We start from the raw sequence: 72,089 nt of genomic DNA on the forward strand, positions 1-72,089 counted from the left end.
TGTTGGAGCCTGCACAGGGTGAGAGGCTATCTGCGGGGAAGGGGACAGGTGCAGGGTATCAAGCCAGGTACAGTGAAAAGATTGTCCTCTGTGCACTAGGAGGAATCCATCAGTGTGGCACGTGAATGTCCAAGCTTGTTGAAGAGGATGCCAGGATAGTGGGAGGAGGCCTAATGTGGGATGTCTGAGAATGAACTTCCCTAGAAGGGAATCTGCTAAGGGAAGTGGACAGTGGTGGTGATAAGAAATTGGTTATGTACAAGAAGATTATTCAATTGTGGAAATACAGTAAGGATAACTTGAACCACGTTACTCACTATTAGAGAAGTTAGTTATAATAAGAAAAAGAAGAAAAAGATAATTAGAATTGTAATAGGGGAAGAACAAATCTGACTCCATATTAGATCTGTTCATTTGGCTGCAACCCTGTGCTGTTTCCTGGGTTTGGTCATGCTGGTTCTGCACCTTTTGTAAAAGTATGTTGCCTACAGCCTGAAATACACAGGCGAGCCCATTCTCAAGGCTCTGACCGTTAAGGGTATTAACACTTTTCCATTCATGTAAAGATAAAAAGTTGCAGAATAAAAAAGAACATTTGTTTTATTGGAGGTTTATAGGAACACACTAACCCACGTGGACAGCTGCAAGAATAAAGGATTCTGACGCCAAGCAGTTTGCAACAACCGTATCCCCTCCCCCTTTTAGTATAAAAAGAGCCTGAATTCTGACTTGGGGAAGATGGTTCTCCAGGACATTAGTCTGCCATCTTCCTGGTCTGCTGGCTTTCCAAATAAAGTCATTATTCCTGTCCTAGCACCTCATCTCCCAACTTATCGTCCTGTTGCACTTTGAGCAGAATGAGTTTGGACTTGGTAACAGAATGAACCTTATAATAGGGCACTGGAATTGAAAGTGTTGAATATTATCGTGTGTGTGTGTATTTGTTTCATCCACTGAGAACCCTTGAGGGCAGTGCTACTCCACAGCAGCCACCTCTTAGATTCTGAATAAAATTCTTTACTACCAGGGCTTCTTGAAGAACGGGAATTAAAACATGAATTTGAAGTATCTTAGTGCTCCACAGAGTAAGGAAGTGCATACTCAGAGAATGATGGTAATATGTTGACAGGGCACAGAATAAAGGTTTTCACTAGTCAACTCTGGAAAACAATCGAGCACCAACATAAATAATGCTAATAGTGATTTCAATTCTTTGAATAAAATTGAAAACCGTGATTCCAAACACATACAAATAAATGAATGGAATTGAAAATGTAAAGAGGAATGAAGTTTTTCCATAATTTTAAAGCAACTCTCCCATAAAATATGTCCTAATTACAAAGGAAAAAAAAAAGTGATGTTATAGTGGAAAAGTCTGGCAGATACCTTCTTAACCAAGTTAATCAATTTTCCTGATTTTGATGGTACACTATGAGCATGTAGGAAAATGTCTTTGTTTGTAGAAAATACTAAGATATTTGGGAATGATGGTTGGGATTAAAAAAAGGTAGATGTTTCAGTAAGTATATAATGTAAATATAAGAAACTAATAGAATAACAGTTATTAATAAAAATATGACAAAAATTATGAGGGGTAGCAAAGAAAAAGTGGGAAGTATGCAAATGTACTAAATTTCTAATTTTTGTGAGATGAGTAGAAAAATATGTAAATTTGATTTGTCAAGAAGACACAAGTTCTATGGAAGTACCTATGGAAATCAATTTGACAATACCCATCAAAATTTAAAAGGCACTTGTCTCCTTATCCAGAATTTTCATTTGGGGGAATTTATCACAAGCACTGGAACACACAGGAAATTATGTATGTTAAAAGTCTTTAATTGCAAGATTGTTTGTAAGAGTTGAGAATTTTGATTGCCTCAATGTTCATCAGTATAGCCTGGTTAAATAAGAGTAGTATCTGCTTTCAAAGGATACTGAGGTACTAAAAAATGCGGTATTTCCCGATGTATTGATATGGGAAGATTGCCTAGATATTATTGTTAAGTGAAAAAGCAAGAAACAAAGCTGTACATATATTATGAAATATTTAGTGTAAAAATGATAAAAGTAAGAATATTTATAATTGCCTATACATGGATAAATAAAATCCAAAAATAAGTTCTGGAAATTAAATAAGAAATGAGAAGAGCAGTTACTTGAGAGATTTAGGAATGGAACAAAAAGGGGGTGAAGCAAGAAGGGAGATTTTTCATTATTACCTCTTAATTTAGTCTTAAAAGTTGTTGACAAATTACATATGAAAAATTAAATTTAATAATTGGATTAAAATGCAACTGAATTAGAAAAGTCTAAAAGATAAATGCGATAGATTGGATAATAACATATACTAATTCCTAGGACATGTGAATATGTTATCATATATGACATACATATGACAAAAGGACTTTGTAGATGTGACTAAGGTTATGGACCTTGAGAAAGGGAGATTATTCGCGTGGGAGCAATCTAATTTTATGAGTCCTTAAAAGTAGAGAACATTTCCCAGCTGTGATCACAGAATGTTTCTATGGAAAAAAATTAACTTTAACCCCTGGCTTCACTCTACAAAAAAGAAGGATTTTAAAAGATCCAACAGTTAAACATAAATCCAAGAACCATAAAGCTTCCAGAATAAGACACAGAAGAATATGTTTATGACCTTCGTGTGGGCAAGTATTTCTTAGGACATAAAAATCACTGATAAAGTTATTCTAAAATGATAAACTAGTCTCCATCAATATTATCAGTATCTATTTATCAAAATACATGACTAATTAGGTCAGAAGGGTATCCATGGACCAAGAAAAAAAGCACAGCACCTAAGTCTGGATAAGGATGCAGATGCAGAGCATGTAAATCACTCCTATATCAAAAGAAATAAAGCTGAATACTCAATTATAAAATAGGCGAAGTATTTGAACAGATATGTCAGAGAAGAAGATATGGGAATAGTCAAAAAGCACATAAAAGAGTGTTCAATATCATTAATTGTTAGAGAAATCCAATTTAAAACCACAGTCAGAGACTATTTCATATGCAGTAGAATGGCTGCAACTTAAAAATGAAAAAAAGAAAGTATAACTGAATATCTCTGTAGAAAAGTAAATTTCAACCCCTATTTTTACTCTATAAAAATAAAAGTAACATAAAAAGTAACAATAATAATAACTCAAGACAGATGAAAACAAACGTAAAACCTGGAACCATAAATTTTCTAGAAGAAGGCAGAGGAGAATGTCTTCATGACTTGAATGTCATAGGTTGTCATGTAGCGGGATGAGGAATAATTGTAACAGTTGTTTGTTGCTACTGTAGGTATAAAATAATACAACCAGTTTGCAGAAATGTTTGACCATTTCCTATAAAGGTAGGCATACATCTACTCAGTGACCATATTTAACACAAAGATCAATGAATATAGAAATATTTTTCCAAGAATGTTTATAGCAATCTGAGTCTTAATAAAAAAAAATGAAAAGCACAAATAACCATCAACAGAAAATTAATCAACAGTCTGATTCATTAATTCAGTGGAATACTGCTTGGCAATAAAAAGTAAAAATTGGTACATGTAACAACATAAAGTAGCTTACAGAGATTTTGCAAAATGAATAAAACTGGAAACAAAAAAGACATATTTTGTAATTTCATTTAGTAACGTAGTCAGAGATAACAAAGAAAGTTAGAAGTCAGGCAGCAACAGCCTCTGTAAAAAGGGATTTGACTAAAAAAATTCATGAGTGAAATTTCCAGGATGATAGAGAAGTCCTTTATCTTGTTTTAGGTGTTGGTAAGACTTGTGTATACAACTGTCAAAACTCATCAAACATAAAATATAAGCAAAGAACATTTTATTGTATGTAATTTATATTTCAATTTAAAAATAATGTTGGCTGAAATATTGCTTATAAAGGGAAGAATTAGTGAATTAACTCAACTGAATTAATTCAGTTGAATAGTATTTATTGCTTATCAAATTCAAGGAACTGTGGCACAAACTGATTGAGGATATCTCACCACAAAAATGAAGGAAGGAAGGAAGAAAATAAAAATGATTTGATTTTTTTCCTGTTTCATTTAGTCAACAAATTTTTATTGAGCACCTGCTATGTCCTCTATACTAGGCACTGGGGATAGAACGATAAACCAGTCAAGTGAATCACTGCCTTCACAAAGCTTTTAGTGGAGAGAAAAACTTAAGTATATAATTTCAGAGATTCCACTCGAATTGAACCAGGCAAGTCCACACTGAGAAGATACTTGAGCAAGCTAACGATGAATAATGGAGGAAGCCACCTGCAATTTTTGGACAAAGGAGATTAATTTAAGAGTTTATTTTGATAGTGAAATAAATTATCTTTCCGTGTTACAGTCTTTTGGGTTATTTCATGCAAAGAATAGTATGAAAATAATAAAACTAAGTGTGGTTTTAAAAATATAATGGATCATTACTTTTATTTTTGAAAGAGAAATAGTTTTGGCATCAGTGCAGAGATTGGAACGTGGAAGATATCATTATCTAACACAGAAACAAAATTCTACTCTTAACGAAATCAAATGATGCTAATGACGCTGCTAGGAAATCTTACACATACTGGTCAGAATTTCTTACACGTGTGAGAGGATCTAGGGTTTCCACTCTCTGCATATGTTTAGTGTGTCACCCTGGACATCTGCTGTTAGACATCTGTTTTTTGTTTTTGCTGAAAGATGTCTCGTTTGGACTGCCAAAAGGAGAGCCGGGTCATTATTTATTCCATAATGTGGAGTTATCCAGCAGATTATCCTTGTATGAGGAATAATAATGTCAGTAAACTCATAAACACTACAATTAATCCTTAAGTTTGCTCCACACTGGGGGTGATTACAGGCATGATTTCAAAGGAAAACGTCAAACTATCACAAATCTCCAAATAAAAACTCAAGCAGTTTCACGTAGCATTTATCACTTGGGAATCATTGTAAACTTATTTTCTGAATACTAAGTTAAAGACATAAATAATGACCAAGGTAAGATACTTATGTGAGTGATAAATTCCCTAGGTTTGAGTTATGTTTAGTGTAGTTTGAGTTCATATATGTTTGGAGGAAATGAATATTCCAGGTGGCTTACTCTCTATTAATTTATTTGATTATTTTATTAATTACAAGTTATTATCTATCATGTCAAACAGCTGGGAACTTACTGTTTTATATGAAAGGCTAAGTTCCAGAAGAGAAATAAGCTGCTGTACATTATATATCTTTAATACCCTTATTACATTACATATTATAATGTACAAAACCAAATCATTGTCATTTGAATTATTTTGATCATATCTAGGCCATAAGGTACTGTTACAGGCTTTGATATGAATAGCTGGAAAGTTAAGTGATTGACTTTTTTCTGCCAAAAAAATCTGTTTTTAATATTCATGTTTTATTGTGTTTTTTTAAAATGTACAAAACAATAGACATTAATTATGTCTTTGTCCATTTACATTTGATGATAAAAAGCTCTTTGGGAGACTGTTAATAAGATAGTTGCTTATTTTTAATTTTTATATACATATTATATAAGCCTTTATTCAGCATATATGTAGACCTATATTCACTCACTGTGTTCACCATTTAAATTTAAAAGCAAAACAAGATGACATACACAGAAGAAATGGAATAATAGTCTTAGTGCTACATTGCACCAAAGAGATCATGTTGATCAAGTCTTTGTTTAAAAGATGGGAACAGTTCTAATTTCAACCCTGTTTCTTGGTTGCTTTGTATTTTACGAAATGAAAGTGTGTTAAGACACAGGAATGCCTGGAAAGTTTGTATGTATGTGTGTGTGTCTGTGTGTGTAAGACTTTATATGAATATAACTAAATTATTAATGTATGGTAATTATTCATTATAAGCTACCAGTAAAACTTTATCTTAAGAACCTGTTTGTCTTTGAAGATATGACTGTCTTCTTATCTGAGTCATTGCTCAAATAGGTTATCCCGTATCTTTTTACTATGCACCTGTTTGACTTCTATTATTTTCCAGTCACCCAGTTAGTTATACAGACTCCTAAATAATTGAAAAGAAATATTGGCTCATTTAATCAATCTAATCTTATGTTTTCTTATAGGAGGATGTCAAAAATGAATATTTGCAAAAGGAACAAAAAAAGGAATGGAAACGTTTCAAGGTAAAACACTACATATTACAACAAAATATATAGGAAAACTAATCATTCTTTCTTCATATTAAACTGTAGTAAATTAGGGATAACTTTTTCAGAGAGTATGAATATTAAGGAAAATTAAGTAATTATAATAAATGGATATTAATGAAAATACCTAAACTGAAAAATTCATTGTTTAATTCTTTGTAGTAACTCCATTTTTATTTTAGAGGGTAGAATATGCATTAAGTTCCTGCTTTGTGCTGAGCAGTTTATATTTGCTGTACCATTTAATCCCTTTAACTACAATGAATGGTTTTCTTTTTTATTTTATGGAAGAGAAAGCCAAGGACTGGAGATTAAGGAACTTGTTCAAGTAACACAGATAGTATAAACCCCAGTACTATAATTTGGGCTTGACCAATTCCAGAAACAATGAGTTCTTTTAATTTTATGGTGCTGTATATGAGGGCTATTGAATGCAGTTGGCTAGTGAGGATAAACTGTCTTTATTTTGTAATATACGTATTAAAGGAAAAGTTATTGACTAAGGTGATTCTCATAATGCTATGGGATTCATCCACATTTTGGGTACTTGGAAGAAATGATTGCCAGAATCAGCATCACTGTTACCACCATCGTCACCATCACTGTCTCCACTTATCCAAAACCTTCTACAAGATACACAGAGTGGGTGAAACACTTTAAACATTTCGTTTGTGTATAACTTTAAGTATATTTAAAAATTAAAAGGTGATAACTCTGAAGATTATGTCACAGCTGAGACACATAGTGTAAAAAAATTAAAAGGAATACAACATGAAGATCTAAGGTGATCTGCCAACTTCTCTTCATTTTTCTGGCTAATGCAGCAGACTATTGCAGTATGAGACGTCACATCAATAGAAAGTAAAAAAGACAGGCAGAGATTTTAAATAGGGCATTTTATTTAAAAACAATACTCCAATGGACTCCTCAAATGAATAGAAGAAAGGGTAAAGATTTCCCTAACAGCTCAATTCACCATAGGGCAGCGCTGCACAACCACTGTGTGACTTTAAGCCCAACATGTATTTCTCCTTTGTGTTGCAGTTGTAGTGGGTAGGGTTGGGGCATGGACCCATTTGGGAAGGACAAGTGTGTTAGAAAAAACTTACCAAATATCTATTTCTGTTAAGAACAGTGAAATAAAGAGTGGGATGAATTCCCACATCAAAACACGACCTTCCTTAACCATGAGGAGTGAGGCAATCCTTGGCAGAGTGACAGATTGCTCTTGCTCTGATAAGTTCCTAATTCTATGTCCAAGATAAGCTAGTTCTTATAAGTTTGTTCATATTCTTATCAGGCATTGAGTTTTGATATTGCTCCCATTAGGGATTTGCATTGATGCAAATATTATAATTTAATAAAAAAGTAAGGCTAAGTCTATTGTTGAAATATATAATATTTTCTCTTAAATTCTAGTTCTTTCTAAAATAAAATTTGATCATTTCTGTACTCTTATACACAAAATAAAAACAAGAAGTAAAACTATTTTAATACTTTCCAATTTGCTTTAAAGGTATCCAAATCTTTTTTAAAAATTTGCATTTAATTCTGTAAGAATTTCGCATCTACCAAAATCTCTTGCCTAATGAACATTCAATTCTGTAAAAGTCCATTCTCTCTCATCTGAGATACCTGTACCGGAATTGATTTGTAACTGCTTATTGTCAGTTTCACTACTAGACTGTAATTTCAGTAAAGGAGAGACACTGTCTGACACAGTACCTGTTACATATCGGGAAGTCAGTAGTTATGAAGAATGAACAAATGAATGAAAGAATAAATGACGTACATACTGCCAGTAGGTGGTCATGCTGTTGAAACGGTCTAGAATAAAAGTGCTCCAGCTTTGCTGCTGTCACCCCAATCGTATGATGGGAGAATCCCTGGAAAATCTGGGCGTTCAAGGCCCTTGGTTCATGCGTTTCTTTAATGACTATGTGCTGTGGAAACACTGTCATCACATATTTAGGAAATGGTTCATGGAACTTCTGGCTGGATACACAAGACTACCAGACTTATTAAAGTTATTGTGGGAACAGTTTACGAAGAGGGGTTCACAGAATTGTCTCTGAGGTTGTTGCTCTTGTCTCAGGTCTTAAAACCTAGACTATCTGCCAACTGTGCAAGTCCATTTGCCACAGGAATTCTTGTTAAAAATGTCCTGTTACCGAAGATTTGATGGTCATTCCGGGCAGGATTTCTGTTCTGGAGCCAAGGAATTGTCATGGAACTCAGCCTTGATTTCTCTTCTTTTTGTAGTGTATACAGCAAGGAATATTGGAACACCTAGGCATTTTTTGATAAACATCCTGTGAGAGTGCACACATCAGATTTTCACAGTTTGTAGATGTTATATATGCACTTAAGAGATGTGAACTTCCATGTTCATGCTTCCCAGCCCAGCAGCTTTAAGTAGTAAAGGTACTTATAGACAATTTTCCAACTGATCCATCAGAAATGGAACTAAAAACCAGTGAGAAAGAGAAAAAAATACATAGTTGTACACAATGGTGTGTTAATCAATATTTCACAACCTACTCTCCCATTCCAGAACAAAAGATATATGCAAAAAAACACACACACACACTGATTTGCACATTTTCAGGGTGTAAATATTCCCATCATAGCCAATTTCAGGCTTCCTACATGACGCCCCTGTTCATGCAGTTGGGAAAATGTGCACACAGTTGGGTCTCACGCAAACAAATGATTTCCGATGTTCGTGAGATTATGTACTTACACAAATCTGATTTAACAACTAGGTCTAGGAAAGTGGCTTTAATTTAAGAACCGTCAGAGAATGAGGGAAGTGATGAGGAGATAGGGAGCCAGCCATTCCACCAGGACTGGTTGAACCATTCCACTGCACCTCCTGAGAGGTGAGGGAGCCACTTAGCAGTATTATGGAAGATTAAGTTAAAAAGTAGAAAATTGGGGGATACTTATGGTCTGTAATTTACAGTTACATGCTTGGTTATATGCTGAACTGTTACTAGTTAAATGTTTTATACGTGCACCTCCTTCTCTCTTTTATTTTAGGGAACTTAAAAATAGAGACCATACAAAACAGAGAAGCATTGAACAAATAGGTAAACAATAAAAACTCAATGCTAACTTAAATATAGAGCTGGAAAAAGACTAATTTTGTAAACAAATGCCTTTCTGATGTCTTTATCAGATTTCACTTTCCTCGTTAAAAATATTTGAATCTTTTAATAGTTTGACATAAAAAATGTGATTATCATAGTTGCAACCTGTATGTTGCTCAAATTTGTTCTCCAGATAAGGATATTTTGATTTTTTGTTTTTAGTTAATCTAATTGGTAATTCTTTTATAATTTTGTTCTATTTGGAATAAAATAATGAAATGAATATGAATCAGAGTAGACTTGAGAGTCAGAGTAGAAATCCATTTTAACATAAAAAGACCTAAAGCAAATAACAAACTACAAAAAATTGAAATGAAATTGCATTTCAGAATATCTGAAGTAATAATTCCATATTAACTTTCAAAATGTATTTAAGTTTTTTAAGTAAATATTCAATAGTTTGCAGAAGTACAAGTCCAAATCATGGACTCTGGTCCATAACTAAAATTTTCATACCTTAAGTGGTATTACGAATTTTGGAAAGGAGTCCAGTGGGCAGGGCCTGGTGGTCTCATTTTCACTGGACATATTAAATGATTAATGGTCCAAATTAACCTAATAATATTAACTGTTTATTACTTTAAAGAAGAGACAGGCATAATGGACACAATTTATTGCATATCTACAAGTTGTACTGAAAAAGCACAATTCAAAAAAACCAACAAAAAATTACTCCATAAAAATACAAAGAAAACAACACAAAAAAATTCTCACTCACTTATGTTATTGCTAATATAAATTATTTCTTGTATGTAAATCCAGAGCCAAAAAACACAAAATTCTTTAGAGAAAATAAATCAAATTTAAACTAAATATAAATGTCCAAATGCCCTACTTGCATATGTATTTTTGATCATTGACACACATTTAAATCAGCATTCACACTAGTTCTTTGACCCCTAATGTCATATCTCTACCATGTCCCTGCAAGCAAAATTAAATTTTAGTCTTCTGTTCTCTAGGCTGTATTTCATCAGTTCCATCAGTCCCCCTCATAAGTGCTATATTTCTTTTTTTTTTTTTAAGTATTGTGTTGCTCTCTTCTGGATCCTCAATGATTAACGTGAGATTACCAAATTAAATTTCACTTGTTTTGCCTAAATCTTTACGTATCGAGTTATCATATTAATTGACCTAATGCCTCAGGCTAGCCTTCATGACTGAAACGGAATATATTATTAAGAAGTTAAAATCTTCTTTCTTTTCCCATTAAACCTAGGTTGATCTTTTTACCATAAATTTCACATATGCTAACTCTTCCCATTGGGATTCTTATGAAAAGAAATGTTCATTGTTTCTCCTTTGAACTATATCTAAAGCTTTGAAATGGAGAACTGGAAAATTTTTTTAACACATCCTTGTCATGTTTTTTTGAAAACCTTGTCTCATTATTCGACATTTGTCTGTTTGTTTCCTCCAATAGATTTTAGACTCTTTTAAGGTAAGGTCTCTAATTTACAGATGTGTGTCCAGAAGCAAGCACAGGAGTGGTACATAAGCAGGTCTTCAGTAAACATTAGCTACATGATGAAAATGGATGAATATCTGAATAATCAAAATGACTCATGATCTCCTGAAATGTTAAAAAAGAAAAAAATTTCTTATAATTTGCTAATGTTTATTGAGCACTCTTCTGTGTCTCACAAAGTAATCAGGGTAAAGACAAAGGAAATAATCTCTCCTTTTATGGAACTTCTGGATATCTTTCATGGCGATACAAAAATTATAGAAATAAGACACGAGTGTATGCATAGAACTGTGAGAAGTTCTCTAAAGGATGCTGCACAGGAAAAGAAATAGGCATATGGATAGAATAAAAGTTTATCCAAGTTTTTTCTTTGACTTACCTGAATTTGCTTTATTATCTTGTTTAAGGCTAAGCTTAAACCCTAGTTAAATTGAGGCAATTTATTATTTTTGATGCTATTCTGTTTAACACTTATTTATATTTAATGTTTTATTTTTTTAATTGAGGTGAAAATCATGTAACATAAAATTAACTATCGTAAAGAGAACAATTCAGTGGCATTTAGTACATTCACAATTTTATCCAACCACCACATTTATCTAGGTCTAAATTGTTTTCAGTACCCCAAGAGAAAATCCCGTGTCCACTAAGCAGTTGTTCCCCACTCTCCTCTCTCGGCTGTCCTCTAGTGATCACTCATTTGCTGTGACCTGTCTCTAGGAGTCAACCTCTTCTGCATGTTTTCTTGAATGGAATCGTACAGCATGTAACAGCTCTCACTCAGCATAGTGTTTTTGAGGTTTGTCCAGGTTGTAGTTTGTGTTCCAGTCCTTTTTAGGCTGAATTCCCTGCATGTGTATCTCACAACATGTTTGTCCATTCATCTGATTCTTCTTCCGTTTTATTGCGGTATAATTGACACACAGCACTGTATAAATTTAAGGAGAATGGAACAATGATTTGACTTACATATTTCATGAAATGATTACAATACATTTAGTAAACATCATCTCATTATAGATATAAAATTAAACAAATAGAAACATGTATTTTTTCTTGTGATGAGAACTCAAGATTTACTCTCTTAACTTTCATATATAACGTATAGCAGTGTTAATTGTATTTAACACATTGCACATTATATCTCTAGTATTTATTTTTCTTATAACTGGAAGTTTATACATTTTTATTACATTCATCTAATCTCCCTTTTACTGCCCCTCACCTCTGGTAAACAGAAATTTGATCACTTTTCCTATGAGTTTGTTTGTGTGTTTGAATGATTGTTTTTGAAATAAAACTGACCTACAACACTGTGTTAGCCCTTGGTACGCAACACAGTGACGCTATATTTCCCCAAATAAGCCTAGTTCCCATCTGTCGTAATATAAACACATGACATCATTATTGACTATATTCCCCACATTGTACGTTTCATACCAGTGACTCACTACTTTGTAACTGGAAGTTTGTACCTCTTAACCTCCCTCACATATTTCTCTACTCCACGCACCCATCTCCTCTCTGGCAACTACCTGTTTGTACCTATTACTGTTTCTGTTTAATTATGTTTGTCTCTTTGTATTGTTTCCACATATAAGTGAAATCATACAGTACTTGTCTTCCTCTGTCTGACTTATTTCACTTAGCATAATACCCTCCAGGTCCATCCATGTTGTCACAAATGACAAAATTTCATTAATTTTTTATGGCTGAGTAATATTCCAGTGTGTGTGTGTGTGTGTGTGTGTGTGTTTGTGTGTGTACACATGTGTCTGTTGGCCATCTGTAGGTCTTCTTTGGAAAAACATCTATGCAGCTCCCCTGCCTATTTTACAATCAGGTAGTTTGATTTTGAGTTTTATGAATTCTTATATATTTTGGACATTAACTATTAACCCCTCATTAGATTTCTCACTTGCAAATATATTCTCTCATTCAGTAGGAAGCCTTTTCCTTTTGTTGATAGTTCCTTTCACTGTCAAAAGTTTTTTAGTATGATGTGATCCCATTTGTTTATTTTTGATTTTGTTTTCCTTGCCTGAGTAAATATAACCAAAAATATTGCTAAGAACAATGTCCAAAAGCATACTGCTTTTGTTTTTTTTCTAGAAATTTAATGATTCCGGGTCTCACATTTAAGTCTATAATCCGTTTCGAGTTTATTTTTGTACATGGTGATACAAAGCCATCTAATTTGGCAGGTAGCTCTCCTGTTTTCCGAACACCATTTGTTGAAGAGGCGGTCTTTTCCCCATTGTATATTCTTGTCTTCTTTGTCATAGATTAATTGCTCATATAATTGTCAGCTCATTTCTGGGCTTTATGTTCTGTTCCACTGACCTAGGTGTCTGTTTTTGTGTCAGCACCACAGTTTTGATAACTGTGGCTTTTTAGCATAGTTTGAAACTAGGGAGAGTGATACCTCCAGGTTTGTTCTTTCTTAAGATTGTTTTTTGGCAATTTGTACTCTTTTGTGTTTCCATACAAATTTTAGAATTAGTTATTTATACTTCCACTAGCAGTGCAGGAAGTTTCCCTTTTCTCCACTTAAAGCCAACACTTATTATTTGTTGTTTTTTTTGATAATAACCAGTCTAAAATTTTTGAGGTGAAGCTCGTTGTCATTTTGATTTGCACTTCTCTGTTGATTAGTGATGTTGAGCAGCTTTTTCTTTTTACGTGGTTGTTGGCCATTTGTATGTCTTCTTTGGAAAAATGTCTATTCAATTTGTTTGCCCATTTTCAAATCAGTTTGTTTATTTGCTATTGAGTTGTTTTTTACATATCAGGATATTGAACCCCTACCAGGTATATGTTTTGCAAAGAAACAAAAGACATCTAAACTGAAAAGGAAGAAGTAAAACTGTGTCTATTTGCATATGACATGTTATGCATAGAAAACCCTAAAGACTCCACCAAAAAACGAATACAAGCAACAAACAAATTCAGTAAATTTGCAGGATACAAAATCAATATACAATGCAGTTGCATTATTGTACACTAATGATGAACTATCAGAAAGAGAAATTAGGAAAGCAATATCATTTATAAATGCATCAAAAGGAGAAAATACTTAGAGATAAATTTAACCTAGGAGATGAAGGTTCTGTACACTGCAAACGGTAAGACATTGATGAAAGAAATTGAAGAAGACAAATAAATGAAAAAAATATTCCTTCTTATGGATTGGAAGAATTAATATTGTTAAAATGTCCCTACCACCCAAAGCAATCTACAGATTCAATTCACTCTCTGTCAAAATTCCAATGACATTTTCCCCCAGAAATAGAACAATCCTAAAATTTGTATGGAACCACAAAAGGCACAAAACAACCAAAACAATCTTGAAAAAGAAGAAGAAAGCTGTAGACTTCACATTTTCTGATTTCAAACTGTATTACAAAGTAATAATAGTCAAAACAGTAGGTTAATGGCTTAAACATTGACATCTAAATCAATGGGACAGACCAGAAAGCCCAGAATAAGCCCATGGTTATAGTCAATTAATTTACAGCAAAGGAACCAGGACTATACAATGGGGGTAGGACTGTCTCTCTTACTAAGTGGTACTGGGAAAGCTAGACAGCCACATGCATACAATAAACTAACAAATTGAATTACTGTCTTACACCATATGCAAAAATCAACTCAGAATAGATTAAAGACTTGACTGTAAGACCTGAAACCATAGGACTCTTAGGAGAAAACATAAAGTAAGCTCCTCAGCATTGGTCTTGGCAATGATTTTTTTTGGATTTGACACTGAAAGCCAAGGCATTAAAAGTGAAAATAAATAAAAGGGACTACATCAAACTAAAAAAACTTTATCAGAGAAAGGAAAACAATCAAAAAAACTAAAAGGCAACCTATGAATTGGAGAAAATACTTGCAAATCTAATAATTTTTATAATAATAAGTTTATATAGGTAAGAAAGGGATTTACAAACATCTGTTAAAGAATATGTATACTTTTATGGACACATAAATAGAAGCATTATCTATAGGTATAACATGCACCCATTCTGTGTGTTTTATTTTTGTCCTGAGTATTATCCATTTATTGATACATTTGCCTCATATATTTCAAAGATTAAAAAAAAAAAAAACACAAACTAAGTTTGTAAATAAACTATTCAATTTCCTGAAGAAGCAGTTTGCCATTCTAATGTTTTTTTTTTCCATCTTTGGTTACACAAACTTAATGTTATTCTTGAGAATCCAAACCCAACAACTGCCTTTCCCACATTGTTTTTTGGTGCAACTCGTCATCATAGCTGGATTTCTTTTCTAATGCTGAGCGTGCCCATTTCTCAACTGCTGCTTTTGAGAAAAGATGTAATCCTCTGGGAACTACACATGCAGTTTCTGGAGAGAGCTGAGTCCTTCTCAGAATGATCGTCTGGTGGGTCAGATTCTGTCATCAGAACCTCACAGGCAGTTCACACTGGGATACGTATGCAAGGGTGTGGGAGTTTGTGGACAGATTTTACGCTTTGTGTTTAATTTGGCAGTCTTTGTCCTCACTGCAATGTTTTATAACAATGACATCTTCTTTCATGATTCCCATGACTAGGTTTTTAATGGGAAAACCTCCTGGTTTTCAAAAAATTTGGGAAAAAGTGGCTGGATAGGGAGGCTGTTACAAACTTTTTGTCCTTTTCAAACCAAGCAATAAATCTAAAAAGCTCCATGTCTAATGTGAAACTGAAATGAAGAAGTGCTGAAAAGTGTTCAAATTAATTTTCCAGTGCAATGGAAAAAATGCAAATTCTGTAATATTAGCTTCTGCATTTTTTTCTTTTAGTGCCCCTAAATTTCTCTTTCTCTGTGTCTCTCCGTCTCTGTCTCTCTGTCACGAAGAAAAGATACACTTTAACTTCACGTCCAGTAAGCTCAGCATTTCCAATTCCTTTCTGAGCTTTGTTGCCAGACATGCTCATGGCATAAGGAACAATTCTGTAAGAGAAAATCAGGATCTGATACATGCTACAACATGGATGAATCCTGAAGACAGTATGCTAACTGAAATAAGCTAGACACAAAAGGACAAATATTGCATGATTCCACTTACATGAGGTACCTAGTATAGTCAAATTCTATCTCATATTCATAGAAACAGAAGGTAGGACAGTGGTTACAATGGCCTGAGTGGAATGGGGAGTTATTGTTTGGTGGGTACAGATTTCAGTTTGGAAGGATGCAAAACGTTTGGAGATGGATTATGGTGATGGTTACACAACAATGTAAATGCACTTAATGCCACTGATCTGTACAATTCTGAAGGGTTAAAATGGTAAATATTATGTATATTTTATCACATTAAGAGAGAGGAGAGAGAGAGAAGGAGGGAGAGAGAATAAAGAGATAAGACAAATGAATACATACGAATACATTTTAGACAAAATTCAAATTCCCTAATTTTGGAGATAGATAATTTTGTTTATTTTTCCATCTTATCTGTATTTGATAATTAAAGTTTAGTGGCCTAAATTGAATAAGTAGTAACACCTTGTATTACCAAATCTAACATAACAATAAAAAATCAACAAAGCCTAACTTTAAGTATTTTTAATATGTAGCTCTTAAAAAAAAAAGTATGTCTAACAAAGTACATTAGTAAGAATAAAAAGAATGAAATGAAAGTTGGTAGCATCTATTTTTCCAACTCCCAGCTCCACTGTTTTATAATGGAGCTTTAATGGGAAAATATTCATCATTAATCCAGAGAAGAAGATATGGAGAATGATTTCCATGTGGTTGGTGGCTGCTGAAAGAACAGAGGGGTATTGGAAGAGCTTCTTTAAAATTTTCTGAGTGAACTGAAATTTCATATTTCCACAAGAAAGAGAATTGGTGTCAGCTCCCCCACTGTACCAACCAAGGTGGCGCCTTGCAGAGAGAGTAACTGTGTGGTAGACCTGGAGAGGGTGGGCCAGAGACAATGCAATCTCACAAGTGATAGAGTCACCCAGGAATAAGGAGTGGGTGGGCTCAAAGCACAGCGTGTCTGTAGTGACCATGCAGCGACACCACATGCGCTCCCTCAAAGGCTTAAATTGCATTAGACCCATGACATTTACACTGTTCTGAAAAGAATGGAAGTAATATCAAGGGTGACTAAATTCAATTTCCTGCAAGTCCAAAAAGTGAACTTTCAGAATACATTAAATTTAACTCAGAAAAATTAAAAGATTGCTATTTTTACACTGTATGGTGGAGTAAGGTTTAGGACCATTGAATGAGTTTATTTTTTTTCTGAGGAAACTGTTATTAAATTTATGCTATTTTTTACCACCAGCGGATCTAACTATACTTGGAGAAACAGGTTTATTTTATTCAGAAATGGAAGCAATACTGTTTTAAAATACCATTTTAACTTAGCTGCCTATATAAGGTCAACTATGCTTGATGCTAAAATGCAGTAACTTCTAGTAAACAGTAAACGAGCAAACATAAAGCAGCTTTATGCTTATTCCAGCAAAATATTTATGTTGGTATCAGCTTCTGATAAGAAAAAATTCATGATTCATATTCTTTATATTTATATATTTCTCTGACATTCTGCCACCTTTTTGATCAACACTTTTATTCCTTTTTACTTTTCAGTCATTATTATCAGATTATAAATTTTGTGGGGGGTTTTGAACTATCTACTTGAAACAGGATAATGCTATATTTAGAGCTTTTATTTTGTAGTAACATAAAGAGAAAACTGAATTGGATTCAAATCTGGGCTTTGCCATTTTTAGCTGCATGGCTCACAGGTTACTTAACATTTCAAGCCTTAATTTAGGATTTTCAACCTGTTGAACACTGATGCTTTATGCCCTATAAGTTCAGACCTCAATGAAATGACAGGACTGCATTCTATATGATATCACGTATCTTATATTTACTGTAAATCTATATATGAGCGTTATTTGCTATTTTCAATGTTAATAGACAAATAATATAAATGAATCCTGACCTATTTGAGTGACCACTTTTAAGTATCTGTTTACTGCCCTGAGATTTATTTTCTCTGTCTTTAATTATTTTCTCTGTTTTAATTATCCAAGTTTTATGGAAAAAAGTTAGCAAATTTCATGCATAATTTTTTCCTTTGTAACAATTGAATGGAAAATAACCTAATGGCAGGCCATGAAGTAGAAAAAAAGTTTGTCAGTTTTTCAAACGAAGACATGTGGTACAAGAATTAAATTAATATGCTGCACACAATAGTTAAGCATACTGAACTAAAAACAAACAAACAAAAAGTTATGTTGTAACAATAGATACCATCTTTGTTTTTTGGGGTAGGATATAATTTCAGCTTAACTATAATATCTTTCAAATTAAATTGTTGTTAACTTGAATATTATTGATTTAGTAGCTGTTTTATGGACATCTGCTATGTTTTAATAGTTGCAAAATGTTTATGCTCAATAATAAAATTAAATATAAATACTTAAAACAACATATAATTATTACAATTAACACATCAACCCTGGGAGTCAACTAGAATTTCTTTATTTAAAAACTGCCTTAATGTCTTCAATTAAAACTAATCAAATGCTCTCCATATTTGTTATAAGGCTTAATTGGGACATAGTAAGCAATCAGTGAAAACTCATTCCCTTTACTTATTTATAAAGGCCACTTACTTTTCTGGCTTTTATTTCTTTCTCTGTTTTCATAAACAAAGTCAATATAAACAAGATCAGATGTAGGATAATAAATGTTTTAAAAATATTCATGTAATTTTCCAGAGGAGGCTAAATTTTGCTATGGTACCAATGACTGCCAGCCCTCAGGACTGTCAACCACAAAGGTCCACTTCTCACCCACTTGCCCAGCATGGGTTGACTCCTGTCTGCATTATACTGGAACCCAGAGGGCTGCTCTCCCTTGGAGAAAAGAGGGACAGTGGAGGAAACACCCTGTGGCTCCTGAAGTCTCTTTTTGAAAATAGCACTTCAAGGGGGGAGGGTATGGCTCATGTGGCAGAGCGCATGCTCAGCATGCATACGGTGCTGGGTTTAATCCCCAGAACCAACTCTAAAAATAAACAAACAAGTAAACTTTATTACCCCGAAAAAAATTTTAAAGAGAAAAGAAAAGGAAATAACACTTCCCCAGTCTCGTTCTGTTGATCCTATATCAATTGCTACAGCATAACTTTTTGTTTGTTTGTTTGTTTTTTGTTACACTGTTACTGCTGCCATCAACAGAGCAGAGAGGGAGGGACACCATAGACAGTCACCTAGATGAGGGGTTCCAAAGAGATGCATCACATATTATAATGATGATACAGACTATTCCAGTCATCAAAATAGTTTCTGATGTTGGCAAATGACAAAGTTTGGGTAATTAATTCCTGTTACCTTCTTATTATCAGTAACAAGATGATCAACTAAAAACCATGTAGAAAGGATTTCAAGGAAAAAAATCATGTTTTATAAATTCCAAGTTATACTCTCTCTTCATATTTTTGTTTTTAAAAGTTAAAAAAATAATTTGGTCCATTGAGAAATTATACATACAAATGTTGATAGATTTTTATTTAATAGAAAATTATGTACATATTATATTTTTATGAAAATTCTATCATTAAAAGTTTTAAGAGAGATTTTTAATTATTTGTTGGTTTTTCTATGTGTTTTTCTATGGAATTTATGCTACTGTAAGTTTTAAAGTTTAGGAATAATAGGATTAATAGTTTTTAATAATTCTTCTTTTTCTAGGATGAGACAACAAAAGACTCCTTGTATTATAATGGAATTATTCCAGGCTTTGGAAAATGGGACCATTCCTGTAAAAGCATTCGTAGGCATCTCAAGGATGCTGTAGCCACTTATTAGATCCCTTCTTATAAGAATCTGGGGATTTCAGCAAGAATTATAAATTCTTTTTTTGTTGTTGTTCTTCATTTTAAATCCTTGTAGTGGTCTACAAAATGACCTTACACTTCTGTACTTACTCCTGTGGTCCAGCTTCCTAACTAATTTATTCATATAAATAAATTACTACGAATACCTTTATATTAGATAACTGAATCTTTTTTCAATTTTTTTCATGGTTTTAGGATCTTGTATCATAAAAAGGTAAAAGTGTTTTCCATAATAATTTTTAGAGAACCAGAAATTTAAAAATAAGATTTCTGATAACCTAAATCCCAATTGGTATCTTTAGGTATCATGGTTTGGCTCATTGTATTAAGTACAAAACTGAAACAAAAATAGAAATTTATTTTTCATTGCTTAAAACCTATAAAATACAATTTTACTACCATCTTAAATCTGTTTGCAAAGCACAACCTGTTTTCTATACATTCTATAGTGTATGTAAGATGGATTAGTCCATTTGGTCTGCTATAACAAAGTACTACAAACTGGGTAACTTATAAACAGCAGAAATTTATTTCTCAAAGTTCTGGGGGCTGGGAAGTCCAAGATTAAGACACTAGGATGGTTATACTCTGGTGTGGACCTCCTGCCTGGTTCTTAGTCTGCAGCTTCTCCCTGTGTCCTTAGTGATGGAAGGGGCTGGGGAGCTCTGTGGGGTTATTAGGTCACTAATCCTATTTATGAGGGCCCCACCCTCATGACTAAAGCACCTCCCAAAGGCCACACTTTATAACACCATCACATTGGCCAGTAGGATTTCAACATATGCATTTTGAGAGGCCCCACATTTTAATTTTTTTCACGGGGCTCCCAAGTTATGCGGCTGGTCCTGAGTGAAATCTACACTATCATATATGCCATACTGAAGGCTTGAGTTTTAGTCTGTGAGGCTGAAAGGTCATGGAATGGGTTTATGTAAGGGAATGATGCTGTAATATTTATCTTTTAGGGAAATTACACTAGTGGAGAAATAGAAGCAAGAACATGATAAAAGAACAATAGCAACAAGTCCAAGTAAGATGTAATTAGGGCTTGAATTAAGCAATGCTTGTGCAGTTGTAGAGACAGATTCAGAGATACTGAAGAGAAAAAAAAAATGAAAGGATTTGGGTAGTTATAGTCAGAGAAGAAGTAAGAGGAATCTATTGTTTCTACCAAGTGGTTTTTCACATATTCTAACCATTTATTTAACAAACTGTGATGGGAAAGTCTGATTAGCTCTTGTATCCTTAAGCTGCAGTCTTTAATGATGCAAGTGTTAAATCTTATCTCTGCCTTCTAGCTGCTCACCCACGTGTGGCTCAGATAACAGTCCTCTGTACTATGGAACTGTGAAAATCAGGTCCATTCTGAGTCTTGCAGGAACTCAAACTTGTTCCAGTGGCAGATTTCAATTATTTTTGAAGAAAAAGAATTAGAGGTAGAGATAGAGGTAGAGACAGAAATACATTATTTATAAATGACATATATATATATGTATGTGTATATATATATATATAGAGAGAGAGAGATGAAAGACAGGAAAAGGAAGAGAGAAAGAAAAGAAAGAAAGAAAGAAAGAAAGAAAGAAAGAAAGAAAGAAAGAAAGAAAGAAAGAAAGAAAGAAAGAAAGAAAGAAAGAAAGAAAGAGGAAGGAAGGAAGGAAGGAAGGATGGAAGGAAGGAAGGAAGGAAGAAAGGGAGTTAGAGCAAGGAAGGAAGGAAGGAGAGAAAGCTGTGTTTCTGGTTTCTGGTTTCTGTGAATTTTGTTTTCTACATTTCTTGTTAAAGTGAACAGTGGTGTCCCTCTCCTATCAAAGTCAAATGTACAAATACATTTATACATTGACCTGTTCTGTGGTCCAACCCCTGTAACTAAGGCAAATTCTTCCTTTCTTTGATTATTTTCTCTTCTTCATTATCAGTATCTTCCTCCATACTAAATAATCTTCAGCACACAAACTTCCAGTATTCTGAATGTTTCCAATTACAACCATAATAACATCCCCCAAATCCCTCACTGCCAATTGTTAACTTCACTGTGGTAGACTCTCTTCTTTTTTATATAATTTTATTTATGTACAGTCAGTTTACAATGTGGTGTCAATTTCTGGTGTATAGCACAATACTTCAGTCATATAGAGACATGTGCATATTCGTTTTCATGTTCTTTTTCACCATAGGTTACTATAAGATACTAAGTATAGTTACCTGGGCTATACAGTATAAACTTATTATTTATCTATATTATGTATATTAGTTAGTATTTGCAAATCTGGAACTCCCAATTTATCTCTTCCTACCCTCTTCTCTCTCCTGGTAACCATAAGTTTGTTTTCTGTGTCTGTGAGTCTGTTTCCATTTTGTGAACAATTTCATTTGTCTTTTATTTAATTCCAAATATAAGTGATATCATATGGTATTTTTTTTCTCTTTCTGGCTTATTTCACTTAGAATGACATTCTCCAGGGCCATACATGTTGCTGCAAATGGCATTATTTTATCATTTTTTATGGCTGAGTAGTATTCTGTTGTATAAATATACCACAACTTCTTCATCCAGTCATCTGTCGATGGACATTTAGGTTATTTCCATGTCTTAGCTATTGTAAATAATGCTGCTATGAACATTGGGGTACATGTGTCTTTTTGAACTAAAAATTTCCTCCTGGCCCAGGAGTGGGATTGCTGGGTCATAAGGTAAGTCTATTCCTAGTCTTTTGAGGAATCTCCATACTGTTTTCCACAGTGTCTGCACCAAACTGCATTCCCACCAGCAGAGTAGGAGGGTTCCCTTTTCTCCACAGCCTCTCCAGCTTTTGTCATTTGTGGACTTTTGAAAGATGGCCATTCTGGCTGGTGTGAGGTGATACTTCATTGTAGTTTTGATTTGCATTTCTCTGATAATTAGTGATATTGAGCATTTTTTCATGTGCCTTTTGGCCATTTGTATTTCTTCCTTGGAGAATTACTTGTTTAGGTCTTCTGGCCATTTTTGGATTGGGTTGTTTGGTTTTTTCTTATTAAGTTGTATGAGCTGTTTATATATTCTGTAGATTAAGCCCTTCTCAGTCTCATCTTTTGCAAATATTTTCTCCCATTCCATAGGTTGTCTTTTTGTTTTGCTTATGGTTTTAACACTGTCTCTATTCTCCTGACTCGTACCCTCTTTATATTATGAAATATTCAAACTTACGAGTACAGATAAAAGAATGATACAGGGAACATTCATTTACTCTCTTCTAATTTAACAGGTAATAACAGAATATAAGCCCTCTTTCCAACAGAATTGCAATCAGTAGTTAACTAATAGAAAAACTTGGTCATATTGAAGAATTGTGGAAAATCGTGTATATATAATTTATATATGTATGCATACATATTAAACATCACAATATTAAAACATGAAATGAATTCATCAGATTTTAATGTATCATATGAGTCCCATGATTAAGAAATTATAATTATGTATCATCTTTCCAGCATAAGTTATAACCAAAAGCAACCTATAAACTACCAGGGTTTTTTTTTTTAAGAAATTTTCAATAGGAACTATAAGCAGAATCCATCTATATCTTTATGATTTTTTTTTTAAACTGTGTTTTCTGTATTTTAACCTTTGGTTAATACTGTAACAATACTTTAGGGGCTCATTTTTCAACATTATGTTTATATATAATGTTAACATCTTTACTACATAAGTATATTACATAATTGCAACATGTACACTATGTATAAAAATGTTTCTAAGATATTGAAATAATCAAATGAATGTAAGGAAAGCCTTGTAGCCACATACATTTTTATTTGCTTTATTCATTAGTTAATATGTTTTTATGTAGGAATAAAGAGCCTTCGTTAATTTGTGAATTTATTAAACAGTGATTATTTAAGAAAGTCTGTCCAGTAATAATAATTTTAATATAAGTGAGAACCTATAATGAGGCTTTCAATGGATTAAACTCTATTCTCTCAAAAACCATGTGAAGTAGATTCTATTACATATTCTCTACTGTACAGATAAGGAAATGGACATACATGGAAGGTAGTTTTCTAGTAAATGCTAGTAAATATTCTTTTGTGTTTCTCAATTTGTTTTTGATGAAAATCATAAGGAAAAGTCCAAATCATAATAAACCAGCCAATAGATAGCTACTTTGTCAAGGGTTTAATATGCCCTTAAGTAAAAATAAAACGAAGTTTCTGGCCGTATCAAGTGATCTCATTCATCACTGTAGAAAAGAAATATCCTTAGTGATTCCTAGAAGAGGTCCATGATCCTCTGCCATCACTCTCAAAGTGTAGACGTGTGCTTGATCTGAAAATGTGATAAGCTATAGAGGCTTTTACTGGCATTCTACAGCTTTTCTGTTTTAATTTCTTTTGTGGTGTGCTGTTTCATACCTCCCCCTTATAAATAATGCAGCCTTGGGTACAGTTCTTTTAAATCTTTCATGCTTAAAAAACCATGAAAATATATCAGATCATGTACAAATTGCTATCTGAAAGTGCTTTTCAAGCTTTTGTCTTATAAGTGAAATAAAATACAGGAGTTGATGCCTGTTCACATAAATGGAGAATGCTGGCAGTTCAAAGTGTGTTAATTACCATGAAATTAAGGAATTATAAGATAGTAGAACTATAAAGGCCTTGAGAAATCATGTTTAATTTGCCTGTCGTTAGGCAGGTAAATGTCTGAAATACTCTGTGCAAATGTTTTTCTAGTCCCTTTTTTAAATATCTCCAAGCAGAAAAACTCCAAAATCCGCCAGAGAACCTCATTTAAATAATTTTGGTTGCAAAAAGAAAAAAAAATATTAATGTACAACAAACATTTCTCTTGATTTCTATTAAATGTTTTTTTTTTTCCCCTAGGCTAAAGAAACAAATCTCTTCATACTTCTCCTTAGTGCCTCATTATTATCTTTTTGATCATTTTGTTACTTGTCATTGTCTCTTTGTAGTTCTTAGTTTCTAGGTTTTAATGATTCAATATTTGTTCTCTCTGTCTCTAAATTCCATGAAATTCTTTCATGACATTTTTTTCTATATTCATTGAATTTGTCAGTTTAAGAATCTTATCCTTCCTAAAAATCTTCATTAATGAAGAATTTTTGGGTACTCTGAGTGACAAAAGAGTGTCCATTCATTGAGGAAAGAAAACAAACTATATTTAGAAATGAGGTAGGTAAAATTGCTGTTACTTTCTCCAAAATATGACTGTAGAAAAAAAGAAGACCCTAATTTGTGCCTATTTTTATTTTATTACTTTCTTTATAGTTTTGTGTCTATTTTATAATTATTTGTGGTATGTGAATTTTGTATGATTATATTTCTATAGATAAATTACAATAGCACTCTCTTGAACTTAAAAGAGAATGAAATGACTTCACAGAGAAGCTTTGAAGTCATTATCCAATTTTTAACCTAGGAAGAAAGTAAATTGATACTAATTTTCAGCAACAAATTGAAGTAGGCAATCAAAATTTGGTGGCCTGAAAGTTGTACTTTGAAGTTTAAGTAGATTACTAGAATCAAATAAAGATCAGAAGACCTCTATCCATCTTAAAGCGGCAGGTAAATATGCTGGACATCAGTAACCCTAATCTCAATATGTGCCTCATAAGTTCTATTACAGTTTTTAAAATGTTCCCTCTACTTTTCAGATGTATATTCCTTTCACATTTCTTATTTTCCATATCTGTTTTTATTCCCCACATGGTCTTACTTCAACACTCCTTCATTGGCAGAGTGAAACCAGGATCTGTCTCCTCACTGCTCTCCTCAGGCGGCCCGAGAAGGCAGTGTTCTCAGGAATTGTGACATGCTGGGGTCTCTAGAAGGCCCCTCAACTGTAGAGCTGGAAAGGAAATTACTGCTTAAGATGAGTGACATGGAAATCAGCATATAAAACCTGTTATATGTCTTATGTTAAATAAATATGGGTCTCCCATTAGGTAGAGCTGAAATCTTCTCAGGATAACTGGACCCCAGTTGTGATAAAAAGTTATTTTTATCAAAACAGAGAATCACTTGCCTATTTATCTTTACATATTGTGTATTTTTAACAGTCCTTAAGATGCCCAGCTTTTGGTTTATTGGAGCATAACACTGAAATGTTTAAAATCTGCACCTGGAAAGTAATGTTAACAAGAAAATTGTGTAACTAAAAGTGATATCGCTCAATTATCATTTAATTCTTGCCAAATAAATTCAATACCATTTATATCTCTGTTTTGTAGGTCTTTTTTTCTTTGGTGGTGTTTGTTGCCTTCTTCTACAAATTGACTTTAACAAGTTCCTGTTGAATATTTCCACAAAGTCATTACACAGACGCCTCAAAACATGATGTAGTCAAAACTAAGTTCACAATTTTCTTCTGAAAATTCTTTCTTCATCTTGTGTTTTGTTGTTCAGCTAATGGCATCATCATTTATTCAAATGTTTTGCCTTAGACGTTACTCTTATTTTCCTTTTGTGTTCCCAGATAAAAATCCTGGAAAAAAACACCACGTCAAATTTCATCAGGTGTATCTAGGGCCAATTAGATTTGGCCAAGACATAGGCTATAAAATACGCCAGCTTTCCTAAATTTGAAATAAGTAAATGGGTAATGAGTGATATTCCCAGAAGTCGAGAGTGGTATCAGGAACCTAAATTAATTAATGTCATCTGCTACTGGAGTCCTGATAGATTAATTTCACCAAGACAGAAAAAGGAGCAAGTTTAAGGGAAATGTGCTGAATTTAGTCTCGGGTAAGTTGAATTTTCAGTTTCTATGAAAATACAAGTGGGCACGTCTAGGAGGACACTAGAGATTTAGAATTCAGACATTAAAATGGGGATTTGGGGGCTGAATTAGTGAAAACCCTTTAGGCCACATGAACTAGACTGGGCAAGAATCTTACAAAAGTCCAGTGAGAGTATGGCAGGGACATAGCAGGGCCTCAGGATCATGTAGAATCCCAAACACAAATGCCGTAAGCACTCTCCACATCTATATTCTATCCCTTATTTGTATGAAAGTCGTTCTGTGAAAGTTTTCTTTGGCAAACTGCATTTTTCACAAGTGGCCATATCAATGTAGATCCTGACCTACATGGCGTGTAGAGTTGAGACCTTCTCATCAAAAAGTCAAGTCTGTGTTCCCCGACCTTGAACATGGGTGACCCTTTGCAACTATTTTGATCAAAAGAATGAAACAAAAATAATACTGTATTATTATAGAGGGTAGGCCATAGTGATGGTAAGACTCCCATGTGACACATTTCTGCTCTCTTTCAAAACACATACCTTGGGAATTCAGAGCCAACACGTGAGAGGTCTGGTGACCCCGATGCTGTCAGTGCTTGAGAGATCTGCTGCCTAGAGAGAGATCCAGGGACACTCAGCTGTTCAAATATTCTCAGACAAGGTTCCAGACACGTGCATGACAAACCTTTAAGATGAACCTGGCAATGGCCACTGTGTTACTTCAACTCGGGAGAGACCCTGAGGCATTCTTATTTATTCATTCTCTTGGAGATGGAGAAGGTTCCTGTCATTAACCAAGGTTTCAGCTTACTGGCAAGCATCTCAGTTCCCCCTAGTTATGTATCTATGGAAGGGCTGGGTTGTTCCCATTCTTTTCCTTCTGGGGCAGGTATAGATGGTGGTGAGAGCACCCAAGAAGTTGAACAATGCCAAGTTTCCCTTTGATAGGCATGGGGATTTTCTGGAAATGCAGTTCTACTAAAAACTGACTGGGCCATTGATCTAATTTTATTTGTGGGAATTCCACTGAATGATATGTGAAGTCAGAAATCTTGTAGTGATACATATTTTGGATTTTTGTTTCTCTTCTGGCTTTAAGCAATAAGCCTGTAAGTTCTGTTGTGTGTGTGTGTTTTTTTAACATTCTCGTTTAAAAGTGACTTGTTTCATTGTACCTTTGAGCATTAGAAAATAAGATATGTAGATGTGAAGTAGAGCTCATTTTTCATAGAAGTCTACTCCTGACTATCAGGAAGCAGGTGCAAAGCTGGAGATGCTAAGTTGGAATGTGGAGAACATCCTTAGCATCCTTAGCGCCTCTGACTCAACAAAGGGAGACACATTTGAAGCTCTAACACAGCACTTCTTACTGGGCAAAACTCATCTTAGACAGCACAGAATGTATGACTTTTTTAACTTTTAATAGTCACAGATCCCCAGCCATAGTCATAAAATGGCTCCTTTTTTCTTAAAATTTTTTTATTGATTTATACTCATTTTACAATGTTGTGTCAAATTCCAGTGTAGAGCACAATTTTTCAGTTATACATGAACATATATATATTCATTGTCACATTTTTTTCTCTGTGAGCTACCATAAGATCTTGTGTGTATTTCCCTGTGCTATAGAGCATAGTCTTGTTTATCTATTCTACAATTTTGAAATCCCGTCTATCCCTTCCCACCCTCCACCCCCTTGGCAGCCACAGGTTTGTATTCTATGTCTGTGAGTCTATTTCTGTTTTGTATTTATGCTTTTTTTTTTTTTAAATGGCTTCTTGAAAAACATATATGCTCACCCAGCCTGGTCTTTTCTATCTTCTTTCAGATGGCTTAGCTGTATCCTTTGATATTATTTTGGTGCACTCCATTAAAAGCCACAGAACGTAGCTACTCTCATTCAGCTTCAACCTCAGTAGGTATGGTAAATTTCAAAAGATATCCATCCATATTACCAGCTTCACAATGTAACTGCATCACATTAAATACTGTATTTCCAGTACCTGGAGATAATAATGAATACTTACAACAATAACTCAGCTAACTGACTGCCACACTTAGCGCTATGTAATATAAATATCTAAAGTGACCTAATTTAGTTTACTTTACATCACAGGACATGGTGACTATTACTAGGCCAATTGGCAAAGGAAGGATTTTTAGCTTATGCAAGACAAAGATGACCATTCATCTTGGTTTACCCAGAACTGAGGAGTTTCTCAGGACACAGGAGTTTTGGTGCTAAAATCAAGACTTTCCTGGGCAACCTGGGATAGCCTGCCACTATATCAGTAATTCATGCAGAGTAAAACTCAGTTTTATTGAATCAAAAGGACCAAGAATATAATTATATAATTGTTAGGCAATTTTATTTCTTAAGGGATGTAAGGATTTTCACTACTCCTCATTTTGACATAATCGTTTCTAAATTTTGATACTCTTACTTGAAATTTTCTAATTCCAGAAACCAATTTCTGTCTCAGATAAAGGATTTGCTGTTGCCATAATTAAAACCCAACATTAGCCATTTTAATTGAAGGAAGTTTAGGCATTTCACCAACATTGTTAAATGCTAAAAAGAAATTAAGTAATGTAATATCTAAGCTTCATTGAAATTTTTAATTAAATATTTTAAAAAAATTTTTTTAACCTTTTGGGTCAACATTTTTCCTTTAACAGTCAAATAAAAAACAGTTTGAACCTCCAAATTAGTAATGGCTTAACTTGCAATGTTCTTGCTCAAAAGGTATTTTTAAAAGTTTTCAGTCAGTGCTTACAAGCTTCCAGTTACTGCTTTTTCATCTCAGCTCAGAATCCTACTCTTTGATTTTTCTAGGTTTTTCTTACTGTCCGTCAGACTTTGCTTTCAGCTGAGACACTGACTCATGCTTCCCTCAGTTTAGAATCTCTCACATTTCTTCTCCCCTGAGGCCTAAACACCAGAGAAACCTTCAGATCAGTTATCATCTTAACAATCACACTCAAGGGAGACACCTCTTCATCATTGTATGGTTATTTGATGCCTCACCAAGTGTCAGACCAGATTATAGTCTTGACCTTTATACACACAAAAAGTTCAATAATGTATTTTCCAAATTAAGGTCAGTCATCGCTCAAAGCCAAACTGTTTTTCATCATTTGGAAAAGTATCTACAAGAAACATTTTAAGATAAAATTTTTGAAATTTCTGTAACAGGAAGATGAATTGCTGTAATTTTAGTAAAAGGAGCTGGAGGAAATAAAGAAATTGGACTACACTTTCAAGGAGTTGACTTAGTCAGAAAGTTCATGGATTTGGCTTACCTAACAGAGGACAGGGTTTTCGTCAAGGTTTCTTTTCTTTTGTTTTCTTTTCTTTTGTATTCTTTTCTTTTCTTTACTTTTTTCTTTTCTTTTCTTTTCATTCCTTTCCTTTTCATTCCTTTCCTTTCCTTTCCTTTCCTTTCCTTTCCTTTCCTTTCCTTTCCTTCTCTTCTCTTCTCTTCTCTTCTCTTCTCTTCTCTTCTCTTCTCTTCTTTCTTTCTTTCTTTCTTTCTTTCTTTCTTTCTTTCTTTCTTTCTTTCTTTCTTTCTTTCTTTTCCTTTTTGCTTTGCTTTGCAAAATATGGCAGATTTGAACATGTCTCTTCAACTAAGGAAAGACTTGAAAGTAAATAATGTAGAAAGGACATATAAACCTATTTTTTGAGAAGCAGTGACTCACCATTTCTGTTTGGAAGCTAGTAGTTTTCTCTTTAGCTCAACAGTCCTAGGATGAGAACTGAGAAATGTGAATCTGATTGACTCGGGCTACAGAATTTATAGAGCATATTTAGCAAAATTATAAAGGAATTAAAGAGATTTGCAAAAGAAGAAAAAAAAATAAGAGCTCAACTAAAGTGTTCAAGTTGAATAAAGAAGAAAGTAAGAACAGATAAAGAACCAAAAAGCTGAAAGAAAAAGAATTGTGAGACTTTAGATTCCAATGCAGTCAGATTATGTATAGTGAGAAAAAGAAAAATCAAGAGCTGGAAGGTGAGGAAACAGCAAACAGAAGGCAGAATACCCAGGTTTAAGATTGAGAAGTTAAGACCCCTATGGATCAAAGACTAAATATTTATATATTTCAGCTAAGTCTAGCTCCTAGAAAGTGGAATTATCAATAAATATTTATTGAATGAAATTGATTAAGATCATCAAATTTTAACAAGGGTAATGACATTTCTGTCATAAAAGAATATTTTGGAATACCACTTTTGGACTTTAAAAAAAATGAATAATCTTCAAAATTATATTAATGCTACATGAATCAAATGTTTTCTACAAGTGGTGCAGTTTTACAAATTGAAAAGTCAGTAAAAAATAACAATCAGGTAAAATTTCTTAACACAGAAAAGAATGACCCTGAGTTTGATATGATCACCCTGGAGTAAGAACCCCCATCTAAATTCATATGTAGCATTTCAGTATAGGAACTGCCAGCCATATATCTCAGCAATTTATAAAGTTTGTTTCCATGAGTGAACTCTAAGGTTTAATCAAATTTTTGACTCACCTTTTTAAAATTACTGTACTGAGTGAACATATTCTCTTGAAATTATGACCTATTTATATAATGTAATAATTTAGAAAGACAAATAACAATCAAATATTTTTGTTTGTTAGGACACTTTGAGCTGAAAATAACCAAAAACTCCTACTAAAGTTACTATTTTCTCACATGACAATGCATCCTTAGGTAGAAAGTCTTTAAAGTTCACAAATTCAGCAGCCCAGAAACATTTGATCTCTTCCATCGCTTTCAGCATGTCAGTTCAGTCCTCAAAGTTCCTTCAGCAGATTTATTCTCCTATCAGCCTTTACCTTCTGGATCTGGGGATGTGACCAGTCTCCCGTGAAATTTAAGTCTGTGTGGAAAAAGGTGTTTATCTCATGAAACCTGCTGTTCTGTTAAAAAAGATGAAGAAGAGAGGGAATGGATGTTGGATGGGAAGGCATCATTTTCTGCCAGCTTCCAATCTGTAGAATTTGAGTAGCAGCTCCCAGAAATAAGACAACTGGATAAAAGAACCCAAGAGGACTGGGAATAAAATTATTTTTTACCAGAAGCAAGAAGCACCCTGGAATTCCCCAGAATTCTTTAGTTAATGGAATTTGTTTTATAGAAAATGAATTGAATTGTATAAATAAAGAAGAAAAAGCAGTTAAGGCATACAAAAATGTCAGAAATAGAGAGCTGACTGACAGTCATCTGAGATAAAGGATGTTGGATACTGGAAGAAAAGAAATGGAAATAGAATTGCCTGATGGTATTTCCCTTGAAGAAAAAAGTTACTAAGAAGCAACTGGAAATAGAAGAATTCACAAAGAAAAATAGCAAAGGGAAACAAAGAAACTATTGACTTTAAGAAAAGTACACACCTACCAGGATGGCGATTATGAACAAAACAGAGAACAGGGAGTGTTAGTGAGAACGTGGAGAAATTGGAACCCTCATATCGTACTGGTGGTAGTGTCAAATGGTGCAGTGGCTGTGAAAAGCAGTTTAGCAGTTCTTCAGAGGTTAGATATAAAATTATATGACCCAACAATTCCATGCAAACAGGTACTCAAACAAATACTTGTACATTAATGTTCACAGCAGCACTATTCACAATTGTCAATTTGTGGAAATAACTCAAATATCCATCAAGAGTTGAATGAATAAACAATACATGGTACCTACATACAATGGAATATTACTACCCCATAAAAAAGAATAAAGTACTACTATATGGCACACCATGAATAAACTCCAAAGACATTATGCTAAGTGAAATAAGCCACACACAAAATATCACCTATTGTATGATTACATCTGTGGGAAATATTCAAAATAGATACATTTGTAGAGACAAAGTAGATCTGTAGTTTTCAGGGGCTTCAGGGAGGGAGGAATGAGGATTAATTGCTTAATGTGTACAAAATTTTCTTTGGAGGTGATAAAAGCATTTTGAAACTAGAGAGTGGAGGTAGTCTCGCAATTTTGTAAGTGTACTAAAACCAATCTTTAAAATCATTAATGTTGTGTTACATGAATTTCAACTCAATTTTTAAAAACAAACAAAAAAGAAAAAACAGAAAACAAGTAGGAAATATAACCATGATGTGCTACAATATAAGTATGAATTATAATTTTTGTATAGGTGTAAGTAATAAAAAGCCAATCGAAAATTTCTAAAAATAATGATTAATAGGGGAACAGAGTGACCATGTCAACCATAAATACAGAGATGCAGAAATACACGAAAAAGTGAAATTGATCCACCGTTTGGGAGAAAAACAGGGGAGTGTGGAGGAATGGGACAGAAACTGCTAGATTTTTCCATTAGCTTTTGGTAATATTTGATTTTCTGTATAACTCAGATGTATCAGTCTGGTATATATAACAACTAATATTAATCACTAACTGATTAACTGTTAATGTAGGAGTGATAAATTTGACTACGTAATGTTTTTAAACTAAGGCAGAAGAAAAACACCATACAATTATAACTCTTTTGAAAAAGAATATTAGCCTTTAGGAAAAATTCAAAATATTGAATATGCAATTTATGGAAACAAATTTCAAGTCATTAAGTTGTGAAAAGCTTCTTGACTTCTCTCACAATTAAATAAGTAAAAGTATTTTTTATTGGAAAGCATTAAAATACTTAGATTGTTAATTCACATTTTTTCAATGATGTGGGGTATGACTGTATAGAAACTTACAAGATAATGAACATTTTCAGAGAAACTGGGTAAATTTATTAAAACCTTTAACATCTTCAAATTACAAACTACTTTCAAAACTGAATCTCAATTATACATACAGTTTCATAACAAAATCCCACAACTTCCTTCTAAGTCAAAGTCTCTGAAAATATACTCTCACAAGTAGACAAATCTTTTTAAATGTAAAGTTATTTTTTAAATATCATTTGTAACAGGGTACTGGTTAAATCACAGGCAATCACTGGCTAGACTACCATGCAGCCATTACAATGGTGCTCTTCAAATAAAATTCACGTACTGACAACAGAAAGACAGTGTGAAAAGCAAGTTACTAAATAATACTATTGTATGAGTCCATTTATACATATAATGTAATTTAAATATTTGTAGGCAGGTAGTGTAGTGAAAATACAATTGTTCAGAGAGGCTACTTGAAAAGAACAGGTTATCAAGAGATAAGCAACTTAAATTTTTCATAAAAACATGCAGGTTTTTCCCAATGATTGTATGTTAGCTTTCCCACTGAAAATAAAATAGCTTCAGAAAAGAAATTGTTCAAAATTTGTAGATACTGACAGGCATATGCAGAATAGATAAACAACATTATACTGTATAGCCCAGGGAAATATATACAAAATCTTGTGGTAGCTCACAGTGAAAAAGAATGTGACAAGGAATATATGTATGTTCATGTATAACTGAAAAATTGTGCTCTACAATGGAATTTGACACAACATTGCAAAATGACCGTAACTCAATAAAAAAAAAAGTAAAAAAAAGCTTCCAAATAAAACAAAACAAAGAAAATAAATTGTTCGTGTGCTTCTCGTCTGATTAAAACTTAATATTGGAGAACTCACAAGACTTGGTTATATAGAAGCGAGAAAGTGGAAATACCAAGTCTTAACGTACATTTAGTTCATATTGATCTTTTAATAAACATGAACCCAGAGTAGCAACAGCAGAAGGAACTTAATTGACTGCTTGCTCCAATGTCTTTAGTTTTTAGATAAGAAAGCAGAAAACCATCAGCAATAAGTGAGTTTCCAATTATCAGGTTAAACAAAAGCATTTAATGTTCACATTGTTACATCTCCTATAACACAGTTTTGAACTATCTGCATATACATTTTTATTTGGATTCCTCTGATATAATGGAACAAAATTAATTTAATTTGACTTATTTCTCCTGAAATCTTCCTACCAAAATAGCAGCTATTTCATTCTTAAATAAATATTGGAAACAAACATTGTACGCAATATCCCATTTTCAGGTTTTTTTTTTTTAATTTCTTAAAGAAATCAAGGGCTCTGAGGAACCTTGTGGTTACCATCACTTGATGCAATTATGCCTTGTTACCTAGTATTAGAGAACTAATATTTCTTGAAACTCATCTTGGTTGATTTATTTCATTACTAATATTCATTCACTCAACCTTTTGTTTTGTTTTGTTTTGTTTTCATTTCTCCCATGCCTTTCTAATACTTGAAGGATTTTGTCCTTCAGTCTTGAGACAGAAAAGGTGGTAAAAAATCATGTTGATACCTTTGAAAGAAATGTTGGATGAACAAAATAAACAGCCTTCACATTCCTCTTGTACTTGATCTCAACATTGTAGAGTTTCTTCAGGAAGTCAGAGTCCAGGTGATTGTATTTGCTTGTCAGTGTGTGAAAAGATACTAATAAATATTAATACACATTCTTTCATGACAATGTGGTCCATTATATGGATAAAATATAAGAGAGCCTTGTCCATATCTATTAATGTCACAGGAATGTTTTTTCCAACTATCACCATCACCGTTGGTCAAATGATCTCAATTTTATACCTGAAGTTTTGGGTACCAGTCTTCTACAACCTCAAAAATATAAAGAGCCTTTTTAGGCAAAGTAAAATAATTTTTGGAAAGTAATAAGTTTTTAAACTTACATAACTAGTCATAATCATTACCAGACAAAGAAATAACAAATTTGGAGCAATCTTTTTTGTTAAACTTAAAACATATGCTCAAACAGCCATGATTTGCTTTCTAGTGCTCTCTCAAAACAAATCTGCTTTCTCTTGGATATATTAGCCAACAGAATGAAATGCTTTTCTTGGTCTGAAGCCTTATGTAATATTTCAAACTTACTCTCTGTTGTAGACCCAACCCTTTTTACAACAAAATGTCTTCTTTTGTTCAATCAAAATTTCCTGATTCTTACTCAGGAAACCAGCCTTGAAACAACCTGTGACAGCTGTAAGGATTTTGACAGTAGGTGGATTTAGGCTGGTTCGACTTTTCAAATCTTGAGTTGATGTTGCTTTACAGAAATGCTTCAAATTTCAGTTTATTCTCTTTAAGCCTCCTGTCTTTAATTATGCACAGAATGAAACAACTAAACAAACCCTCTTATCAGCGTTGCTCCCAAAATGACCCAGGTTTTTATGTGTGCTTGTGTGTGTGTGTGTGTACACATCTAGCATTCAGTCTGGCCCCCATCCCTTAGTATTTCTTTATGATTAGAACAGAAATGATAGGTAAATTTATATGATTCAGTGACATTGCTGGTCTATCCCCTGGCATTTATATCTCACTCACGTTCAGTTCATTTCCATTCTCCTGGCAACCAGCAGTATCCAGTAAGGTTATAACTACTACTTTCTGTGTTTACAAAGCAATGTACATTTCACAGTTTCTTTGCTTCATACCTTCTATGTTCAGTATAATTTCAGATTGGGTTCCTTACTAATTGAACATAATTCATTCTTGTTGACTTTAAAGGATCTAAAACTCTTTAAAAATTAGATACAATGTTCATATGAAATACAAATGTTTAGAAAACAATGAATTAGTGTACTCTTCTGCACAACGTAGCTTTTTTAGCATTCTTAATTTAATTTCTAATCCACTAGCATATATATTTGAATATATTGAATTGAATTATTGCATTGAAGTCAGGAATTTTCTTTTTTTTCTAGAGGAAAAGCCATTAAGAATTAATAGAGTTATAGAGCCATTTGGAAAGACATAGCTCATACAGATTTAAAGGAATCCATGAAATTGTTAAGAACACTTGAGCAGTTTCCATAAGCAATCTTGAGACCTCAGATACCTTAAAATGTGTTAGGATTTTAAATATTTGAGAGTGGATGGCTACAAAATCTAAATGTGGCATACATTTGCCACCACTCTGATTTACATGGGCTTAGCTTGATTGAAATATGTTTTTTGGCCGGAATCCTTGAATAATCTGTCAGTCTTTCATTTCAAAACAATCTGTTTTGTTGCAGAACACTTTGGCACTTTCTCCTCCTTAATGTCATCATTTTTATTTGTGATCTATATAACATGCATCTCCAACAGTCATCTTAATAGTCATGTATCAGTGATTTGTTTTACATCATCTTTTGAAAATAATGGCTTTAAGAAATATGTTTGATCTTAGATATTTAATAACCCTTTTTTACATGTTCATCTTGTGAACTACAAGGGAAATGAATGCCAAAGGCATGTATTTCTGCTGACCAGATGTGTGGGTGTGGTGGAGATAAACTTATCGGTATGGGAAGGATTTCCATTATTTTTCTTCACATTTTTCACACATCCATTTTACTGATAGTAAATCCTTAGACACTTATAAAGGCAACAATTCAACAGAACCACATGTGCTACATATAGCTTAGGTAATCAAAAATTTTGATATTGGTTATAAGGTAGATACCATTGAATCTACTCCCAGACCTTTTAAGAAAGAGTTTCCAATTAAAAAAAAATCCAGATTGGACTTTTGGCTTATGTATGTATTGGAAGTGCTAAACAAAACAAACAAGACAAAACCCCCTATTCTTGATTTTTCTTAGATGTGAACGTTGTTTGTTTAAGATGGTATTTCTCAAAGTATGGCACTGTTATCAGACACATTGCTATCACCTGAAACTTACTAAAGTGCAAATTCTGGGTCCCACCACAGACCCAGTGAATCAGAAATTCTAGGAGTGGGGCCCAGAACTACTTATTTTAAAAGTTATTCATGTGATTCTTATGCATACTCCAGATTGAGAAATACTATGTGATATAATCCTTAAGATAAAGTTTAGGTTTTCTAAATATCTATTGGAAAGCTTACTGGAAAAGATTTACTAAAGAGTAGGGTGGTGTCACAAAACTAAACTGAAAGATAGCTTTGTTACAGCAAGTATTCTAGCATCACTGACGTAGCTCCCGAGAAGATCAAAGGAGCGTGCATTATTCCAGGTAGTCTATTTACAATTCTTTAACTGACTCACTAAAATAGAAGTAACTTGTAGTCTGTAGATATTTCAAAGTTCAGATCGAATTTTACACGCACACAGTTCATTAAGCTGTAGATGCTAAAATGTGTAAACCAGCTTCAGGCATCTTGATGAATTTTCATACTGAAATTTATTAACTACAAAATGCTTTGATCCAAAAATATATCTTATGCCAAAAATAAACATGGGAGCTGAATTTCTTACTCATTATTCTTTAAATGCTGTTTCTTTTCATATATATATATACACACACACATATATGTATATCACATGACACCATAATCTATGCAACAAATTATTCTATTGCACTTGAATAATTTGCATCCATTTTGATAAAATAAGCAGTGGAAAAGAAAACAGCTTTTCTATGTATTAAGATAATTCCATATGAATCTTGCATCTTATCAGTAAGCTAACTGCCAATGTAATTTGAATTCATCTCTGGCTATCACATTTAATTCTTCAGGAATAGATATAAGAAATAATTTACATAAATCTGCTTGCTAAAAATTGACATCACTGGGTAATACTGTGTTTGCTAATGTAACTAGTAGGTTTTAGTGGATCAGTGATTGATGTAAATCAGTTCAATGCATAGTCTTGTATCGATACAGTGAACCATTGTTCAAATAAGTGTTTCACGGTTTATTCTGTAAAAAGAGCTACAATTTCATTGTATATTTTATTCACTTCTCTAAATCTTGACTTTAAAGTGAACATAACACATACTGCCAGAATTATTGTAAAAATCAACTGGGAAACTGATATCCAATGAATATGAGTTATATGAATGTATTAGAAATAGCTTGAGCAGATCTCATACTTCTGACAAAAATTATAATTCTGCAGAATAATGATGAATGAGAGCATGCAAATATATAAAATAATAGAACAGATAACCCATCAAATAAGGCAAAAAATATATCTACCAAGAACTAAACAGTGTGTCTCTGAATGGCAGAAAAATACATAACAGTGCTAGACACACAAAATTAAAGAATGGGGCCAGGGAATTTGGCAAGAAAACATACAAATAAATATAAGAAATAAGAACAAAAAATGGTTAAAGAATGTAGATGTGAATAACCAGTAGATGATTGATCAATATTTGTTTATCCTAACATATGATTTAAAATATTTGCTAAGTGACTGCATGGTTACCAAGATGTAGGATTCTGTTGATATTATGTCTCAGTGGAAATGGAAGAAGTCACTAGAGAATTTAAGTGTTTATTATTTGAGGATTAAAGGTTTCCCAGCTCTCTGCTATTCATGAGGTCTCTATTTTAAGCCTTTCTTGTCTGTTCTTAAAGTCCTTGGGTTGATGTCATTCCTCCATTTGGATGTCTTAAAATAAATAAAAGGACCACAAAGGGCAAACCTTAAAAATGAGACTTACGAGGGTGATCAGAATAAGACATGGTTTCATGAAGAATGCGATGCATTCATTTTAATCAAGATGTTCTAGTCATCCCTAAATGTCTATTTTTCTGCTGCTGTTGAGTAATTACTAAGGCCTATTACTTGTCTCATACTTCATGTGATGGCCAGTCAGTTGAGGACGAGAGATCACGTCTTTGTTGTCTGAGGAAATGGATCTCGATTTGTCTTGTGGTTGGTTCAGAAAGTGCTCTTATGAAGTCTGTGCTTCAGCATTTGAGCAGAACTGGGCTTGCCATTAACACAGGAGGTGATTGGAGCATGTAATCTCGGTGTCCTGTTAATCCCTAACAAGCAAGGGGAGGGAAGTGAAGTCATCTTCTGGCTGAACAGCAGACATCAGAAAATACTTAAAATTGTTGGCTGCCTGGTTTTAAGCTCCTACACAGTAGCCCTGGGAATATCCAGTGAGTAGAAGAACTGTATGAGGATGATTGCTTGTATTGGATCTGTGCCTTCACCTCTGATAGATAACGTAAGAGCAATCGATGTGTGAGACATCGAAAGATTTCCTACTTCAATGGCCTACGTATTAAGAAAGGGTAAGAGCCCATGGCAGTGAAAAGATCTCTTTGAGAAAATCCAGGGGAGAGGCAGGGCGGTAGAGGGAGGCTGAAGTGAGGAAGAGGGTAAAACAGATAGAAATAAGCCTTGAAATGATCCTTTCTTGCTATTAGAGAGGGCCTTGGATTAATTAACAATATATTATCACTTAATTTTTCCACTCTAATTTTATGAAGGGCAAGAATGGAAACTGTTGAAAAAAGCAAATTCCAAATTTCTTGTAGTTATTAAGAATGGTGGGAAGACAAACTCTTCTATAACTCACGTACAACACTGAACAAGTTAGTTCCACTAGATTTCAATTTTTTCCATTGTACAGTAGAGATAATAACGTACCCAGTTTTATATAATTGCTGTGAAATCAAACAGATTAAAAGTGTAAAGAATATACAACAGTGCCTGGCTTTGAGTAAGTACTTAATAAATGTTTGCTATTATAATTTTTTATTTACTCACATATTCAATTTATCATTTATCCAGTACATATAATGGCATGCTCTACCAACATACCAAACACCTTTGCCTTTGCATAGGCTTTCCAGAAAATAGATTTAGATGATTATTATATGCAGAAGGTTTATTGGGGAGTACACTTAAATATTAAATTATGTTTGAGTGAAAGAAGTAATATTGTTCACCGAATATGTCATTACTTGCCTCAAGTGTGTGACAGACATGCAACTGATCTTGACGATCATGGTCAGTTACCCCTGTCAGATGTGACTTCATTCTTTCCTGTTGGTCTCTTGGTGCAGGAGGCTGAAGTGACCAGTAATGGCCATCGCTTAAAGTCTAGTAAGACCATCGCAGTGTTCCCTGGTGGGAAGTGTTCTACAACCGAGAGTACAAACTCTAAACTCAAACTGCCCAGAGTTTCAGGAACAGGAAGACTACGTTTCTCAATTAGGTCACCATCAATAATTAAGTGGGGTCATCTCTACTTCCAATCCTTGGTTACTAGATTCATGTGTTCCACTCATGGGGACACACAGTAATATTCATCGATTTAGAGTGTATATTGTTTCATAGAGGATGATGCTCCATCTAAATGGCATCATTCCCAAACTGAAGCCCCAGCTGTGCCTCCAAATGACTATTCCATTTATCTGTCAGGCTGGCAGTTTCTGAGTGGTGGGGTATTTAATGGAACTAAAGGATCTCCATTGATCCTCCAGTGATCATATACTCATTGCAGTCTCTCTTGCTGTAAAGTAGGACCCACGGCCTTATTTGATATTGGATGGGGTACTATGTTGACAAGCCTGATATTCTAGAGAGAAGTTCAAATATTCTTCATCCAGTGGTCCTGGAGCACGTTGGGAACTTGTAGACGAGAAAGACATAATTATATGCAAAAATATGTGGCTCCCCAGTCAAAATGAAGCTCTGCCTCTTCCAGGGTTAAAAAACAAAAAAGAAAGAAAAAGGTCCAGGGTAATTATGATGCTAATAGAATCAGTCTATTTCTTCTGCAGGGAGTTGGACTTTCAGCTGTGGAAGCCTTGGAGAGTGGGGACGCATGAAGTCGGCCTTGTGACTAACCTCTATTCTTTCCACTGTAGCTACTCCATTAATCTGACCATTTGCCACAATGGAGTTGGCTCATGTCAAACAGCAAAGTCATTCTGTCTGCTCGGTTGTTCAGCGCCTTTGCTTTTTGGTGAGCGCTAACCTGTAAGGCATAGATCTTCGCACTTCATGGCCAGACCCATATGCTCATCTGCATATTTCTTCCCTGGAGATCTTTATCTCTAGTCTTCCAGTATTTTTCCCTCCAGGCCTCTGAACAACCAGCCAATCCGTTAGTCACTGCTTATGAAACTGTATATATTCTTACTTCAAGCCAATTCTCTTTCCACATCAAGTAGATGATGAAATAAACTTCCTGAAGCTTGCCTGTTGAGAAGATACCCCTTCTCCTCTGTCTTTGAGCTCCTCCTGTGGGGGCCTGGTAGAGTGGCAGTCCATTACTAGCCTGTACATTTACATCTAGTTAAGCCTCTGTGAAACCAAATCTGAATTTTGCATTTTGGGTTGATTGATCATGACAACCCAGCCATGAAGCCATAGGTATGACCTGAAGGAGGAGTATCTGTACAACAGAAGTAGATAACATGAGAACCCAGGCCAACTCCATGTGCTTGTGCCCTCTGATCCAGCCCGTGCCTCGTCGGTGTGTCCCAGCTCCATCTTCACTGTGTTGTTGCTGCCGGGCTGCCTGAACTGAGGACTTGCTGGTTCCCACAGAGATTAGTGCATGGTTGGTCCGTGATGCCCTGTGGCTAACTGCTCCCTTTCTATGAGATCCAGTAACACGCCAAAATCAGTTTCACGCTGCCTTCCTGAAACAAACTCAAATTGGTTTATTTGTCATTTTACATATCACTGAATTTTGCATGTTGGATTGTGAAAATTGGCCTACAAGTTTCCTTTCTTGTAACGCTCCATCAACTTTCAAAATTAAAATTATACTTGCTTATATTCTCTTAAGGAGTTTGTATCATTTCTTCCTTAAGTATCTGGCAGAATTCATTGCTGATGCTATCTGGACCCAGAGTTTGCTTTCTGGGAAGAGTTTTCACTATGGTTTTAATTTATTTAATTGCATAAGACTAATCAGGGTTTCTATTTATTTTTTAGTCAGATTACCAAGTTGTGATCTTTCCTGTAACATAACCATTTCATCAAAATTTTCAAATTTATTTTCATGAAGTAGTTTAAAATTTCCTCTTAGGGTTGTATAACATATGTAGAATTGTTAGTGATCGTCATTTGATGTTTCTGACATGGATTATTTGTGTCATCTTTTTTTAGCTAGTTTATCCAAGGCTTATCAATCAATGTCAATTATTTTTGAAAAATAAAATGTCTTTTTGATCTTTTTGCTCTATGTTGTTTTCTTTTTCATCAATTTCACACTGACCCTTATTATCTACTTTTTTCAATTATGTGTATAATTTACTGGTACTATAATTTCTTGAGGAGAATACTTAGTTCATTGATTTTCAATTTTTTTCTAATATATGCACTTAGGTTGTAAATTTCCCAGTAAATGCACCTATTGTTTATCTCAAAAGTTTGATATTTTGTTTTGATTAATAGTCAGTACAAAATATGTTTAAAATTTTATCATAACATTTTGGATCTAAAAAAGATTTGCTGCAGGCAAATCCTCTATTTTGGTTTGCCTGAAAATGTCTTCAGTTAACTATTATTTATAAGGGTATTTCCCTGGATGCAGAATTCTAGGTTAGCAGTTTTTACTTTTACTATATTAAACACATTTCATTTCATTTTCTCAGTCTAATTATTGTTCATTGTAGGAAGTCTGTCCTCTTTTTCTATGGATGCTTTTAAGATGTCTTTCTATCTCTGGTTTTTAACAGTTTTGTGGTTACATCTGAAGTGTGTGAATGTTTTTATTTTGTTTTATTTTATTTTGTTTGAAATCATGCTTTTAAATCTGCAACTGGATAACTTTCTAAAGTTTTGGAAAATTCTCAACTATTTTCTCTTCAAATGTCAATGTACTCCCTTCTCTCCTCTTGGCATTCCAACTTCAAATGCGTTAAATCTTGTCACCAAATCCCTATTTCACTTTTACTTTTTTTTTTTTTTTCTGTATTTTCATCCTGTATTGCTTTGAAAATTATTCTGGATATTTTATTTTGTCCTATCTTCTACTAATGATCTTTTTCATCTACGTCTAGTCTATGGTTAGAACTATCCACTGAGAAATTAATTTTGGTTATTTTAATATTTAGTCCTGGAATATCCATGTGCTTCTTTTTTATACTTTCTAGTTCTCTGTTTCAATTCTCAGTCATGTTCTCCCTTAGCAGACACAGCATAATTATTTAAGATCTTTGCCTGACAACCTTCATTCTCTGGATTTTCTGGATCTTCTATTACCCACTGTCTCTCATTTCTAATTTCTCTTTCTCCCTCCCTCCCTTCCTTCCTTCCTCTCTTCCTCCCTTTCCCCCACACCCCGTTTCTCTCTCCATCACCCTGTCTTCTATACTCCTGTGGCTGGTTATTTGGTAATGAGAGAATATTTCAGTTTGATTCTTGCCAAATGCAATGGCCATGAGCAACTTGGGATCATGTTAATCTAGTGTCAGGGACTGACTGAAAAGGTATAAAACTGAACCTGAGTCCCTGAAAGAACAGTTCATTTTTCTGATTTACTCTGTCTCCTAAAGAGCAGCCTGCCAAGATATCAGCCCCTCAAGTGAAGATTTTGTAAGGATTTTGCTTCCAAGTCCTGGGCTTCAACTTTCGCTGTTTTAAATCTAAGAAGTTGTCAACAGTTCTGCTTAGCTTCTTGCACCTCATTCAGACCCACTCCAGAATCGGTAAAGAAAATGGAGCCCTAGATACTAGATTTGCCTCCTCAAGCCTTTCTTCTCTGAGATCTTGACCCTGTAATTGGTAGCTAGCATGGCTAGCATTCACATTTCTGCAGGAAGTCTCCTTTTTATTTTGTAGAGAGAATCTAGTTCTCCACAGGAGAATTTCTTTGACTTTTCTGTTCTATTCTTAACAGCAATGAAAAGTCCAAAGGAAATTTGTCACTCAGATTATTTCAAAATATTTTGTATGGATATCTGTGTACATGCATGGAGCAGGGTCAGAAATTGTGTTTGTATGTGTACAGTATGAGAAAAATTATCATATGGTTTTATTTTATTTTATCCCACTGCTCATGTACAATTCAACTTTATGGCACACACTTTGATAGGTACTGAGAAACATGGTGCCGGGTCAGATATGTTAATACTTGAATGACTAAAGACAAGTCAGTTCTCAAATAGTTAGATAATTCTATTTATATTCTATTTATATGTTAATAGTTAACATTTATTTCAGGCTTACACAGTATTAAGTGATGACTAGATATTACTATCTAAGTGAAAAAAATACCTATTTGATATTTTCCTGTCTTTGCAATTTTTGAACTAGTTTTCAAAGCCATTGTGAGTGCTTATTTCTGAAATGATTCAAAGTCAATCATCAAACTATGTAAAGCATTATGATATGTAGTAATATAAAGTATTTTTAATTTGCCTGATTCAAATTATGATGCACTTCTCTTCCATTTAATTATCAATTTGTTTACTATTCATAGACATTAACTTCAAGTAGCTAACTGCCATGAATAGGCAACATATTTTTCTTTGCTAAAGTCATGTTAATTGTAATTTGTCTTGAGTCGTAGGTAATTCATTTTACCACTCACATTGCAAGTTTTATATCTACTGAATTCCAAAGATTTTTAATAGACATTTTTAGCTCTATATTTGTTGTTGTTAAATTGGAGCTTCCTGTATACTAACATACTTGTCTGTCACCGAGCTTTCAAAATATGACTAGGGCATAACGTAAATTTTACCTCCCTAATAACCTTTGATAAACCATTGCATGACATTTTGGCAATATGTACATATAAAGAGAAATGGATAAAACAAGAGATTCTTCCTATAATTCTGGTTTATATCATGCAAAACCCTAACAGAAGGTTTCTTACTTTCCTTGACTAAACCATCCACTAGTTGTTTGTGTGCCTTTTTTGTGGACATGACATTTTTAATTAAATGCCCTCTTCCGTAAATGAAAATTCCTATACAAATTGTTTTATTTTGATAAATAATAAATTATCATAATATATTATTTTCTACTTTTCTGTATATGTTTTATAACTCAGTTAACTGTTTATTTAAGCAAACCAGAGTAAGGGCAAATCTGGAAAAAAAAAATAATTCTGACTTGAAGTTACAAGTTTGCTTTGAAAAAGCTTACTCTTTAGCCCCAAAATAGCTGATAGAAGAAAAGGCTTGTTTTCCAAATACAAATGGATTACATAGGAATCAATGTTATATTGTATAATACAATGTTAGCATTAAACAATATTGTTCCACAAAATTCAGTTTCGCCAAAACATTCTAATCAGTTAACAATTTTTCTTTGCTTTAAAAACTTAGATATTCCATGCTATTTAATATTTCCAATACAATTTAGCACTCTTTCTTAGAAAACACATTTAAGAAATCAAGCTCTATCCATTTAGAAATTTAAATGCTGTTGACTGTGGCCCCGAATGTTCTAGAATTCAAGTTCTGTCTGTAGAACTCTTCCTCTTTTCAGCCCCACTACCATTGCATCAGCTCATTGCTCACCAAGGTTTCTCTAGTAATTACTCATGTGATTCTGATCTTCACTTTCTGTCTCCTCCAATCCAGCCTTGAGTTTTGCTTTGGTTTTGCTTGTTTGTGTTTTTGTTCTTTTTGGATCATTTTGTGATGTTAATGAAACTTTCAGATATTTGCCATAAGCAAATAAATGGAAAGTCAGCTTAAGTGTATACGAAGTCTTCACCATTTAATCCCAAAAGCTTTTTGTCTTTTCCATCACTTTCCTCTGTCCCAACCAAATATATACTTTTTATGCTGCGATCAAGAATGGTTTAAATTTTTTTGAATTCCCAATGCTCTTTTGCACTTCCATGTATTTAAGAATACTCTTTTTTTTTTTTACCTGGGATACTTTTTCTTTTTTCTGTCATATAAAATCCTATAAAACTCATCTCAAAGATCATTGTCTTATTTAACTCCTCTCTAACTGTTTCATGTAAAAATGAATCTCTTCTCTCCCTTCATTCCATTAAAACTTGTTCATGTTTATTATATTTCATCCACACTTGCTTTGGTTGTTTCTGATTTTTTTTTTTTTTTTTAGCAGATGAGCTTTCAAGGACTGGGACAAGATCTATTGTATCTCTGCATATCTGGCAACTGGATATTCACGATAAAGCTTAAAACAGTACACTTGGTAACTATTGTATCTTTCATGCTAGTTTCCAGGAACCAGTTTAACAATATAGATTTCAGGATTTCAAATGTTTTGGAATTTTTGGGCCATTGTTTTTTGTTTACTTTTTATTCAATTGAAAGAAAATAGAAGTTGTCTCTGTCCAGAACTTACAAAATACAGACTTCTGATATTAAGTTTACTATATTGCTACAAGATGACAAATAATACATATGATAATATTTCTACTGGATTAAGATATGGCTTTTATTTTTGAATAATCTTATTTATCCTGGTAAATACTATTCATGAAGTCAGTAACTCTAACAGTGAGCTGGTTCTACCTTTTCTTGCTAATGAAATCATGTCTTTCATTCAGCTTAGATATTTTGGATAATGTGAATAGCATTTAAAAATTATTTTTTATGGCACTGTGAAACATGTATTCTTGCAACAATACCCAACTTCTTAACTCTTTATTCCCATTCCATTGTGTTTCTCCTACTTTGTATCACTGTGAAAATGATACTTTTTAAATGATTGCTCACCTTATATTTTTGCTGAGAAAATGTTCCATGGATATTGACTTCAAACTCCTTTCACCTGCATCTCTAGATCCTTCATAGAATGTTTACTGTTAAACATTGTCATAACACATTTTAACTATGTCAAAATCAGCACAAAGTGTCCTTTGAAATTAGGCTGACCAAACGACTTTGAGTGGAAGATATTCTTCGTAAAGTCTTTTATTTCCCCAAAATAAACATATTTTCTCCTTGCCATTTTTCATTAGTGTGAAGATTGCATCATCAATCCAAGTGCTTGATGGTAGATGACATTTCTATGGCATTTGGGACACATCATGTGAATTATGGAATCATAATTTCCACTTATAACATTCATTTACAGTTTAGAAAGAAAGCATGTCCTCAGTTTCAAAAGGTTTAGAAAATTCTAAGGGTTTTTAGATTTTTGGAACTTTCTAGAATACTTTCTAGGCTGAAACTGTAATTAGTTACATAGCAGCCCTTTTGCCTTCACTGATTCACTCAACACATATTTACTGAGTAGCTACTATGTGTTAGAAATTGAGTATGTGGGGGTAAAAGAAAAAAAAATCTGTGATACCTAACCTAGACTAAAGAGGGGTTGTAGACATTCCATGAGAAAACAAATATATTTTATAAATTTTAATGTAGCATCAAAAGTCCATTGGGGACTTAGTCTTACTAGAGATGCTTTCCATATGTTAAACTGATTTTATAACAAAGGCACATTTGAAAACAAATTCTAGCATGTGAGGGTTTTATTTTAAAATTGGATCAGTTCAAAAATGCAAGTAATGGTTTCATATTTCCTATTTAATATCAAATTAATTATTATGTAAATTAAAATAAAGCCCATTTATTTTAAAAATTTAAGAAAATTTCCTGATATTTCTGTGTTTCTTCCAATAAGTCTTCAAACTTTTTTACCTACTTTAGTGCTACAAACCTGAGCTGGAGGGGAATGGCCTTAAAACATTTCCTTCAAAAGAGTTGCTGACAGTGGTCGACTCCAGCTATCAGTTAATTGAATTCATGCATATTATTGAGTGGTTACTGCTATGTGTTAGCTACCATGCTAAACAAGTGAAGTTATTTCTGTTACTACTTAAGCTCTTCCTAGAGTTTTAAAGAACACATTAAGAGGTATTTATGAGTACCTGTAGGGAATCCACCAAAGATTCTCAGATTCTCAAAATTAAACAAGAAAGCCTGTATGACCCACAAACTAGATGGATGCCCTGATGAAAGATTCATAATCAATCAATCAATCAATCACACACACACACACACACACACACACACACATAGAAACACACATACACACTTCTGGATGCTGATCTGGAATCAGTATTTATAGAAATAAAAAGCCAAGGGTAGAAAGAGAAGGACACTCTGATAGAACAACAAATATTAGGAATCATCAAGCCTGATGGTGGGAAGAGGAGAAAAGAAATTATACTGTTGTAAACTCAAGGAATGAGAAACACGATGGTCCTGCATTTCAATCACGTTACATGTTTACACAATCTTCTTGAAGACAGAGTTTGGATTTTCTTTGCTTCATGTGAATTTGTGAGTCCTAATTGTAATATACATAAAAAAGAAAGGGACAATTCCGTTGTATGTATTTGCATCTGTAGGAATGATCTTTCAGAATTGATGCATTTCTAGGGAAGGGTTAAGATCATGAAAAGAAAAAAACCTAGTGGTTTGTGGGCAGCAAGTTATATTTATTAAGCTTTGGATTTGTTTTATGTGGTGGCTTTGCCTGAGTTTTTAGTGGTTAGCTAATAACATGAAAACAGAATATATTGGGAGAGCCAAAATTTGCTCAATTCTACAGCCAACTAATGCTATATTTATACCAAAAGATACGACTTTTTACATCATACATTATAAAAGTATGATATCATTTAAAATAGATAGTGTGGCAGAAAAGAGAATGACTAATAACATATCTTTCTGAGACATACAAAGAATATCTTTTTCACTAATGGCAGTTTGTGCTTTAAAAAGAACAAGCCATCTTTTATTTTTTATCACTAAAAATCAGTCACAGAAAGAAACAAATTAATTTTCTATCTACATCTGCATTTTTCATTACAATCGTGGAACATACACTTTTTAACCGCTTGATTTCATTCAATGCCTGCAAAATACCTTAGAATAATTTTTATGAGTTTTTTTTCTACAAAGTTTGACTGTATCTGAGAGTGGGTGAATGTGATGAACAGTCATATTAGGAGGTATGGACAGAAAAGAAAAGGAACCTTACTCTTTGTTTTAATCAATAAATTTGATTTCATGAAAGTCACGCTAGTAATTCAAGCCTTATCAAGCAGAGATGATGACTCATGCCCACTTTTTATCTTCCAATATGTCACTTTTGTCTAGGGGTGTCCTGGACATTCTCTGTTTGGTGCTTAGAACCTTTACAACCCATTTACAATTTCCTCAGTATTAGGGGCTAAATGTAGTATTTCCAAGAATCTTTGCCTTTGTAGTTGCACGTACAGCTTAGGCTGCACCAATAAGATGCATTCACAGGAGATGTGGCAGGCAGAGAAGGAGCAGACCCCACCTACTTCTTCCCAAGGCCATAGGCTGACAGTGGAAAAGCTTTGATGTGTCAAATGTCTGACGCTTCTGCAATAAATCTGAAGCTGGTGGCAAACCTGACTTTTACAACTTTGAATCCTCCGGTCTTTGCAATCATTTTCAAAATATTTAATTGCTTGCATAATATCCCTTCCTTTGCTAAAATAAGAGATAAATTCTGTTTTACAAATTGAACCAAGATTGATAGATGTTGTTATAATTTTACATAAAATTAAAGGTAGTCTTTGTAGTGTAGAAAGTAGCCAGTCCTTTGACCTGGAGTCTGAAACTCATTTATGAATTAATGTCTAGGTGAGAGTTGAAAAACCACAAATAATTTCTAACATATTAAAAATATCTTAATGAACATGTTAAAAATTATTATCAGCTTTTTTTTTATCAGTTCCTGATTTTGTGTTGCTGTTAAAATTTGAGATGAGTTCTCATATTAGGAGGTCACATCATAAGCTACTTATCACAAGGGTTTTTTTTAATTTTTAAAATAAAAAGTAAAACTAAAATATATCTTACTATTAAAACATTTTATGCTTTTTTAATATTATCTGTGTTTTGTTTTTAAATAAGTGACTGAGAGCAAACAATTATAATGTATTCAATTATACTGAATACAAAGTTTAGTTCTCACATCTTTGCACTCTCTGGCATTTAACTAATATGAAAACTGACTGTGTTATGCCAGAATAAGTTACTTGCATCATTAATATAAATAGAATAGCTCTACTTGGAATGAATGTGAAACATGTGAAAAGAATAAAGAATACTAAATGAAGAATAGAATACATTTAGAGTAGAAAAAATAAATGTTCCTGTACAAAAAGGCAACAATTTAAGAAGTATAAATGAACTTACTAACTTATCTCATGTCAGAAGAATCATTACATATAAAAACTTCCAAATATACTGTCATATTTACTAAAGAAAATGTGTAGATTGCATTTACCCTAGAAGAGCGAAGTTGTAGCCCATAATCAGTTAGAAGGCTGATCTTTCAGAGACTAAAGAAAGAACTTTAAATTTGGGAGCAATTTTTAAATGACAACTATCTTATCTCAGACCACAATAACAAAATACCAGGCTGGTTGGCTTAAACAGCACACATTATTTTCTGATAGTTCTGGAGGCTGGGAAGTCCAAGATCAAGGTGCCAGGAGATTCGATTCTAGGTGAGGATTTTTCTCCTGGCTGGCAGAATGCCACCTGCTCAGTGTGTCCTCAAAAGGTGGACAGAGGGCAAGCTCCAGTCTCTCCCTTCTGTTCCTAAGGACATGAACCCCATTTTAGGGCTCAGCCTTGGCTAAACCTAATGACTCCTGAAGGCCCCACTTCTAAATACCATCACAGTGGGTTAGGGCTCCAACATAGAAATCTGCGGAAGGTGAAAACATTAGTTCAGAACAACATTTCTATTTGTAAAATGGGTACTAATTCCAGCAATATTTTTAGTACCATAATACGGACAACAGAATGTATATTTACATACAAAGGATGCTCTATCAAAGTGTCTTCAGTGATCACGCAAGATGAAGAGGCTGGTAAAGAATATAAACATACATCTAATACATAAACAGACAGCTGGAGAAACTCATAAAGTCTAGAGAAGTGGTGCATTTGAAAATGAACCATGGATAAGAAAGTTATTTCAAAAAGAATATGGGGAATGGGGCCAGTTACAATGTCACTGTTTAGTATGACTCCAGTCACACTGCATTTCTTCTCCATCTGATTGTAGAAATCTCTTACATCGTAAGATCAACAAATTGTACCATAAAAGAACAAAGTCAAGTTTTGGTAGTCTTCTAAAGAAGGATTCACGTCTGATGTTTTGCAAGGGAAATGCTCTAGTCATTATTTTTCCATAACTTGTTCCATGTCTCTTTACTTCATTGTCCTTTCACTTCTAAACGCGCATACAAATGATTAAAAATGCATATGTTTAATTACTCATTTGTTTTCAGAAAGCTGCTCTAGTCCACTTTAGTATTTTGTCATTTCTTTTCCTTTTGCCTATATTCCCTTAGTAGGAGATTTTGAGTTGATTTGGAGACGTTCTTTTTTGGCCATGGTAGACTATTATCTTAATATTCAGTTACATTTAATTTATTTTCATATGTAGGATTGATTTATATCTTACGATTGGGTGCTCTTTCATAGTTCTGGTATCAAGATGCTGCTCATATTAGAAAATGCATATGAATATTTAAATATTTTATCTGTCTTCTAGATCTTAACCTAGGATTTTTGGAGGTTTCTTATAAAAGCGATTTTCACACTATCAGTCTGCTATATATTAATGGAAACAGAATGATTTTTTTTTTTTTTAGTAACAATAGAGAAAATCTGAGAACAACTAGTTAGTACCTATTGAGAATTTTAAACTAATTATAGTTCCTGTGTCTTTTTTATATTAATAGTTTAAACAAAATAGGTGTTGTTAAGAACTGTGAAAGATCAGGAGGTTTTACCATGCTTGTAAGCTAACAAGGTAGTCGTCTTCTACAGTTTCATGGATGCTAAAAGGAGACACAAGACTCTTGGGTCAGAGACACAGGACTTTATTATTCAAGGCATAACAGGCAGAATGAACTTCATGTTTGCATCAGTTCCCATTGCCCCTAAAGTCCCATGGGAATCAGGTGGGGCAGCCCAGGTAGGTGTTTATATCCAGTGGATTATGTCACAGCTGAGGGACACTGAGCTTGGAAAATTCCCATCCATCAAAGAGTTGCTGGCAGACCGGCCCCATCTTTGCCTCAGAGGCAAACAATATCTTTATTATTTGGAAAGCAAACCTATCTGCCTTTTGCCCTCCTGAGAGACACCATCTCTATCGCCCGTAGCCATTCATTATGTAAAACATCCTTAAAACACTTCCTGTTTTGTTGACTCAGAAGCAGCTCAAAAGCTCAGAAGACGGGAAGAAATACCCTTGGAGAACTATCTTCCAACAGGTTTTTCATCACTTTGCTTCCAAATGTATCTTAAATTTTGTCTCCAGTATATAATCTACCCTTTATTCATACCCTTCATATCCCACTTTCACATTTAATTTTATGCTTTTTCCCTTTCTATCTCATGATTAAATTCCATCTAATTTTGCTTGTTTCATGAAGAACATAATCCTAGATAAAAATGCTCATCATGTTAGCAAGTGTCATCTTTGTGTGTATATCCTCTCTGTGCATTTTTTCTTCTCATTTTAGAAAGTATAACTTTACCTCTAAAACATTGTTTTGCTTTTATCTTATGGTATTTTAAATAACAAGCTGATTGAGTTTCCCTGCTTTATTAACCAATAGAAATCTTAAAACCAATTTTCTGGCCCACCTACAGGAAGTTGAGTGCCTTTATGTAATGCTTTTAAATATTTATGTACAACTTCACTTTAACTTTAGCCCTTGGTTTCATTTTCCTTTTCCCCAATGTTAATAAGCATTGGCATCTTATTTTAGTGCACTGTAACCAAATAATTCAGCACGCAAAAAGTCCTCCAAACACTGAACTAGGGGGTATGGACAGGATGATGAACTAGAAAAACAGAATCTTTGCCCTTTCAAAGCTTGCAAATTAGGTATATCCGTTATCATTTTTTATAATTGCAATTTTGCAATATTTTGTGATTATTATTTTCTATTGACAAATAGTTGATTTACAATGTAGTGTTAGTTTCAGGTATACAGCAAAGGGATTCAGTTATACATTTTTTTTTCAGATTATCTTCCATGATAGGTTATTACAAGAAATTGAATATAGTTCTTTATGTTATACAGTGAATCCTTGTTGCTTATCTATTATATGTATTGTAGTTTGTTAATCCCCTAATTTATCCCTCTCTTTCCCCTTTGGTAACCATAGTTTGCTTTCTATGTCTGTGAGTCTGTTTGTTTTGTATATATTTTCATTTGTATTATTTTTAGATTCAACACATGTTTAAGTCAGATTATTTTTTATTATTTTTAATATCTTCTTCCTCATGGACTATAACTCCAAGAGAACTTTGACTACATTGTTTATTAATACTCCTACCCTGTAACTCATAAAAATAGAACTTCTCCCTATTTTAAACTATTTAATTATTAGCTCCTCAAGAAACGTGGCCTTGTTGCATCAGCTTTTTACAGTGTACTTTTATTTATTTGTCAAGCTTTTCTCACTTTTCCTAAAAGGGAGTCAGAATTTCTTTGAGGCTGAAACATATGTCAGAGCAAATTATTACACATATAAAAATATAGCCCCTCAACAAATCAGTTCTTCAAGATTAAGTTAAGTGTCTTTTCTTTCCCTAAATTCATTGTGACTTCTCAATTCACTTGGAGTATTTCTAAGAGATATTTATTTATCATTTATTGCCTGGAAGCCAGATGTATGTTTTTAAAAAAATATATAATATAATTTACCCATTTAAAAGCTTTGGCTTTCTTTTTCCCTTTAATATATTTTATCACAAGCACAGAATTCAAGATTGTTCTTATCAAGCCCTATACAATCTTCTGGAATCAAGACACATCTTCTATAAGTATTCTATATGTAACCTGTACTCTAACCACTAAAAGGCATTTTTACTTTCTAAACTTTATATAAATTTTATACTTTTATATCTTTGTCCAGCCCTCTCCACTGGTCCCAGTCAAATAATTAACAGTTAGAAAAGATGACAGGGAAAGGAAATTATCCAAATTAGTATAATTAAGAACTGCTACAGAGTGAAAGAAACCTCATACTGCTCACTGCATGACAGGCCAATAAATTGAAAGACAAGGTGTTGGGGCAAGGAATAGTGACGTTATTTGGAAAGCCAGCAGACAGAGAAGAACCATCCTACCCAAATTGGAAATCAAGCTTTTATACTAAAAGGGGAAGGGTGCAGTTGGTTGTTGCAAACTTCTTAGTGTTGAAATTCCTTGTTCTTGTGTGTAGTTCTGGTCATAATGTCCTATAAACCTCCAACAATAAAATTATTGTTTTCTCTTCTGAATGGAAACATGTTATATACCTCTAAAGGTCAAGCCTGGGATGCAGAGCATTGAGAAAGGGCTATTATGTATATTTCAGGCTATAGGAACATTCTTTTACAAAGGTGCAGAGCCAGCATGACTAAACACAGGCAACAGAGCACAAAATGTAGAGCTGAAAGGATAGATCCAATATGGAGTCAGGTTTGTGGCTCTCTGCTACAGAACTGTAACAGACATAACATTGAATGACATAAAGAATTAGTGAATTGCACATAGATAGCCCTTTTAAATAGGTTAAGGGAATATAAATAAAATTTAGATTCACACTTAAGTTCACAGAATAGGAGGATCCAAAGAACACTGAATTCCCTGAACTCTTTGGAAACAAAAGAACTAAAGCAATAATGAGAGAGAAAGATTGAAACAATCTAACAGTTATAAAAATTTTTAAAAAGTTATTCCCAAGAGCTATTATGAAAGTAGTAATTTGAAATTGGGCACAAAGCCATGAGACTGGGAGCAAGATATCCTTGTTCATTACAGGAATTTACTATCCAGTTCACAGGATTGCTACTACATAAGTTACAAAGTTGGAGAAAATGCAGGAGTTTTTGTCTTAAAAAGAGAAAGAAGTGACTGGTTGTGGCTGCCTTCATACAGATGTTAGTCCCAAGCAATTTAACTCAGCGAATGCTAATGCAAATCGAAAGAATATAGTTATTGTGATCACCATATACTAGTTGGGAATGCTTTTAGTCGTAGTATATTTCTTCAATAAGTATACTGTTAAAGAACTAAGATGGGAGAATGATACTTATATTACTTTCATGATTTAATAATATAGAATTGTATCAATTTTTCTGTCAATTTATCTTGGAAAATATCCCCAAATATGTTAAGTCACTATCTCTAGTAGTGAAAATTAAAGCTATCTTTTTTTAAAGATAAAGTATGATGACAAAGATGCATGATAGTGTATTTCAAGCATGACTAATGGGCTAACTAACTGATTAAAGTGTTAATTTTAATCATGATCTTCACGGGACATCTAGAAAAGAAAATAATAATTATTGAAAGATGAATGTGACATAAATTTAGAGCATGTTTCAAGGAGTCAAAGTAAAAATTCAAACTGTATCTCATTGTATTAAGCTTTGTGTACCTAGACTAGAGCCTTAACACAATACCTGTTAATTTAATAAGTGATTAAAAGTACTTCTATAAATGTTAGCTGAATTTAAGACTCGTATCCACACCCTTAACATTTATAAGCTATTTATTTGGAGTTTGTACATTGAGTGCATTATTTTTGTGGAATAAATGAGTTCCTGGCTGATAATAAGCACTGCTAAGTTTATGTTCATTCATTTTTCTTTTCTTTTCATTTCTTGTCTTCTTTTTTGTTTTGTTTTGTTTTCTTTCTCTTTTTTTTTTTTTGCATCTTACTAAAAGTATTTATAGCAATTTTAAAAGGAGAAAGGAGAAATTTTTGCAAAAGTGGATATTCACAGAGATTTCCCAGTGTAATTCTTTATTGCTATACTCCCTAATATGGTATCCTCCCCATCCTATGATGTTACAATATATACATGAGACTGTATGTAACTAGAAAACCAGGAGAAAAATTAACATCCAGAGTTGTAGCAGAATTTGCCTTGCTCAGTTTATTAATGTATATATCTTAAAAAACAATCCACTAGTTATGAAGTTTGTAAAACATGACCTAATTTTGATTTTTAAATGGAGCACTGTTATGTCTTCAAAATAAAGTCTTCATCACAGGCACACTGAATTACAGATTTAAAATAAATTGGGATATTAAGTTGCTTTGATGACAGGGCAAGCATCTATAAAAGAATTTATATTTTACTGGAATCGTATTCTTTGCATCCCCTCCTATAGTTCTGTTTAAACAGATGTACCACAGATGTGGAAACATCTGGCAGCTCAACACAATTCTGTCATGACCATATTCATGTTAGAATTGTGCATTTTTTGACATCTAATTATTAAGCAAGTATCCTTCCCTGGAAGATGTTTGGTCCATTGCATTAAATGATATATTTCCACTTGCTTCTCCTTTCTTTCTAGTAAGTATTTTCACATGTGCTCACTAGAAATATTTCAGTGCCCATGCCTACTTTTTATTTGTATTAGAAATGTACATCTAATTCTTATTGTCCTTTAAGTAATCACCTACTCAAGTGTTAGGAATAAGTTGAATTAAAATCAGTAGATTTTAATTTTGCTTTTTTTTCTCCAAAGAGTTTTGTGAATCTATTCAAATTATAAGAAAACTGTTTCATCTGTGTATTAATCCATCAAATTCTTGAGTCTTCTTTCTTTATTTAGATTGCATACGTCAAGGAGATGAATGAAACTTCTTTTAGCATTGTACATAACAACAGAAAAGCCTACATTTGGCTTCTTTTATTAGCATAACATAGAAGACTGTGTATATTTATAATGTATGCTGTAAGTCTGTGTGTGTTTGTAATTTTAGGGAATTTTGGAAGAGGAGGGGATACAAAATGAAGAATAACAAGATTAGAGATTTTGAAATTTTATTTTTGTAGTACATATTTATAAGCCTAGAATAAAAAGTTGCATTTTTTTCTTTAAACTTTCTCTCTGTTCTTATGAGCCAGAAAACATTTATGAGACTCAAGACAAGGTTTTACAAAGTTCAGTATCTGAATATCTATAACATTTACCCCAAATCAGAGCAAATTAATAAGATTTACAGTACTTTGCAGAGTGTTAGTAAATCCTGAGGGAAAAAGCAGAATGTTCCATTTCATTCAGTGCTGGGAATTAGGGTAAAATGTGGTGACAATAAGAGACTTTTCACTCCTGAAGACACTGAGTCTGTGTGATCCCAGGGATCATCATGCCCCTTGGGATGCTGTAAATCCCATCTAATATTTGTCAAGATGTGCAATGCAATGAAAACAGCCTGAAATCATACACCACACAAACAACTTCAGCCTGGAATAGGACAGCAAAACCAGGAAATAAAACGATAATCTAGGTTCGTGTGCTCCATTTCTTTATGTTCATCAGCTGTTTGTTTATTTTTTCTAACTACTTTAGAATTTCTTGTCAAAGTAAATTTATTTTCAAAGGCATTATGAAATACCAGAACTGCAAGATTCTTGTTTGCTTGTTTGCTTGCTGTCCTTTAAAACATGCATTTTTTTCCTGAAAAGCCTACATTTGTTTGTATTTAAAATCAACCACCCATCCACATTTTAATCAGGTTATGGTAATCCTAAATATTAACTCTGGCTCAGAAGTTGATGACCACCCCACACCTACTTGGAGGACGAACAAACATAAAACATGAGCTTACACAGTATCACCCCAGGACAAAAGCACCATGAGGGAAGGTTTGAAGTTCTGAATGTTCTAGTCTCCTTAAATTTTCCATTAAAGATATTCATCAAAAACAGATGTTTTTTTCCACAAAACCAGGTGACTGTTACAGTGTTGCAGTAAAGAATACAGAAATTTTCACACAACAGGCTGCATGCCAATCAGCCCACAATGGGCTTCTAATTCCTTCACCATAGAGGCCAAGTCTACTTCCAAGTTTCCAGCCAGGATGTTTGCAGTGTGCCCCCTCCTTTGACAGCTGATAAATGCCATAGTGGTTACAATAGCATATGCTGGGAGTACTCAGGTGTCTTCACACAGTGGTAGGTCCATTTCTAATAACAGACAACATGAGAGAGAGGCTGACATAATATTTATAAGAACTCCTTAATCTCCAATGCCTTGTAAATGTTTACAGTTCAAGGTGGGGAATCTGGCTGCTTATCAAATGTATTTCCTCACCTCTGAGTTTAAGCATCAGATTATATGTTAGTATTTTTATTCCCTCTCACTATCCGTATTTATGTCTCTGTCTCAGGTCTGAATCGATCTCTCTTTTTCCACAAATATTTGTTGTACACTTTTTTTCAAGGTGTATTTAACTTATTCCTGCCTATCTGTGGCAAGCAAGAATTTCCAACCTTTGGGCCTGTCTATGTGTCAAAAATGCTCTGAACTGACTCAACTCAACATTGGCATGGTTTTCAAGTTATTAAACCATATGAAAAGATGCCTTGCTGAAATCCCAAGGCAATTTACTTCCTAAAGGGTAGTTTTCCATTGGGTCTATTTAATTTTGACTGTGATCTCTGTGTGCAGAAATGGTCCTTTGGTTTTGTCCTTCTCATACGTTATAAGAGATAAATAAAGAGAGAACTATCTTATCCGAATTGTTTAATTAAAAATCAGCCAAGGAAAGATTGAAAACGAGTAAAAATGCTGAAGAAAACATCACAAATTGTGTGATATTGGGCTGATCACAAGCTTAGTTTTGAGGGAGAGGGGCGGGTGAAGTTCTTTCTTTTTTGTAAAAAGAAAAGAATTCAAATATCGTTTTTATGGTTTCTCCCAGTCCTGTTATTTACTAATGTCTGATCCAACATTTTTGAGTCCTCTGGCTTTCTATGCTCTCATGATCATGCCCATCTTGAAACTTGATGCCACGTTTTATTATTTCTTTAGAAGTCATCTTGCTGTCATCAACTCCCTTCCCTTCAACTACACCAGAGAGAACTCTGATAATAAAAAAGAGAAGAAATTGCTGGTCCATCATTCTATTTTCTAAACTGAGGGTACTAAACAAAGAATACATCCTTTGATAACTCTCTTTTGGAGCTACAACATTACAAAATCTACCAAATGAAAATAAGCTAATTGTGCATTGATTTTGGCAACCTAGTCTGATTAAACAGCCACAGAAAGCAAAAGTCCAATAGACTAAAATTAAGAACTATTGTAGATCCTTCTAATTTGTGTTTATTTTGATTAATATTAGCATGAAAATTAGTGAATGATTAGTGTCATTTGGTTAATGAAACTTGTTTTATTTTAAATTTGGAGGCACAAGAAGAGGTACACCTTCTTCCCTTGGTTTGCTCACTTGTATACTACAATCTAAGATTTGTCAGTTCAGAATTTCCCTATAATAATGACCTCCTGGCCGCCACTTAATTATTAAAATTCGGTATTTGTATTCTAAGCAAATCACCAAGCTGCTTTACTTTCTAAAAGTTATTTTTTTACCATTTATTTTGATACTTGAACAGCATCTCTGCCATTGGCAATGTAGGTAATAAAAATTAAATAGTCACATTATGACATTTAAGATAAACATGCAATTAAAAAATAACTTTTTTCTGGAAGAGAGAACAATTAAAATCTAATCTCTTAACAACTTTGTAGTTCATAATAGTTGTCCCTCAGTATCCAGGGAGAGTTGTTTCTAGGACTCCCTTGGATAACAAAATTTAAGGTTGTTTATATCTCTTATATAAAATGATGTAGGAGGGGGAAGGGTGAGCAGGAATAAATTAGGGGTTGGAAATTAACAGGCACACACAGGGAACTATATTCAGTTTCTTGTAGTAAAATATAATGGAAAAGAATCTGAAAAGAAAAAATATATAGTATGTACATGTATAACTGAATCTTTTTGCTGTACACTTGAAACTAACATTGTAAATCAACTACTCTTTACCAAAAAGCTTTTAAAAATGGTGTCATATTTGCTTGTAATCTACTCACATTCTCCCATATATTTTATATCACCTCTAGTTTATTTAGAATACCTAATACAATGCAAACACTATAAAAATAGTTGTAAATACAATGTAAATGTTATGTAAATAGTTGCCAACAATTGGCAAACTTAAGTTTTGTTTTTTAAACTTTATGGATTTTTTAAAAATTAATGTTTTCAATCTACAGTTGGTCAAATCCTTGCATGTGGAACCCATGGATATGAAGGGCCAACTGTACAATATTGTTGACTATAATCACTATGCTGTGCATTAACTCTCCAGGATGTATTTATCTACTAGTTCTAACTTTGTGCCCTTAAACAATATATCCCCAATAACACTATTATCTGAAGATATTTAAGATATGTATTGGACTCGTTTACCAGTCGGTGTGAGACAGGAGGGGAGGGGGCAGGGCACAGTCATTAAAGGAATGACACAGTGATTAGCACCAAGATGGTAAAGAATTCAACTCCCCAAAACACCTTGAGGCCCAAGATGGCAGAAGATTTGATTTCCAGTAGACCTTAAGCTTAATTATACACTCACTGTAATATATGAGCATGGTAAATGTCACTCCCACAGGCACCAGGACAGTTTTGAGGCTGATCATAAAGGTCAAAAAGAAGGTAAGGTGGTGGCCCAGTTCCTGGGATTCTCTGCCCCCTCCCCAAAGTAGTTGGAATAACCGTCCCCTTTGTTGGCATATGGAACAACCAAGACCATAAAAACTAACAGTGCTGGCCTCCTGGCTTCTTGCTCCCCCGCCTTCAGAGACAGCCAGCACTGTGTCCATGGAGTGTGTATCTACTTTTATTTTAAACTAAACACCCACCCCCATGGCTTCTCTGGCCTTCTGGGAAGGCCTGCCCTTTGTCTATGGAGTATGTATCTTTCTGAATAAATCTATTTTTACTCAAATATGGCTCACTCAAGTCCAGCCACTAGGCTTTTCTCTGCAATATTCCTCTCCCAAATATTCTTATTCCCCATTCATTCCTTCCCCAGGTATAGTCATAGCAGGAAGCACTCTGGAGTAGGAACTGATTACCCTGATTCAGATAGGATTTCCTCCTCCTCTCCTTTCATAATCCCACTATCTCCTATCATACTCATTAACTTTAGGACGTGGTAAAGAATCCATCTTCTGCAGTTAAGTAAGGTGTGCAGCCCTTAATTGTTGCACATGCCTTGTTTTGAGCAGACATGCCCCTTCAAGACTTACATGTTTATATTCCTGCTGTCGCTTTGCTTTTAAACATGCCAGCTTGAACTGGAGATTGTTTCTCCCTTATAATATCTCAAGGAAGATTACTAAAAATTGGTTTAACTCTTCCTTCCCTGGTTTTCATGATGAATGGTGCTTCTTGTATAACTCCTGCACCATCCCTCCAAAAACAGATGCAATAAGCAACCACCATTGATCCACTTTTCTCATTGGGATGAAATATACCTGTTTAATATCTTAAGTTTTGAAGATTGATTTTTCCCTCCTTCCCTGTCCACATCAACCCTTGGAAAATAGTGACTAGGTAACGTTCCTACAAACTCAAACTCCTTTTCAGGTAGGTAATTCCAGGGTCAACAGTGAGGCACAAAGAATTAGCAAACCTGGTCTAGCTGTTACACTTAGCCATGTCCTGTTACCAGGTCTTAATAAGCAGCAAAGGTACTATTTTTCATTTTTATCTAATGACTATCTTGTATTGTCTCACATTTAATTCAGAACTTAGGCAGGAAAGAGAAGTGTTTATTTGACTCCCTCAACTACCAATATTCAAAGGAAAATTGGGGTAATATTTAAGCAACTTTACTGAGGGTTTGGGATGTCAGTTTCTCTAGCTCAACTAATAGGTACTGATCATTCTCGCCTCACAGGAAATCTCTCTCAATATAGAGAGAAAATTTATTCAAATTATGGGTATTATTTAAATTAAGGGAACAATATTTCCTTTATTCTCAAAGAGAACTCACATTTTCTGTTTGGGAGTGGAAAAAAAGGAAAATATTTTCAATGTTGGGGGTATTTTTTAATCCATTTCATTCTGAGTGGTTATAAATATTTTGCTTCTATTTTCACCAAACTTCCTTTTACTTACCTAATGCACTGGTGGAAGTGTTAGAGCAGGCAGATAGCTAGATCTGAGCAGAGAAAGGGGGCACAGGCCAAATGGCAGGAAACCACAAATCATGTGAATGATGGGGGGGTCCTTAGGCAGACAAAGAAAAACAGGAACCTCCAGACTGGTAGGAAACCACATTTTGGGGTGACAAATGTCCTGGAGGCAGACAAAGAGATGTGAGAAAAGGTGAGAATCTCTGGCATCTGAATGTGACCTTTTGCTCATTATGCCCACATCACAATAAAATTAGCCTTGCAGATAGGAAGTACCCACTGTGCACCAACACTGTGAGACTTCAGATCAAAACTAAATAAGGACAAAAATCCCTCCTTCTCTCAGGAAGGTGGAGGTGGGATAAAAATCAAGGAAATACAACCCCAAACCCTTGCTTCCCCAGTGAATATTCCACCCATTCATTTTTACACTCCATATAACCAACCAGCTTGCCAAAGGAAATCAGCACAGCTACTTACCTGAGTCTGCCTGCTCACTCCTTGAAATTGTACTATTACTTCATTAGTATTCATTTTACTTTCTTGTCCTCCATGTCTTCTCTCTGAATTCTTTCTCTGATAAGACAAGAATTTACTCTGTGGTAACAGAAGATTGGATGGAAATAAGTAGATGGACAAATGGAAATGGAGAAACCATAACATTATAACAAGAGTGTCCTTTCTTATGCCAGAAATTACAATCTAACTTCTTCATTTCTCCCTCTGAGTCCTATTTTGGTGACATGAGGCTAATTCATGCATGAGTATAGTCATTTTCCTTTTATTAAAATGGATATAGCACTGGATCCTTGCATCAATTTTATCTATAATCATAACTTCAAAGAAAATTGGAGAACAAAGTCAATTATTCAAATAATCTAGAATCACATTTTTATATTCAGCATCAAGATAATCAACAAAAGCATTGCAGACCTCAATTACCTCAGAACTTACTTTGATTCTCCTCCTCATTTGGAACGAGGTGTTTTGATATGGCTTTGCATTTAAGCCACTTTATTTTCATTCTTTTATTATCATTTAAAAATATATTTTATAATTATTTTGTATCTTTTTTGTGAATATGCCATCATCTTTTGTAAATATTTTTGTCTTCTGTTCTTCCAAAATTCAAAATGAGTATATAAACAATAAATTGACTTGCAAGAAATTTCATATTTTTAAATGCATTTATTTTTTTCTCTCTTAAGATTTTCTGCAATTATATAGAATCACTATTCTGATGGTTTTTCTCAAGTTTCTCTTTTTCTGCTATCCCATATCTACCAAGCTGAGGCAAGACAGTAGAGAAGCCCTGGGAAATAATCCACAGAGAAGCTTTCAGGCAAGGAGAAAGAACATAAAATCCTCAGAGAAAATAGGACTTCCAACAAGATTCGATCTTTATGAATCAGTCAACAGGGGTGAGAAATCAGAAAGAAAAAAATATTTTTTTTTTGCCATATTTGAAAATCTCATTTCAAGTACTTCTTATTACCAAACGAACAGAAAGGAAATGACTTTAAAATAAATACCACCCAACAGAAAGAAGTGGTGGGGAAGTATCTTCCTTTGAGGGTAAACATGCACAGAATGTACACAATTTTGCAGGGAGGTAATTACTTTCACTTCTGTTTCTGGGTCTGACACCAGCTCTCCTCCACTGACACTAAATCGCAGTAGTGATGGCAGCAGGCAATAGCTCTGCTCCAAAATTTCTTTTTCTTTGAATGTGTGACACAGAGAAGCACTGGAAAGTCTGGTGGGTGTCTGGATCACCTCTACATCGTACGCATCCCTACTTTGTTAGAACCAGTGGTGAATGCAGCCAAAGTACTCTGCAAGTCTGTCTCTGTCTGGCCTGAACAGAAAGATACCTGGGGACAGTTAGTGAGAAACAACCACAAGACTGGGTAGAAGGAATCATGTTCCCTCCAGCTGTTCACATATTACAAACAGTCTGAGCAATTGTTTAAACAATAGTGAAAAAAATCTCTCCTTAGCAACATTCCAGTTTTTTTTTTTAAATAAATATCAAATAGAATCCTACTTTAAATAATAATATAGTTTTTCTATTGTTTTCCTTTGAATCTCCCTATACTGGAAAATGCTGTTTCATCTTTGTGATTCATAAAAAACTGCTTTACTTTTTTCCTGCATTAAAAGTTCACAAGTGACACTATAACTGTGTATAGGATTTCAAATGTTGTCACCTCAGTGAACTGGACATTGCCTTAAGAAAATATTTCAATCTGCCATGATAGCCATCCCAGAACCTGAGATAAAGAAGACAATACTACTGCTACTACTGGTGCTTAATATGCTATATTTTTTATTTATCCCTTGTTTTTGATTTGTTTGTTTGATTGTGTTCTGAGACCTTTAGGGGAAGCCAAACTCTTCAACAAAGCACTGACTATCTTTGTTGCAGCTGTGTGGTTCTCTAAAAGACTCAGTTATCCATTTATTATTGGAAAACAATAAAGAGTGGATAAACTACAATGATGCAAACCTAAAATTAATAACTTTCTATCCATATTCATGACATTAAAAAAACTTGTGCTTAGTGTTAATAATAAAACATCTTTGTTCAGTTGATATAATATAAATCTTCTACAGGAGTATAGATTGAGGTCACTGTATAAATGTTCAGATAACTTTAGGTGAGTAACAAAAGTAATTGAAGGGAGATAGAATTTCAAGATTTAGGTGGGCACAAAGCAAATTCTTAAGACAAATGCAACAATTTAACCGAATATTTGAAAGCTGACAAAACATTATAATATATGTAACTTCAGTACTTTCAAATAGAGATTATTATTATTTACAATTAAAAGTTTCAAAACCTATTTCTCAGAGGATGTAGATGTAGAAATGACCACAAAGTAAATCTAAGTATATGAGTGAATTGAAGAAATCCTCTATGAGAAAGAGTCGACAGTATCTACACCCTTTTATCAACATCTCATTTTGCCTAGCCATCATTTCCCATTTCTGCTTCCTAATATCACCCACTCCTCATGGATCCCTGGTGCCACGGGAATTGGCAGCTCCCAACACAGAGGAGAGATCCTCATCCATCTGAGCCACTCATGCGAGTCTCGTTTCCCTTACCTATGACTGGTTTAGAATTGAGTGCGGACTCCAATTGTGGCCAGTGAGGCAGGAGGACATTTTTTCCTGGAGTCTTTGAAAGTACATTTATCTCCAAAAAAAAATGGAGAGAAATCAAATTTTCTTCTTGTTTTGGAAACTGTTGTCCTGGGAAGTGGTATCAAGGACTGCTGCTGAAGCTATTTTGTAACTCAGAAGAATGAGTATGAAGGGCCAATATTTAACATTTTAAGGTTGACAGAGTAGAGAGAGGAGGAAAACCACCTGGATTCTCAATGGTATTAATACATTCCAGATTACACCAGGGCAGCAGCCCCCCTTAATTCTGACCTTCTTCAGTGAGATAAACAGAGATGATGATGGTGGTGATCATACTGTTCAAGACAACTTAAACTGAGTTTTCTATTTCTTGTAGCCAAAATATTCCCAAAATATACAATTTCTTATACATACCAACAAACCTTGTCTAGTGATTAACATGAAATCAAATTAAAAGGGCTAAGAGTTCACAAAGTAAAAGGAATAGAAGAAATACTGAGATATCCACTCATGATTGCTTGGTTATACCACAAATAACCCAATGCTCATATACTAACCCACTCATTCATACAACCTGGAAAGATTTTTTTTATAAAAAGGTCTAATTTCAGAATCTTTTCCCAAAGCATCTAATGATGCCAAAATAATCAGTTACTTTGATGGCATTGATTTAGCAGCATTTATATCAAATTAGTATTTTGCAGTCCAGGCAATCAGTGGATTGATTTCATTCCAAGTGTTTTGACATAATGAAGAATCATCTAAGATAATTGTGAAAGTTCTTTTGGGGACAAGAATTTCAGTTCTAGTTATCCAGTGAAAGGTACATACTATCTCCCATGCACTCTGACAAATGCAAAATTAGAGCAGCAAATGAAACATAGACCCAACTCCAACATGCCAATGCATAATTCAAGGTGTTAGCACCAGTAACACTCAGGTCTTTCTCCAAGGTATACATAAAAGAAATGGAGTAAATCTCATACATCAACTTCAAATACAATCTGTGTTGCCAGAGCAACCATCAAAATGGAAGAATATTTTTAAACTAAATATGCTTACAGTGCAAATTTAGGGGGAACATAGAAATCAGTCAACAATGTGCTATTGTGGATTATCTAGTTCATAGCATAATTGCTAAATTTTGCTTTGTAGGTCTTTTTTTTTAATATCTAATAGAATAGATGTGAAAATCTGATTCAATCATTTGCTGTTATTAAAAATCCACTGCCAAAAAAAAGCTTCTATCTTAATGTTATCCTATAACATCTGAGGATCCATTTTGGCTCACATAATTTTAACAGGAAGAGCATGAAATGCATTTCAAAGAATGTGTCCATAGTATGTCGGAGCTAAAAATGTTAGGCTATTTGTGATGTTGTGAAGCGCTAGAATTTGAAAAGGACAGCTGATAAAGATGTAATTAAAATCTTGCCTGTTAAGGAATCTTATGAATTATTAAAATCCAGATCCTATTATTCTTTCTTAAATTATTCTTTTCAACTCCTTGTTGCCACATGCACCATCCTCCCTCGAGTGCTAAGCAATTACCCTTTCTAAGGTCAAAGAAGCACCTGTAGGGCCCATCTGGGAAGCTGAGATAAGGGCCTCTGGTTCAGTCAAAATAGCTGTTGAACTTAAACATTAAGATCAGGCTGGGGAGGAAGCCGTTACCTTGGGGTTCTCTGAACAGCTAAGGAGATTTATGCTAGTACACTTTGAATCAATTCTTGGACGCCTTGCTTTATTTTTACACAGCTTTATTCTCATCTAACTTCAGAGTGTTGGCTTTGTTTTGATTTATGTGAAATGCTAGATTGGAAATTGGATACAGGTTTCTAGATTAAAAATATACTTTATGAAACATGGATTAGCTGCTTGTTAACTTCATTAAAATGTTAAATAGAAATGATTTTAATTCAAACTGCCCACACCCGAGGGTTATTTTGAAGCAAACCTTCTTTATATATATATATTTTTTTTTTTCTGAAAAAATTTTCTAAATTTCCTTAGGAAAGTTTTGTTTCATCAATGCTTGATTTTGAAAATAATCATAAAAAGGCCATCAAGGGAATTTGCTAGGTTACTGCTATGATTGAGCCTTTTCTAGAACCACTGCCACAAATATTTATATCATAAATTTGACCTAGTCTTATATCTATAGCATTGAATGTTTTCAAGGATAAGTTAAACTTTGGCTTGAGACCTGTTTCCCCAGAGAAAGTTATGTCAGCACCTTCTCTGAGGCTGGGTTCTTAGATGCTGACAATATAGATCCTTAGCTTGGGAGGGGATGATGGAGGGGATGGAGATGGACAATGTCACAGCATAGCTTTAGCAGAAGTTTATGAAAGTAAACATTTTGCTCTAAAATATGCCTCTATCAAAGTAATTATAAATACATGAGTAACAAATATCTGGGTTTTCTTCATGCATGGGTGTTCGCAGAAACATTTCTAAGTTATTCTCAGAGTCTTCTTAGTATGTATGAAGGTCAGTGATAAAGGGCAACCACTTATTGCATGATATTTATTAATAAATGTGTATACCCCCTAAAGCAGAGGATTCAATATTATATCACAATTATTGCTTCTTTCCTTTGTCTAGTTTTTAATTTTTTAATTTAATTTTTAAATTTCAAAACCTATTGTAGTCTCTCTTAGTTGCTCTATCTAACCCAGGCCCTAAAAGACCTGAGTTTACTTATTTTAGATCATTCTAGGTAAACGTCCTTACTTCCTCATTAATGTATATGTTCCATTCCTTCTTCTACTTCTCTATGACCTCTCCTCCAGCCCTTCTACCCCAACCAACTATACCTTCTCTTCTCAGAAGCACGGCTTTTATATATTTCTTTGCACATGTCTGTAACACTGAGCATAGAAACTTGAAGAATGGATTTCCTCCCTAACGTGGGAGGTAAGGGAGTGGCGTTGAGAGATCTTGCAGGATATGAATTCAGATCGATTTATATTTATCAACTCATTCTTCTCACTTGTCATTCAAGTAGAAAGTCAAGGAGTCTTGGTCAGGGGAAGCAAAGACTGGCAGAGTCAGTTCAGCTGTCTTTACAGAGTTGAAATCATGCTGTAATCAACGTTTGAAACTGAATGTTCTCAGTACCTTCCTGACCACAAAATTGGTGCCTGTTTTTCACCCTCACCACTGATGTTCTTTCAGAGGAAAGTGGAATAGCTGAGTCTGATGGCTTATGATGGAAGTTAGCTTGAAGGGTTATAAAATTAGATCTTAAAGATACATACAGGGAGGAAGGAAGGAAGGAAGGAAAGGGAGAAAAGGGAAGGGAGAAATTTAATCCATTATTTTGGATGAGTTTTCTAATATCAGATAACAATCATGTCTGTTGAATAATTACTTTATAAAAGAACACAGCTAGATTTTGTGGAGTCTGAAAGTTATAAAATGTGGGGGCCCTTTTAAAGAAAACATACACAAAGTTCCAAAGATAATATAACCAAGGCCATTCCAACACAAGTCGACATGAGAACTCATATACAAAATACCCCTATGCAGGTGGTTGGGCTTTTCTGAGTAAGAAGAAGCACAGACGTTTAAGCTCTAGAAGCTTCAAGGGAATCTGTCTCTGGCTGAAAGTTGGGCTCTGCACTGAGGTTATTTAATCCCCACATCAAAAAAAAAAAAAAAAAAAAGTGAGGGTAGAAACTGAGGCCTAGAAAAGTTGAAGATGTTCCCCAAGAACCAGGATGCCCACCAATCATTCATACGCCAAAATGTTGTGACTAACTCTGCTAGGTTCTTCCTGAAGATCTTATTAGTATTTGCAAGTGAATGTTATAAACACAGCACAGAAAGAAAAGGGACATCTGGTGAACACTGGTACTTTCATGAAAGCTTTAAAAAATTATGTATATTTACTTTATTTTTATTTTTTTCTACCAAGATTGACTTACAGTGTTTCTTAAGGGGTCACAGTCAGACTGCACCAGACTCTGCGTTACAGTGGAAATGTGTTAATAAAACCTTAAAACAATGAAGTGGGACCAAGAAATGGTCCAGAGAATAATACAGTAATTATCTGAGGAATGGAGACATTTTCATATTGAGAAGAAACAAAATCCTCCATATTTATTACTAGATTCATTATTCAACATGAAAAGATGAAGAAGCTTATAGGTAACCCAAACTTTTTAAATGTAGGGTTTGATAAATGGGTAACTGGAGAAACAGAACAAAGGGGCAAGTATTAATGCTATGAAGAGATGGGTCCAGAACAAGGAAAATAAAGTGCCTCTTTACTCTTTGAAGTAGTGGGAGGTAAAATAATACAATATGTTATCCTTAGAAAGGGATTTTCTAAATGTTTTCATTGGAGGTCTAGGAATTTCAAGACATTCCTGGACACCGTCTCTCTACCTCAGACACATCTCCACCTTCATCATAGATTCTAGACACACATTTTTGGAAGAAAGTAAAGAAATAAAAGCAGACTGTGTTTATGGAAGAGCCCCAGGAAACATGTGCTACAGGTACAAGTAAAGAAAGATAATAAGATGTTGGTTTTAGGGGTTTATTGATACATGTGGAACTAACTAAAATCAAATCAACACAAGTTTTACTTATACAAATAAACCCCGACTGGGTATGTAGGTAATGGACTAGTGGTGCTCTTAGGAAATCTATCTTCAGATCAACCAGAATAAATAATAGTTCTTGAGTAAAAAGTCCTAAGATGATGATACATGCTTTGAGTTTAAAATTTCAACAACTAGAAAACTTTGAGGCGTGAAAATTCATTTTCTAATACCCATCAAGTTTGAAAGACCTCGTTCTGATTCAACTCAATGTTTTGCATCAACTACAATAATACAAACAACTCAACAATAATGTGATTTCTTTATTTTTTTTAAAAGTGGAAGTTATATTTTGTGAGTAAAGGATACAAAAATTTTTGATTGCTTTTAAGTCTTGGTTAAGATATGAAGAAAAGACACTAAATCATTGCCAGTCATAGTAAAAGCAGAAAGGCTGGTACACAGCATGGGGAGTGGTACAGCTCAGTAAGTGTTAACTGAATGAATAAATTAAGCAATTGATGAAATACACTTAGCAGTAAAGAATGTTACTCTTGCCTTGAAATTCACTGAGAACTCATAGCAACCGTGCCAAGCATAGCTTCATAAACACTAATTCTTGAATTGCGAGCTTTCTACTATGTCACAGAATTGATTTTTAGATTGCCTTGAACAAGCCTGGAGATCCAGAGAATTTTTTTTTTTTAATGCTGATTAAAGATTTAAACTTTTCAAGGGATCTATCATTTCTTTAATGTTTTCTGAATTTGTAATTCTAAATAAAATTTCAACATAAAAATACTTCTGATGTCTTAAAAGATGACAATCCCCACCATAAGATCCTTGAGCATGTGTGAGACAACCCTGCAGAACCTCATTAACGGGGCACAAAGGGAGTGTGTAAGGGCAGTGAAGGCACTAGGAACACAAGGGGACGCTTAGCTGGGCTAAACAGGACAAATGCTGAGAGCATCTTTATACAAAAGACTGGTAAGGCCTGGGGATCTTAGGTTGGCAAAGAGATTCACCTCACTTTACCTTCGGATCTGTGGATGTTGAATGCCAGGTACTGATGCTCTGAATCCTGTGGTCATAATTAAGCATTATTGGGTTGAGCCTGAGTACAATGCATCCAGGGAAACTAGAAGAACTGTTTCTAAAACAGATTGCAGCCAGTGCATGGTACCATGTTATTAAACTATTAGCTATATATCGGTAAATTCTTGAAGTCATGGGCTCAGTCGACCCTGTGAACCCATGAAAGAGAGAGATCAGAATAATGAACATTGCATATTATGTCTTTATTAGAATTACATTGTGTGAATGTAAATTGCCTTTTGAATTCTGGTCGGCCTGCTGAGAATTAGGTTGGGGAGTGAGAGACACTTTGCCCCCATACATACTGAGGTTCTTGTAACATTTAGCTTTTGGTAAAGCAAGAAAAATTAAATCACAGTGTGAATAAAACCTCTGTAGAATTTTTGTTTAAAAGTCTTTTCATTTTTATGGAAAAAGAACCTATTTAATGCCTTATGGGTCCCACACAATAGTAGGCAGAATCCTGTAGCGAACATTATAACAACTTGTAATTGGAGATTTATTGAGCACAGAAAGCATGTTGGACACTGCCAACTGGCAGAATTCGATGCACCTTTTGCTTAGAGGGGTTACAAAATAAGAGTAAAACACATTTTAAGAGAGAGGACCTAAATGTGCATGGTTTAGTACATCAGTTGTCCAAGTGGAAAATGTCTCTCATTTTTCCTATTGAGTTCTGTGCTGTTTATTTATTTATTTATTTTAATTAAAGTGTAATCAATTTGCAATGTTGTGTTAGTTTCCAGTGTGCCGCATAGTGATTCATCTATATATATATATTCTTTTTTCAGTATAGGTTATTACAAGATATTGAATATAGTTTCCTGTGCTATGCAGTAAGACCTTGTTGTTTATTTTATACATATAATTTAGTATCCTCAAATCTTAAACTCCCAATTTATATATTCCCTGTCTTTTCTCCCCACAACTGTAAGTTTGTTTTCTATGTCTGTGAGTCTGTTTCTGTTCTGTAAATAAGTTCATTTGTGTCACCTTTTTAGATTCTATATATTTAAGTGATATCATATGGTATTTTCTTTCTCCCTCTGGCTTACTTTACTTAGTATGACAGTCGCCAGGTCCATGCAAATTGCTGCAAATGGCATTATTTTATTCTTTTATATACTAAGAAATCAAATTATATTTTGAATATACTATTAACCTTAATGGCATATATT

This window comes from Camelus bactrianus, chromosome 29 (genome assembly GCF_048773025.1).
Source record: "Camelus bactrianus isolate YW-2024 breed Bactrian camel chromosome 29, ASM4877302v1, whole genome shotgun sequence".
Taxonomy (NCBI): Eukaryota; Metazoa; Chordata; class Mammalia; order Artiodactyla; family Camelidae; genus Camelus; species Camelus bactrianus.